Consider the following 70,175-nt stretch of genomic DNA (forward strand, 5'->3'; position numbering starts at 1 on the left):
AAAACTAACTTTGTATTTTTACCATTTTTCTTTGATTTATTAGGCAACCTGCAAGTTTTCGCTGAAATAATAAAAAAATCAAAAACCAACCACAAGAGACTCCGGGTTTTATCTCAGATTCTCCTGACACAATGTCCGGAATTTTCGGAGTTTCCAGGATCCCTAGTCCGGAGAATCCGGACGTATATCCAGAGTTTCCGGGTATACCTAAACAGTAGCCAACCTCGCGCGCCCATGGGGAATGGCGGCGCGTGCGGCGCACGGAGCGGCGGAGAAAGGGCCGGGAAAGGGGTCGGGAAGGTGGAGGAGCTCACCAGGAATCCATTCCCATGGTCGATTTGGGTGGAGGAGGACCGGAGAAGCGGATCGACGCGAAGAAGCAGAGCTCGAGTGGTGCTCTCAGGGTGGTTGGCGGTAGGGCCGTCGATTCCGGCCGGAGGAAGCTCGAGCGAGGCTCGTGAACGTGCGGTGGAGGTGCGGGACACGGTTGGGGAGGCTCTCGCGAAAGAAATCGACGAACGGCGGCCGGAGGTGGCCGGGGCGCCGGCGGAGGCGAGCTCAGCTCGGTTCGGCACGTCCCGAGCTGGAGGAGGAAAAAGGAAATGAGAGAGAAAAGAGTACAGGGCCGGGTATTTATAAACGCCCAACCACCTGGTCCGGAGTATCCGGGCGTAATTCCGGAGTGTCCGGGCAGGTCCGGACTATTCGGACATATTTCCGGACTATCCGGGCGCAACCAGTTTCAAGGCGATAAAATTTAGATTGAGTCGACTCTGATTTTTTTTGAAAATGGCCCGAATCCTTTATTACAAATCGTTTTAAACGAAATTTCCTCATCACCTGGGTTAAACTACTAGCAAAAAATTTATTTAGACTCTGATTTTTTTTTTTGAAAATGGCCCGAATCCTTTATTACAAATCGTTTTAAACGAAATTTCCTCATCACCTGGGTTAAACTACTAGCAAAAAATTTATTTAGTGGTTTTGTCCATGCAAGTTTAATGTTAATGATCATGTTAACCCCTTGACTAACCTTAATTACTGGTGATTAACACCCGGGGTGTTACAACACTCACCCCGATGGATGAATGTTCTTATGCATAAATTCTACAAATGTGTCCGAGAAATAAGACCATTAGATGTTGGGATTGACAAAGTAGCCACAAGTTTCTGGTTATCGATGGATATGCCGTCTATCACTAACAGAATAATTAGCATAATACGATGATATGTACTAAGCTGAAGACTTGAACCAAGATGAGCAGGTTTCGCCAAAAAAAAAAACTGAGCCAAGCAAACTTCGTGGCTCAGCTCAGATGCTCTCGTTGATGAGATGTTTGGGAAGCCACCTGTGAAGCCAAAGCCCGTGAAGCAAAATAAGAGTAAAATCCATCGCCAGTCCCTAAATTTGTGTCGTTGTATCATCTCGGTCCATAAACTCACAAAATTGACCATTTAGGTCCTCAAACTTGTCCATCTGTGCCATCTCGATCCATAAACTTGTTCCATTGTGTCATCCCGGTCCCTAAATTAGAGAATCAAATGTTTTCGTCCTCAAATTTATTCAATCATGTCAATTCGATCCCTAAACTTGATTTTGAGTCTCATATAGGTCAAAATAAGGCGATATAAAATCTATATATCAAAAAGTAATTCATAACATTTTTCATATTAACTTGAATGAAGATAAACTTTATATCAAAATGGTAGCCCTCGATGTAATCTACAATTTTGTTGTTAAAATATTTTTGAATTAAAACTATTTAGGGTCTCAAAATATTGTTGTAAGTTTATAGATTTTGAAATTTAAAAGTTAAAATTAAATTTTGGGACTCTAAACAATTTTAGTTCAAAAAGTTTTCAACTACAAAGTTGTAGATCGCGTCGAGAGATACAATTTTGATATAAAGTTTGTCTTTATTCGAGTTCATATGAAAAAGTTATAAATTATTTTTTGATATAGAGGTTTTAGATCGTCCGGTTTGGACTTAGATAAGACTCAAAACCAAATTTAGGGACTTGGATGACACGAATGGACAAGTTTGATGATCTAAACAAATGGTTTATAAGTTTAGGGACCGGAACGACACAGCCAAACAAGTTTGAGAACCTAACGATCGATTTACGAGTTTAGGGACCGGGATGACACAGTCGAACAAGTTTAGGAACCGGTGGCGCACTTCACCCGACTTCTAGTTCATTTTTACCTTGGCTTGCGAAACGGCTTGACGCTACTGTACATCGATTTGCGCAAAATAGGTGAAACTAAATCCGGTAAAAGCTCTCCTAAACGGGGCAGAAACACTACTGGAAACCGAGGCTATGCCCACGGGCTTTGCTGAGTGCTAAAAATCGGGCACTCGTCAAATAGGCCATTTGCCGAGTGCCGGCCCATATGCACTCAGCAAATTAGGGGCACAAAATATATGATCTTTTTGCTGAGCCCCGGCACTCGGCATACCGTGGTAAAGACACTCGGCAAAATTTAAATCTTTGCCGAGGCACTCGGCAAATCTCGATTCTTTGCCGAGTGCATTTTTCTATCACTCGGCAAATTTTAAATCTTCGTCGAGTACCTTTCCGTCCGGCACTAGGCAAAGACATCATTAACAGCCAAACGGCCATCTCCCTCCCTTTTTTTTGCCGAGTGCTTTCTACTTTTGTTTTGCCGAGTGCCCGAAATAAAACACCCGGCAAAGCTAGCTTCGCCGCCACTTTTTTTTTTGCCGAATCCGGTTCGTCGAGCGCTGCACTCGGCAAAACCATTGCCGAATGTAAAAAGGTTTTTGCCGAGTGTTCTGGACACTCGGCAAAGCGCGCGAGTCCGGTAGTGAAAATACTCCCATGCTCTACGAAGCTGGATATAAATTAACCAAATGCCTTATAGTGGTGGACTTTACTGCATTCTTGGAATTTTATAGTTCAACCGCTTTAATTGCTGCTTCATTTCTAGATTATAGATATACTTCTTTACATATGTGATAGTCGCGTTCTACTCTGACGAATGCAGAGTGCCGCTACACGACCGATTATTCACCTTGACAAAAGCCGAAAGGCGAGCTAGCAAAATCTAAAAGCACGCTCTAGCCAGTAGGCAGTAGCCAAGGGTTCCCCTTACCGGTGGGAACCGGTCCGGTTTGACCGGTTACCGGTCAAACCGGTCCGGTCCGGTTTCGGTTTGGGCCGGTACCAAACTGGTCCAAATTCAAAATTCAAATTTGAATTAAAAAAATAAAAAATTCCTTAAAAAATTCCTAAAAAAACTTCAAGGTGCGACTAATCTAATTGTGTCAAATTTTCTCAAAAATTCATTCGTTTAACATACTTTTCAAGCATTTAAAGTTAAAAAAAAGAAAAAAATGAGACGGCCCATTAAGGCCCACTTGATAAACCGGTCTAACCGGCCGGTATACCGGTCAAACCGGCCGGTATACCGGTCCAAACCGGTTACACATGCGATTTTAAATTTGGATTTGAATTCAAACCGGCCGGTAAACCGGTCAAACCGACCGGTATACCGGTCTAACCGACCGGTATACCAGTACGAACCGATTGAACTGAGTTTTTTTAATTCAAATTTGAATTTGACCGGTTTCTACCTGTAACAGGTCAAACCGGTCCGGTTTACCGGAACCGGAGTGCTCCGGTTTGGGGTTCGGTGGGAAAAAAAAACCCACTAGCGATCGATCCCCTGTTTGCCATTTTCACCTAACAATCCACGCGATGTTCAACACGGCCAGCCCAACACCGTGAAAAACGTGCACTCGTGCAGTAACAACCGAGCTAGCCGTAGTAAAAAAAAAGAAAAGTTTAATTTTCACATTTAAATTGTCGCAAAAGTTTGATTTTCAACATTCAACTACGAAATCGGACAACATAAGTCATCCAACTGTCAAAACCGGGCAAATTTGGCCCTTAGGGTGGTTTTGCATTTTCTAAAAAAAATTAAATAAATCTAATTAGATTTAAAAAATCAAAACTAATTCACTTTAAATCAGAAAAATATAAAACTAGTACCAAAATTTTTCTAAAAATGTAACCTATCTATTATTGCTCCATTTGAATCTTAGTTATTAAAAATAATAGGCATAACTGCAAGTAGCCAAATATTATGAATATAAAAAAATAGATCTGAATAGCTCACAAGACATGTGACAATAGATAAGTTATATTTTTAGAAAACTTTTCATACCCATTTCATATTTTTTTGACTTAAAATAAATTACTTATAATTTTTTTAGTGTAAAATTAAATATTTTTTAATTCGGACAAAATGGAAAACCACCCTCAAAACCACCCCAAGGGCCAAATTTGCCCGGTTTTGACAGTTGGATAGCTTATGTTGTCCAGTTTCGTAGTTGAAGATTGAAAATCGGACTTTTAATAGTGTAAACCAGATTTTTTCCTTAAAAAAAAGTAAGAAATCCCAGGTTCTTTCTTGCTCTACTGGACTGCCGGTACGGTATATAAATAGTAGCCGTGCACATCCCCATGCTGCTCATCACTTCACTCTCGGTCACCTGCGATCGATCACCAAAGCCAAGCGAAGCAGCTAAGCTTTAATTAGTAGCCAACCGTGAAGCTAAGCGGCTGCCGCCGAGGATCATCGATGGCGTTCATGAGGTACCGCGCGCTGCCGCAGCGCGGGGAGCCGACGGTGGAGTTCCGGGCGTGGCTGGCGCAGTTCGACGCCGACCGCGACGGCCGGATCAGCCGGGAGGAGCTGCAGCACGCGCTGCGGAGCCTCAACGTGTGGTTCGCGTGGTGGAAGGCGCGGGGCGGGGTGCGCGCCGCCGACGCCAACGGCGACGGCGCCGTGGCCGGGGACGACGAGGCCGCCCGGCTCTTCGCCTTCGCGCAGAGGCACCTCCACGCCAAGATCGCCCAGCTCGGGTACTACTGAATCAACACCGATGATCCACGAGACGATCGTATGGTCGATCCGATGTGATCGAGTCTGTGTACTTTTGACTATATATATTGTAAGGGTGTGGATGATGAACTTATTTGTTACTGCTTGTGCTTTTGCAGTATTTTACAACATACTGTAAATATTCAGTACAACATCGCAAGTACATTACTCCCTTCGTTTCAAATTATAAGTCATTCCAAAAATTTTGGAGAGTCAAAATTTTTCAAATTTGACTAAATTTATATGATAAGATAATAATATTTATGATACCAATTAAGTATCATTAGATTCTTTGTCAGCTATATTTTCATAGTGCACCTATTTGATGTCATAAATCATTATATTTTTTTATAATTTTGGTCAAACTTTGAAATGGTTTGACTCTCCAAAATTTTTGGAATAACTTATAATTTGGAACGGAAGGAGTAAGTCCGAATAAAAACATGGTAAAAAAGATCTATGCTGTGCAGTATGACGACGAAAGAGGAAACTCCGAATAAAAACATGCTTTTGGGCACCACTACTCGAGAGTACTCTAGGGCAAGTATAATGCCTAGATGATCGTAACACCTTCCCGTACAAACTGCCTACCCGAATATGGTAATGGTAAGTTTAGTAGGTTAGTACATATGTTGGACTCTTCCTTGATCAGTTTGTGACGATGTTGACGGCAGATTCCATTACACTTATTCGAGCATAATGGAAAGACTCCTGAATTAGAAGAATATATCCCTCCCCAAGCAGAACAATCGCGTTGGCAGAAGCCAGATAATCATTTTCTGAAGCTGAACTGCGATGTGAGTTGAGATCAGATACGCAGGTGAGTGTTTACATGCGTCTGTGCCTGCTGAGTACTATGCACATGCTAGTTCAGAGTCTTTATAACCTGAAGTAGTCACTGGCGATTTGCTTCGTGGACCTGTTTAATGGAGCTCGTTTCCATCTATGCCAATAGGAACAGTTATCTATCCGCAACCAGATAATCTGCAGAAAAAAATCAGTCTCACGAATTTCGCAGGATCCCGGAGAACCCAATCCGACTAATCAGTGGATAATGTACAATCGTTCGGGTGATCATGGCACAAGAAAATTTACAAGAAACTCGTTCCAGCGAAATGTCTGCACAAAGGAGATCTCGCCCGAAACGGGGACTCTACAGCTCATGTAAGAGAAAAATGGCACTCATGCCGCCGGTATACAGTAGGAGGTGCTAAGGGCCGGAGGGAGGACGCACACTAGGTGGGGCCCTGCCGGGTTGCAGCTGATGTTCACCTCGCCCACCTCCGGCAGGCCCAGCTGCGGCGGGTGGACGTACCCGGACACCAGCGGGATGCATGTCACCGTGATTTCCATCCTCGAACCTGTGAACAAGAGTGCGGTGTGAAGAATGGTGTTCTTATTTAGAAAATCGAATTGAAAGTCGGCATTCTTCTTGCAACATAGTGCTGGACATGGATTGAAACATCTAGTACCATGATCAAGGTTTTAAATAGCGGGCTATGACAAATAGCGGCGTATTTTTTTCCGAGGCTATGAGGCTATAGCGGAAGCTATAGTGGGCTATGACAAATAGTGATTCACTACTAAATCATGAAAAATACAAGTAATAGATGCACAAAAACATAGTAATTAGCAAATTTCATAAACATAAATATGTTTCTAGAGCTATGGGAACATTACTTAAGTTGACAATGCAATAAAAATCATACAATCAAATATTTATTTGTCCAAAAGACCAAAACAGTAGCACTGAGCTAAGGATAATGCTATAGCAGAGCTAAAGCTATGCTATTTAGCGCAGCTATAGCCCAATTTAGCGTCCATAGCGGCACAAATACAAATAGCGTAGCGGGAACCCTCTAAAAAGGCTATAGCGGGGCTATAGCGAGGCTATAGCCCGCTATTTAAAACCATGACCATGATTCATACCTTGCTCGTTTGACAATGATACATGACCACATTTCCTCCCGGCCACCATCCAATTCTGGGGGTTTGCGTCAACCTGATAAAGTATTTCATCCTGCCACACAAAGTCCAAGTTTAGTTGTAAAGAAAGCTGTGCATATAGTTTTTATCCTTAAAGCTTACTTATCAACTGCATAAACACTACGGCACGCTGCTGCAGGATAATTGACATTATAGGACAGGTAGCACAACAGAGGTGCAAAGTTGAGCAAATAATGTTCTGCAGACTTACGCCAGATATGGATGCATCCTCTGGGCTTTTCAGCCTTTCAACTCTCCATCTCATATTAACTAACTGCCCAACCCTGAGGCAATCGGTAGAAAATGGAAGGAATCCAACTGCTAGACATGGATCCAGGACAGGTCGCTTCAATCTCAGTGCAATCTTGAACAAGAGCTCTTCAGAATCACCAGGTTGGACAGGAACTGGAGAATGTGCTCCAGTTGTTCTTTCACCAGATATTCCATACTTGATATTCAGCATGCTGTCTGTATTTTCGACCTCATCCAGATCTGAAAAACATGAAGTCCAAAAAGTCAGTACACAGAAAATTGTTCTCAAACCTTTCAAAAAAAGAAAATTGTTCTCCTAAGGGACTTCATCTTTCCTGCAAGTTTATAAGACTTTTTTTTCTCGAACATGCAGGAGAGCTGCGTATCTTTGTATTAAGGATTAGAAATAGTCCAATTACAAGAAACCAAAACCACCTTGGACCAGAATGGCATTGGTAAAACTATGTTAACACCACAAACTATTACAAAAAGAGAAACTGAAGGAACTGAGCAACACACAAAAAGGACTGCACATTACTGAAGCCCTCGGCCAATACCGTATTATAAGACTTACCTTTTGTGCCACTTAACCGTATTATAAATAGAATTCCAGCTCTGGAAGAAGGAGCAATAACAAGAGGGAATAAACTTGATGCTGGTCGGCCATCTCCCTTGCCCAAGTGCTCAAATCCAGATTGAAGATCTAACTGTACATCCTTTACATGCAGAGTGGCCTTCACTTCAGAGCGCAGTATGACCTAAAAAGGCATAAAAATACTCAGATAAAAAAGCTCACACAAATATTGATAATTAGCACTGGAACTTGCATCAATATACAATATTTATCATTGCCAGGATTTCTGCTTCTAACAAAATATGAGACATATTATGGTGCCTTTTGTAACAAGGTCATCAAAAGATAATATAATTCATATGTCTAACAAACCAACTTATGATGCTACCACAGGAAGACATTATTGTAATACGCTTCAAGAATTTTTCAAAAATGCATAATATCTTTGACAGGAATATATCTTTTTGGCAATAGAACAAACGTGGAAGTTTTGATCAAGTCACTGAGCAAGAAATCTCTGGCTATCGCTCTCATGAAGTTGAAATCTGAAGATATATGCAAGTGGCAAGCCAAGTTGAAGTTTTTTTTTCTCCAATACACAGGAGAGCTGCATATCATTGTATATTAAGAAGAGAATGGTCCAATTACAAAATCCATCTCAGCACCTTGTATCAGAGTGACGAAAAGAAATGTTTTGACCAGTAGACTGTGACACAGAAAAAACTGAAAGGAAGGACCTGACCTAGGAGCAAAAGATCACACTAAAACATGCCTAGGTTACCCTTCCTAGCCCCAGACCAGCAAGGCCCTTAGCTCCCCCTACTAGCCACAAGTGAGATTCATCTTTGAAGGCCTGTAGAGCGGTCTGGATGCTCGGAGCAAATCCATCAAACACGGATGAGTTTCTGTGCTTCCAGAGGATCCATGCTCCAAGAATTAAGTTGAAGTTAAAATACACTTTCTTAAGGCCCTAACATGAATACTTCTTATATGCTTTAAACTAACATGTAAGAGTACAGGCAAATAATGACTAATGATTTCCTGTACATGCGCGTCATCAACCAAAGTTGCCACAGTACTAGAGAACTACGGGAAACACAAAGCCTAGGCAATTTGAAGATGTTCTATGAAAACTGATGCCGTATAAAGACCGCAACAATGCCAAGCCCATCAAAGAATGCAAAATTTTACATGTACGCATAGATTCACATACATATGTCACACTCACACATGTGCTAGATGGGAGAAAACTCTACCTGTAGAAGTAGGGTGCCATCATTGCACTTGTCTACAACACGTGTGCTCACATGGAATGGGTTAGTGAAATGTACTGCGATGGTCCTGAAATCACAATGGTTAAACATATTGACTTGCCATATGAAAAAAGCAATGCATTAGAATTGCGATGAGAAGAGCTACCTTTCGAATACTTGATTATGGAAAACTCCAAATTCAAGCTTGAGAGCAATCATTCTCATCCCATCAACTATGCTCTGCTTCTGAGGAGATGCTGAAAAAAAAAAGATGGAAAGAAAGGTCAACTGACATCATAACCATCATAATAAATTTAACACTTGTTACTTACAAACCTGGGGATTCTCCTCTAGCAATAGTATCATCAATAGCACGAACAGGAAACCAAACAAGAGTTGTTACATCACTAGCCCAATCTGGAAGCTTTATCTTCCCATTTAGAATTGGGATCTTTTCAACCTTTCCAGCTTCAGTAGAGCTATTAGCAGAACTAGCATGGTCCATATCACCTCTGTAATTTTCTATTTCAATCATCTGAGACTCCTCTATTTTCAGTTCAGCACCAGCATCTATATGCAATATGCCACCTTTTAAAGAATAGTCTATTGGCTTAACTATTAATCCAATCCATTGGAGCTCATTCATGAGCAATGCAGAGGACACAGCAGGAGTAATATCAACTAAAGCCCTTGGTTTTCTCACCTGCATTGGAGAGTTGGAGTAATGAGAACAAGGCTGTCTTACAAACAATATAACCAAATACGTTCGATGATTACAAGAGAACCATGTATATTAGGTGCCCTGCTTTTGTTTTGAAAAGACACCTAGTTCTTAGTGTCAGTTTAATGATATGAACCGCGGGAATCAAGATTTTATAAAATACTTCAGCGCATTTTAGTGCGTCACCTTCAAAACAGGTCTTGTTGGCTTCTCAAAGCTCATGAATTCATCGGTTTCCACTGGACCATCTTGAGAAAATCCATGTGATCTGAATGACAGCTTGCCAATGTGTCCAGTAAGAGCACCCAACACATAGGAACCAGGCTTTTGAGGTGGAATGTCAAAAGAGATGGTATTTCTACCTGGTTTGAGAACATGAGAGTCTGAACTCTTTATTGCCTGCATGACATGTCAATATCAACCCATTAGGTGACTGAAGAATAGTTTATGGACTAGAGTTTGCATGTACTTTATAGCGCTCTCTTCAATTCCAGATACGAGTTCATTACAACATCAACATGGTTTCTAATATGACACCTTTTGACTAACAATATCTATGAAATGCATTATTTAAAAAAATATTCACAAATTACAAAAGTATGTTTTAAGTGACATCAACCTTATCTTATCAGTCTTTATGATCCTTCCTTATGGTCAATAGCAACAACCTTAAATGGACTTATATTTTAGGTAGTAATAGTTTTGATTTCTGAAATCCATCATGCAATAATGAAACAAACATGGAAACTGTACATCCATAACATGGAGAACTCAATATACCACAAAGTAAATGAGGTAGCAATCAGTAAGATAGTAATACCTTGATACCTTCATCTGTACTAGATGAAGCTGACAATCTTAAACTGAGAGACTCCAGTGTGATGTCATCCGGGAAGCCACTCCAAACTGCTACAGATAGGGTACCAGGATCTCCATCACATAATTCTAGTGGTGGACCAGCATTTCCAGCAAATGTAATTAGCGATGAGACATCAAGTGGCACAAGATGCTTCATTTCACTGTGAGCAAGTCGAACGACTTCTGACTGAAAAGCTTGCCTCTCTTTAGATGAAAACAAGGTGCTGTCCAGAGAAAGTAACTTTACACAGGACGCCAAGTAACCAGCTTCATCATTAAGAATCTTCTGGCATTCTGCAAGATCAGGAAGAACATCTGCCAACAGCTCTTCCCAGCCTTCTGCAGAATAGAGAGCACAAACTTTCTCATAGGATTTCACAGCCAGGTCATAATTTCCATGTTTAAAGAACAGAGCTGCAATCTCTCCATCAAGCACAACTCCATGTCTTTTCCACCAGGAGCGGTGATAATTGTCAGCTGCACCTTTGGTAAGCTCCATATATCTTTTCTGTAACACCCAAAAAAAATTGAATCATTACCTCTAAAAATCAATTAGTTCAAGAAGAGGGAAGCGTTACAGTGAACCTTTTTAACATATAATGGGTGTATGAATATATCATGATGAGAATGGATACACTACCTCAAATTCTTCTACAGATGAAAGTGATGTCATAAAATCAGGATCTGATATCGTCTGTTTCAGATCATGTTCAGCTGCAACATGAATTTCCGACAACCTCATTGGCCGATCAACTGGCAGAGAAGTTTCTGACATCGCTGGACCTGACATTGTTCTTGCCATGAAGTTAGAAGCAGATCTGTTGGGAGAAAGTTTTGAATCAGCATCGGCATCTAAACCTGAACTGCCCAGACAAAAATATACAAAAGTGTATAAGTAAATAATATTCACAATCCAATGTCTTTTACTCTGAAGATAAATGCACAACAAAAGGGGTGAAATGTTAGCTCTTACCCATCAGCTGAATCATATAACTCAGACAAATTTCCAACAGAAAGAAAAGCTCTGCGCCTATTAGCCTCACGTAGAAGTAAAGAAGGTTCTAGTGGCAGAGGTTTCCTATAAATGTTGAAGAGCTTTTCTCTTGATTTTGATTGAAGAATCATCTGCATAAGGAAAAGGTACCATAACTTTAAGTTACAGTTTGCAATGTATTTTATAAGTAGGCACACTGAGGATAGTTAAAAATATATTCAAAAAATCAATCGGAAATATGAGTCAGTATACAACTATGAATTATCATATTCAAGTATTTGCACCTCTTAAAATTATGCAATCTACTGCACCCCATATTTTTATTAGATATAGAAAATTTCAGGAACAGCTTTGTGGTTTACTGTTCGATGCTCGTCACTGTTACCAGTATCCCAGATATCCAGATTCTTTTTCCTTCTTTATCAAACATACAGTTATATTTTCTTTCATTTGTGAGCCCTGATGTAACAGAGTTTGCATGTGAGTGAAAATACACACTGATGAATACAAGGGGTCCAAGCCGTACATGCTGGAACGGTTCTGATAAGGCAATGAATAACATGGAATAGCACAGTCAAATGAGAAAAAATTGTATACAGAGAGGAAAACAAAGTTAGTGTGTATCAGTTGGGAAGGATATGGGGCAACTAGATAGAACAGGAGGCATATTTGACTTTTCATGCAACATGAAGCATAATTAGAAACCAAAGCAAAGCAAAGCTGAAAAATAATTACCTTCTCCTTCTCCATTACTTCAGCCGATGAGTCAGGTGGAATTAAAGGCCATGTAGCTGGCTTTGGCCATGGCAGCATGCTTAAAGATGCACTGTGAACATTTTAAAAATGACAGTTTGAATGCAAGATTGTATTGAATAACTAAAATGCTGCATCTACAAGCTCTACTAAGACTTTATAAGAAGAGGATTGCAGTCTAGTAATTTAACTGTCCAATGAAAAGGTGGATTCGGTAAATGAAACATAGGTATTGATCTTATACCTGTTGACTGGACTCTTTTCTATCTCAACCCCATAACCAATCAAGTAAGCAAGCCTCATAAACTGTGGCATCCATAAAGAGTGACATATAAGCAGAAAGTTCGTATGTTGTAAACAAATTAGGGCAACATAATCTAAAAGGTATGCAAGAAAAACCTCGACCACACACTAGAATTCCATTGTACAAAGAATCTAATAACAGTTGGGTTTTACATGTCTCCAATGCAAGATTGAAGAGTGACATGTAAGCAAACAGTGCTGTATGCCATAAACAGATTTGGGGAACATAATAAAAAAGGTATGCAAAAAGAACTTGTACAAACAAGCTAATAAACTAGTAAGATGGCAAAAAATAAGCACTATTAAGTTGGGAGTATTGACAATGTTCATTAAAGCCTACATGCCTAAAATGAGCGTAAAGCCCAAAAACAATCTATCAAACAATACTTACAAATTTAGCATTCCTCAATTACAGATATGAAAACAGAACACTCAAAATCAAGACAGAATAACAATATGCCAGACAAATCAATAGTCGGATAACAGAAGTACAACAGCTTGCCTTAATACGGCAGAGAGAATAAAGGTCACCCTGAAGACGATAGAATTCTTTCTCTGAGTCAACAGAAACAGCCTCACCATCATAATGTGAAGAAGTAGACTTTATCAAACCCAAACATGCAGTTATCACCCATACTTCACGGAAGCAAAATGGAAGAGAATTCTGAAGGGGGAAGGGAAAGCATAATCAGGGGTTAAATAAACAAGCACTTCACAATGGCAATAGTCCTTCCAACACGTATAACAGTTTGTACATGAGGAAAACAGTAAACCACAGTCACATACTTCATGCAAGGCAAGTGTCTTGGAAAAGCCAACAACAAAAGCATGTCCTCTGGCAGCAACCTCAATTGGACGAGACAATTTAAACAATAGCTGCACAAAAAGGAGAAATCAAAATAAATGATAAAGGCGATGTATGATTTTCTTCTGGCCTAACAATCATTAATAAGAAACTAAAGCAAAAGTGACTCTAGCATGAAATTCGTACTTCTACATAGCATGGAATATCTAAAGCATAATGACACTATTTGACATGAAAATTTGACAGCTTGTAATGTACCATTTGAAAAAAAATATATATCAGTCGCTTCGAACTCAACCCCTGATTGTAAAGATTTTGCCCACTTGTAACAGAAAAGAAAAGGAAGAAACATGGTAGGCTAAAACTAGCAACAAAATCAAAAGAATGATTGTAAACACACTGCTATAAGATGTTTGCCATTATATCTAGATTGCAAAGAACAGCAATTGAATAATCCACTATGTACAAACCTTAGCCTGGCAAGCAAATATGTACTGTCTAAACTCAAATTCTCTGAATACATCATCCTGAACAATTTGGGTCAGTGCTTTGAACCCTGGATTTAGCAGTGCAGCCTGATCATCACCAGTATCTAATCCTCCAAATTCTCGATGTTTCCCTGAAGAGGTCACTGCATTCATGGAAAGAAGGTTATATCTATACTAAATAAGCAAAATGAAAATGTCAATCAATCTAAGTGGTATTGCATTAGAAATTCTAAAGTGGCATTCCATATATAAAGTTATTTTGGCAGGAAAGTGATAAACTCTAGTGCCATAACAGTTTTGAAGTGAGAGAAGTAACAGATAATAAATAATCAGTGGCATATCTGCAGAAAGAACATGAAAAGTTTCACAGATAGATACACAGGTTCATAGGTTGCAAGCAGTACACTGACCAATGATCAGAAGCTATATTCAATTTCTCTATTGTTAACATAAAATTTGCCAAGTCTCAAATATGGACTATAAATGAGGACTTTATGCTGCAGATAAGAACGCATGTCATGCTAACTTCAACTTTCATCACTCTTGAAATAATTCTACACTCAAACCCGGGTGGTAGTTTTAAACCAACTAAGTCTTTTGTGAATTTGATGCAAATAGAACTAGTTATAAAACTCAAAACAGAATGCAGGGTTATTGTCAAATAAAATTAGCGACAAACCTGATTCTGAGTAGCATAGTTCAAGTTCATCATATTCACGGAGTGAATCTTCATGGAGATTACTCATCTCAAACATGAACGCCAAGCTTTCCTGAACATACAAGGAATTCAAGTGTAAACAAAGCCACACTGACAAAGAGCAAAATGGTAGATAAAACCCACTGAAAAATGTGGTAACAGTTAGCAAACATCACCACAGCTGCATAGGTTTACCTTCAGAATGAAGAAGTTGCAGAAGTTCCATATCGGGGTAAACCGCTGCTCACTTAACCTTCGGATTTCCTCTTCATAAAATTGAACCCGCCTGTCTAGTGTGTTTCTGACGCAGTCCATCATTTTAGAGTCGAAATCATCCCAGAATTCCGCATCGGGTACGTGGAGATCAAATTTGCAGCATCTATATCATAACAAGCATTTTTACACTATCAATAACTCAACACTGTTTGTAATACCGATAAAGTTTAACCCACTAGTCCTAGAGGGTTCGAAAGTAGAAACATCCTCGTAAAAACAACTTTAATGCAATATAACAGAATAAAAGCTTGACTTGAACCATTTTGAGAACAGAAAGCATGTGCATTCTCTGTACAAATGTTACCAGAACTATCATGGACAAGTGTTAATAATACCTTTCTCTCTTTTTGGTGTTGAAATCAGCCTCAAGCCTAGCATATACTTTCTTTGCCATCTTAGTTGCTTGATCATTGCTAGGATGGGCCTTGGACACAAACACAATAAACCATTCGCGTTCATCATTTTGCACAATTAATTTGAGGCGAGGCTTAAGAATGGTCTTGAATTCATCAAGATCCTGCACATTTTTATAAATGAAGGAATAGCAAAAGTCATCCACATGGTACATTTGATAAGCACTGTTGTTTAAGCGAAGAATCGAAACGAGCAGCATGCAATAGGGAGGGAGGATTTCCCATAGGAAAGTACCTCACAAGTGACAAGAACAACAGTAGCATATGGTTCCCGGAACCAGAACAAGTATTGTTCTTGCGGAAATCGACTGCGCAACCTTGAATCAGTTGTTTGTATAAACTCAGCTGGTAGATCATCAACAAAAACAGGATTCCTCGCCTTGTTGTTGAGACAGGCCTTTTTCACTGGCACACGCCGCTCAAAACTCTCCTTGACATTGAGCCACAAGTCACTCACATCTTCAACTGCCAGAAAAGGTAGTCTAACATATGAGAAGGAATCTATATACATATATAAACTTGAATTCACTTTTCATTAGATGCACAGCAAAAAATTGAAGTGATTGTAAGCTACTTCAATTGTGATCCTTCAAACGGTTACACCTACAGGGTGTTTGCCCAACCTTCACTACACAGGTATGCATGGGTTGCAGTGTAGCAAGGGTGACTTATGCATGCTCCTACCTACCATAGAACCTATGCCCCTGAATGAATTTACATTGAGTAGGATCAGGAACAACAGCATTGTTAGTATGAAGTTATATGAGTTGACTCGTAGCAATATTCCGAGTCATGATCTGGAGTCTATGAAAATTAAGGTTATGAGAAATTACAGAAGATTTGAGGTCTCTCCACATTGTTCTCAAGCTTAAACACTCTAAATCTCACTAGACAGTCAGATGCAACCAGCAGCAAGCAAAACCCAACCACGACTCCTATAAAATCACATAGCTACAGCAGACGCAAAACCTCAATCCAGCTCCAGTCGCCGCCTGAGGGCGGCAGGGCGCGGTTTCGAGCTGCCCAGATCGCGCCCCGCCGCAACTCGTGAGGTCGCGGCAGTGCGCCACTGGAGCATTCCGGATCTGAGGGGGCTAGAATTAAGGGTTAGAATACAGAGGGGACGTGAGAGGGACAGTACCGGCGATGACGATGCGGTCGCAGGAGGACTTGATGGTCTGGAACTGCGCGAGGTAGTTCGCCATGGCCGCCGCCGGAGTAGGGGAGTATGAGATCTCGGGGGAATACAACTTCCACGCAGTCCCTACTGCTCCATTAAGCGCTCTCCGCCGCCGTGGAGGCCGCCGGAGACGAGGGTCCGGCGAGGCGCGGGCTCGCGAGATGCAGTGGGGCGCGGGGCGGGGGTAAGCAGTTGGGACTTTGGACAAACGAAAGGGCTAAACGGGTGTTTCATCGGAATTCTGTAACATGGTTCAATCAGGGAGGCTCACATTTTTTAACAGAACTCTTTACAGAATTACATGTGAAAATAAGTATCATTAGATTTATCATGTAATATATTCATATTAAATCTATTTGAAAATACAAATGTTAGTATTTTTACAAATTTATTTGACTCCTCAGGAACAGTTGCATTCTTTTTAGGAAAAAGAGAGTAGTTTTAGAAATAATATATGAAGGTACCAATCTATCTATCTATACTATAAAAGTTGAAACAATTAAAAATATTTCTCACCAAGATTAGGTCCACCGTAACCCTCACGGAGGTCCCATTGTCGTGCCAAAAAGCTTGACGAAAGGGAGGGGGAGATTGATTTCGTCCATATTTTTCACCAAAATTTTATTACCTTTTACACCAGCAATTTCCTATACCCACCCCTTTACCCACGTATTACTTTCCTTTAGCATACACATACTTTCCTTTGCACATACATTGACCCCATAATTCACGTTATTTTTTCTTTTGGGAGGACAATAGTTGACATTATTATTTATGGAAGGAAAAGAGAGACGTGTATTATTTAGAAGAAAAATAAATGACATTGTTGCTTGATGGTTTTGGAATGATATTAATTGACACCATTGTTTTATGGAAGAAAAAGAAAGATATGTATTATTTTTGGAAAGAAAATAAATAACATTGCTTGATGGAAGAAAAATTAAATACGTGCCTATCTTCCCTAGTAAACATAAACATGTACTTAAAAATTATACACACACTACACATTCTTTTGGAGATCGGCTAAGCCAGTTAAGATTTCACAAGTGGCAGACACGTCTCGGTATCAATGTATCATTGTGATGCTCAAGACCTGCAGAATTATTTTGGAGAAATAAATCCTTGATGAAATATAGCAGTCAGATATCTAGTAGGAGCGTCTAGGGTTGCCAAGCCTTGAGTCCGCGCGTGATCCGGATTGAAGTTGTTCTGCAATGCATACATAAATGATCGCACTAGCTTAGATTTGCAGGCTATTTGTTCATAGCTTTCTATATGAATTATAATATTTCCAAATTTTACATAACCGATGGCAAGAACGCATTAGATTTACAGGCCTTTAAAGCTATTTTAATTTGATGCTTATTTCAGATAGCGCAATTGAATAACATGGATGAATCTATTGGTTTGGTTTTAAAATAATTACAAGAGATTTAGATAGTGGAACTAAGTTAAATATATAATTATAGAGAGCTTATGTGAAAGATAAGGTACCATTAAGATAAATTATGCATAATTTCTTCTACAAAAATATTAATGTTACCTCAAAATGATTTTGATTTTAGGAATTTGTATTTTTTTCCAACACCTCCAAATGCCAAGAAATGCCTACTATTCAAAGGGACACTTTAGCTCGCTAAGATTATGCAATGGCTATGGTTTTATTGCATGTGGTTGGATTTGGACTGGGAGGATTCTATATGTTTGGGTTAGGCTGGATTGTAAATTTTAAAAAATTTGTAAGGTTAATTTGTATCACTAAATGTCAACGTAACGTCAGTACATCCATTACACTAGTTATGGAATAAAGTGAGACACACCTTCATAAAATGATGATTTGTGAAGGTATGAATAGCTGCATATTCACTTTCTTGGTAGCCTAAAAAGTGAAACTTCTATTCATATACACTTACTAATTCTCTAAAATCAGATTTTATTTTAAAAAATTAGTACAAAACTTTGAACTGAAGAAGGTTGGTGTGCATCTAAGAGTTATCAATTTGCACCCCTGTATTCATACACGAAGTTAAAGAAAGCATGACTAACTGCAACCTTATTGGAGGTGGTAATATAGTATTAATTTTGTGACTAACCAAAAAAAAACTAGTACTTAGTAGTTGTGTATACTTAATAGTACAAGTTAATACTATTCTTAAAAACTAAAAAGTAATGACATATTAATTTTCTTACCATTTTCTTGTTTTTAAAAAGAACCGACTGATCTAGACCGTGGCAGAAACCTTCCCAGCCCCTTCACCCAACCGGGCCGCGAAGCCCGCGTCGAAGGGTCTTCGGCTCAACCGAATCCTCCCCGCGCCCGGCCGCTCCTCGTCGACGCCGCCGACCAACACGACGTCTAGTATCACCCCACGCCACCACCGAATTCCCTCTCGCCGAGCAACACGCAACCCTCCCGATGCCGCCGCCGGACTCCGCCTCCACGCGCTCCTCCCTCCCGCTCGCCGCCACCCTGATGACGGGCCCGACCCCCTCCCCGACCTCCGCCGCGCCGCCTCCCAACCCCCTCGCCGCGGCCTCCTCCTTCCTCCACCACCACCTCTCCCGCCTGGCCTCCCACCTCACCGCCCCGCGCCCGGCCCTCGCTGCGGCGGCGACCCGCGCGCCGGGCCCCCAGGGAGCATCGCTCTCCCTTGCGCTCGCGCCCGACGAGGTCGCGCGCGCGCTAACCGGCACGCCCGTCTTCACGGTCTGCAACTCTAACAACGAGTTCGTGCTCGTTTCCGACCCCGGCACCGGCCTCCGCTCCCTAGGCCTGCTTTGCTTCCGTTCCGAGGACGCCGATGCCCTCCTCACACATGTATTCCCCCAGTTCGCGTTGCGGTTTCGTTTTGGATTTTTCCCCCCTTTCCACTAATGGTTTGGGAGCTTGTGTGGTTTAGGTGAGGACGCGGCAACCGGTGCTAGGGAGGGGAGCGAAAGTTGTGCCTATTACACTTGATCAGGTGTGTTTCACTCGTTTTGGCTTGTCATCAATCATGTCCAGACTTCATGAACAATTTCACATATGTATATGTATCTATAATCTATGGTTATTAGGGTTTATTCAATAATTTTTATAGGGAGCTTGGGTTTTGCCTGAAGCATGAGAAACTTCCTAATTATTGAAAGGCATCCTAGACGCCTAATAATTAGCAACGTGAAAACTGGATTTTTTTTTAAAAAATGTACACCCAGGAATAAAACCTTCTCTCACAAATTCTAGTAGTGTCTGGGAATTGCTTGCCTGTTTCCTATTTATCTAGCTTAGAGCTGCCTTACAAGGCATCCTGTTCAATCTTTCAGTCATTTGTGTCATTGTGTGTATGCATCGGCATTATGTTAATTGTGAACCAGACTGATGCACTTCTATGTTTCACAGTGTAAACATATATCACTGTTACTTCTGTATGCAGGTTTATATGTTGAAGGCCGAAGGTATCGCATTTCGGTTCTTACCTGACCCACTTCAAATAAAGAATGCACTGGAGGTATGCTTTTTTGAGAACTTTAGGCGCATTGCTCTATTTTGTTATCTTAACTTGGACGATCAGACCTATTTATAGTTTTCTCCCTTCTCTCCCATAGTCCCATCATGATGTAAGTAGAACTCAGTTCATCTGATAGACCGCAGCTCTTGAAAGCATCAATTATGCCACTATATCTTCCACAGTTAGAACAAAATATTTTGTATTTATGTTACTCCCTTATCATTATTTTCTCTGATATAAATTGTAGAAAAAGGATGGAGCATGTATGCCTGTCTTTGCATAATGTATTACTAACGGATTTTTAATATCGACTTCCTTGAATACTATTGGCACACAATGGATTGACCATGACCAATCGCAAAATTACTAGGGCATTAGCAATTGTCATACATTTACGTAGGATCTGTGCATAATTGATCTGAATTCCGAAAAGGCACGCCCATATTTATTGGTTCATTATGTTTCAACAGTTCAAAAAGAAACTTTTTATTTGAATAAAGAGTGAAATGCATGAGCAGCCCTTAAGCTTACAATGGAGTGTCATCCAGATCCTTGAACGTTGAAAATAGATTCAGGTCCCTAAAATTGTTAAATGTGTCATCTAGATCCAAAGTTCCCAAAATACCTCTATGGTTGTTGATGTGGCATGCCAATATGGAGATCTCGTATCAACAAGTTAAAATCATAGAGTATTTTGAACCCTCATCTGCAGTTTATGGACCCTTATCTGCAGTTTACAAGTTCATGGACCTGGATGACACTCTATGACAAGTTTAAGGGCTGCCGGTAAATTTCACTCGAAGAAATTTCAAAACCTTGTGCAATGCCAAGTGACTCACCTATAGGCTGTGATACAGCCTACATTTGTGATGCATAATATGCCTTTACCATATGCCTCACTACAAGACATGCACATAGAACATGTGAAGTGTACCACAGTAGAAGGCGTTGAATCTTTCTGGTTATCCTTGATGGAATAGTTCACCTACAATGATTCTCCATAGTGCACATTTGTAGTTTCTACAATTGTTCCTGTAATTTTAGGTAACACTTACTTTTGTTGATGGCTATAGCTAATTTGAATCCTTGAGTACAAAGCATGTGAATTATCATGGCCTCCAAGACAACCTGAATACAATGAAATGGCCAATCATTTATCCTTGTGACATATGTTGCTCTTTTATTTTTTTCAGTTGAAATCAGGCTTAACTGGTTTTGATGGTGTTCCTGTTTTTCAGGTAATATTTCTGGCTCTATTGTTCTACTAGAAGTTTACTTTGTAATATTGGAACAGTATTTAAATTTAGTTTCCCATGAGTCATGTTAATTGGATGTGATGACTTCTTGTTATGCATGTTGAGCGGAAACACATTCTTGTATTTAGTATAAAAAAAAAATGTGATTCAGTAAATGACATTAATGCCTCACTATAACATTAAATACTTGTGACTGCTGGGTTAGATTATGTACACTAATCAAATTCTTTATATGTGCCTTGACTTTAGAAACTACTAATGCATTTAGCTATTGGTAAAGTTAATGACTAATTTGGTAGGGTCCAGGAGAAAAAATGGTGACAGACACTGAAATTGTTTACCTTTTTCTATGATTTACTTGCCCATCCCTATTTATTGTGAAAATCAATAGCACACCCATTCCAGTCTCATCTTGTCGAGCAGTGTAGTCATACTGTGCTGTCTGCAATCAAACCTCCTATTTTTTCTTTAGTAGTTTATTATATTTCTCAAGTTTTGTGTTTTATCCAAAAGTGTGAGCATAACCCTGTTTATTCTTAAGTGGATTTCTATAAATTAATGGTTTCTGGTATGAAAGAGTGACCTCAACATGGCACACAAACACTACCAACAGAAAAATAAAATTTCTTACTGCAGGGTGTTTTGCAGCATTGTAGATAAATAACTCCCGAGATGAATGGAGTTTGGTATAGAATCACTTCATCAGAATAATTTCTCTCGTTTCTGAAGATGCTCTACAATTTTCTTTTGAGATATTTTTGAAATTCCTTACAGTTTTTTTTGTTCTGCTGTTTGCACAGCTAGAATTTTTCTTATTGTGTTAGCTGATCTTGACTGTCATTGTTCTAGACCAAACGTCCTTAACAATGAAAACTTCCATTTTGTACAGTCAGATCTGCTGGTTGTGAAAAAGCAGAAGAAGCGATACTGTCCAATATATTTTCAAAAGGTTTGCGAGGCTACATTTTATATCTATTTAATGTACAGTCCTAGTTTAGGTCTTCACCACTTTCCTCTTGTTCAGGAAGACATAGAAAGGGAGCTTACAAAGGCGTCTAAATCTTCAAGAGGGTCAGCCTTGTCTAAGAAAATTATGGTATGTAGTTGTATAATTAATTAATTATACTTTCCTTTTGCTTTCATGAAAACTACTCAATGCTTCTATACTTTCCAGGTTGGGAGTTTGGAGGATGTCCTGAAGAAAATGGAGGTAGGATGGAGATAGAAATTGCTTATGCACTTGTACTGACTTTGTTATTCTTACCGTCTGGCTTTTGATTCTGCAGATAAGCGAGAGAAATTCAGGTTGGGATGATTTGATCTTCATTCCCCCTGGGAAGAGCCTCAACCAACATATCAATGAGGTATCAGCGTGATTTTGTTCCACGGTGATGGCTCAGAGTTTGAACACGACACCATTCACTTGAAATGCTGTGATGGCCAGCCAATCAAAAAATGTCAAATAGCTGCCTGAGCTTTCTTTTTCTTTATATTTATTATTTTGGTTAGCCTTGTCAAGGAATTTTTTCATCAACTAATGAAAATATGGTTGTGAAATAGTTTCTAAATTATTTCTATTCACAAACACTAATGCGTGTTCCCCAGGAAGACTGATAAAAGTTTGGATCGTAAATGGCTAGATTGCCTTGACATATCTTGTTTTATGAAAATAAGCTTTCTGTTCTTGATCACTAAAACATTGACATTGACACTGTTTTTGCTACTCATGCTACAGCCTCTGGCTGCCATATATGTGCTGACAAGTTGCACTCTGCTACTTATGGCATCTTGATCTAAAACTGAAACAAAACTCGTTTCTTGATTTTGTTATTTGTTACTCATTCTGCGTTGAGTGAAATGCTTGTTTCTGTGGTTGCTATGAACATATAAATTACAATTACGGAAGGGGTAAGTTAGGATAATTGCCGTGGAATTCACTCAAACACGGATTTCATGACCCGTTGACGGGTGTTAAAGCTATTTTGTTTACACACTTTTCGATTTTAGAGATGGTCAACAAACAGAATATCTTGGGCCACTACTGATGTGTATAATATCTAGTAGTTTATACTGGCAGGGGACGTAGTTCCTTCTAAGAATTTTATAATCTCCACCATCATTCCAGCTTTCCAGATCCTTCAATCTACTTTGTCAAGTTTTGCTCTGGCTACACTTGTCTCCTGCTTGCCTTAGTCTCAGATTCCAATGGACTCACTGGTTTGTTTCGACGATTTGGACGAAACAATGAAACATCAAACATCCGTGGTTACTCGGGAAAAAAAAACTCAAAAAATTGCCGTTTCCTTCCTTCCATTTAAAAATAATTTGGGAAGTACTAACTCGCCCATGGACCATGGTTATTGCATTTTGCATACCTGTTTACGAATGAATAGCAGCCAAATTATACTAGGCCGTCCCGACATTTGGAGCGCCACCAAGCAGCCGGAGTCGCATGCATGATACCACCATTTCTGACTTTCTAAATGCAAGGTCGCAAGAATCCCACAGCTAGCAGATGGATCTCTGTTGCCAATTTGCCTTGACCTCTCGACACCTACCCACAACAAAACAAACCGGTGCTAGATTTCGACGAACGCGTGGCGTCGGCGTGCCATGGGTTCCGTCGGAGCGATCCAGGGAGAGCGACATCTCCCGCCGGTGGCAGAGAAACGCCGGCCGTCCGGCCTGGGGGCCGTCACTGCCGTCTTGTTCCTCGCGTCGCCGCTGCTCCTCCTGTTCTTCCTCTTCGGCGACCGAGCTGCCGCCTCCATCGCCGCCGATTACCCGGCTTGGCAGCGCTTCAAAGTACAAAGTACTTGCTCTGCTCCTTCAAGCTTTGCACAACACCGGTTTCACGGTAATGGCCTCTGTTTCATCCGTCCATTCCTTTTCCAAATCGCAGGCTCTGGCAATGCGCCGTCGTCCAGGAGAGCGGAGCGCGGCGCCCACGACCGCCTCCTCAGCGGTCTCCTCTCGCCGGACTTCGACGGGGCGACGTGCCTCAGCAGGTACGAGGCATCCAAGCGCTGGAAGCCGTCGCCGTTCCCGGTCTCCCCCTACCTCATCCAGAAGCTGAGGCGGTACGAGGCGAACCACCGCCGGTGCGGCCCGGGCACCGCGAACTACCGCGCCGCCATGGCGCAGCTCATGTCCGGCCGCAACGCCGACGGCGCCGAGTGCAAGTACGTGGTGTGGCTGCCCCTCCAGGGCCTCGGCAACCGGATGCTCAGCGTCGTCTCCACCTTCCTCTACGCGCTGCTCGCCGGCCGCGTCCTCCTCGTCCACGAGCCCCCCGAGATGGAGGGCCTCTTCTGCGAGCCGTTCCCGGGCACCTCGTGGGTCCTGCCGCCGGGCTTCCCCTACACGGACGGCTTCTCGGCCAGCACAAAGGAGAGCTACGCGAACATGCTCGAGAACAACATCGTCCGCTCCGACGGCGGCGGCGATGCCAGCGCTCTGCCGGCGTACGTCTACTTCCACCTGGAGCAGATAGGACTCCGGCTCCAGAACCACACGTTCTGCGAGGAGGACCACCGCGTGCTCAGCCGGTTCAACTGGATGGTGCTCCGGTCGGACAGCTACTTCGCCGTGGCGCTGTTCCTCATGCCGGTGTACCGCGGCGAGCTGGACCGGATGTTCCCGGCGAAGGCGTCGGTGTTCCACCACCTCGGCAGGTACCTCCTCCACCCCGGGAACCGGGCGTGGGGGATAGTCGAGAGGTTCTACGACGGGTACCTCGCCGGCGCCGACGAGCGCCTCGGCATCCAGGTGCGCCCCGCGCCGTTCCTCCCGATCACATCTGAGGACATGTACGAGCAGATCGCCCGGTGCGCTCGGGAGCATGACCTTCTGCCACGAGTGACGGGCACCAGCGGCGATAATCCGGGTGCCCGGCTGCCGGCGAGCGGCGTGGCGAAGGTGAAGGCCGTGCTGGTGGTCTCCTTGAAGCCCGAGTACTACGACAAGCTGCACAGCGTGTACTACACGAACGCGACGGCGACCGGCGAGGTGGTGACGGTGTTCCAGCCGAGCCACGACCAGGACCAGCACACGGAGGCGCTGGCGCACAACGAGCGCGCCCTGGCCGAGATCTTCCTGCTCAGCTACTCCGACAGGCTGGTGACCACGGGGTTCTCGACGTTCGGGTACACCGCGCACTCCCTGGCTGGGCTCCGGCCGTGGCTGCTGCTGCTGCCGGACCGGAACACGATGACGGCCGAGGTTGCCTGCGTGAGGTCGGCGTCGGTGGAGCCGTGCCTGCACTCGCCGCCGTCGCTCGTCTGCCGGGCAGAGCAGGACCTTGATCCGGTGGCGCACGTTCCATTCTTGCGCCACTGCGAAGATGTGGACTTTGGTCTCAAGCTGATCTAGTGACTCCCAGAGTTGGAAATTGTGTCTGTATATTAGTGGTGTGCAAAACAAGAACACCTGTTGAAAAAGTGAAACAAATCCCCAGAAACAGCACAGGAATTCGAATCGAATCAACGGAATTTATTCTTTTTTCATTGCCGTTTTCACTCAGGATGAACAAGTTTGAGCCCCCAGCTCATGTCCTCGCAGTGCTGGACATGGGGCACCAGCTTCCCCGTGTCGGCGCCCTGCTTCGCCCGGCAGTCGTAGAACGGCGGTCCGTGCATGCAGGGCTCCATGGACCGGGCTCGCCGGCACGGCGGGCTGGGCGCGGTGTGGTTCTCGGGCCGGAACATGACCCACGGCGTGAGCCCGCCGAGCCCGTGGCCGACGTACCCGAACGTCGACCAGCCGCTGGTGACGATCTTGTCGGTCATGCCCAGGAGGTACATCTCGGCCAGCGCCTTCATGTCGTGCGTCGTGTACCCCGAGAGCTGGTGCTCCTCGTGGCTCGGCTGGTACACGCTCACGGCCTCGCCGGTGGCCGTCGCCGACTGCCAGTACTTCCACCGGACGCTCTCGTAGTACCACGAGCTGAGCCCGGTCATCAGGACGGCCTTGGACCGGGCGCCGGCCGGCGGCTGCGGCTCCTGCGTCACCACGTCGGGGAGCAGGCGTTCCTGCGACGTGCAGGCGAGGATCTGATCCAGGACGTGCTGGAACGGGGTGTCCCCGTCGAACACCCTGATCTGGATGCCCAGCCGCTCGTCGGAGTTCCTCAGGTACGCGTCGTGGAACCGCGTGATGAGCCCCCACACCTTGTTCGTCGGGTGGAGGAGGTAGTGCGCCAGGAGGTAGAAGACGGCGTCCTTCCGCGGGAACAGCCGGTCGAGCTCCTCCTGGTACGCCGGGTTCAGGAAGAGCGCCGGCACGAAGTAGCCGTCCGTCCGCATCAGCAGCCACGGCGCGCGGCGGAGGAACCGCCGCTCGTCGTCGCAGAAGAAGAGCTTGTCGTGGTAGGTGCACGAGTGGTCGAGGTCGACGAAGACGTAGCGGCGCCGGGACACGGACGCCGCCGCGGGGGCGTCGCCCTGCACCAGGTACCTGTAGCTCTCCCGCACCTCGCCGGTCAGGTTCTGGAGGTCCCTGACCGGGAAGCTCTCCGGCAGCAGCCACGACGCGCCCGGGAACGGCTCGCAGAAGATGTCGCCCAGCGACGTCGTCCGGTCGAGGAGCAGGACCCGGTCGGTGAGCACGGCGTAGAGGAACGCCGACGCCATGGCCAGGATGTTGTTCCCGAGGCCCCGGTACGGCACCAGCACGAGGTACCTGCAGGCGCCCGGGGCGTCGCCGCCCGGGCCGCCGCCGCCGTGCCAGGACCCGAGCCGCGCCGCCGCGGCCCTGTACGCCTCGGTGCCCGGGCCGCACCGCCGTTGCAGCGCCTCGTGCTCCCGCAGCCGCTTGATGAGGTGCGCGGACGGCGACCGCGCCATGCTCCTGCGGTAGAACGCCGAGTGGTAGCGGCTGAGGCACGAGCGCTCGTCGAACCCCGGCACGAGCAGGCCGCCGAGAAGCTTCTCTGCATTGCGATTTGCACGCGAAAAATCAGCGCCTACCCTCGACGATCATGGCGAACAGTTCGCCTCCTGCAGATCTCCTTGCGATCGAGATCGTTCCGGAAACCATGCGATGCGGGGAAGATTTCTTCGGCACCACAGCACGGCGATGGTGGCGGAGGATTGCGGTGTACCTTGCGTGGAGGTGGACGACAGTGGCCAGAAGGAAGACGCGGCCGTCCACGGCGCGTCGCGGCGGCTAACCGTGGTCATCAGGACGGGCAGGGCGACGAGGCAGACGGCGAGCGCCGTGACCTTCTTCCTCGCGATCCATGGCCCTGCGTCCGGCTCCACCGTACCCTCGTGTGCCTCCGCGCGCCGGGCGTCCGGGCATTGCTGCGGCGGCCGCTTGGTTATGCCAGTGCCGACCACGCCCTCCGGGGACATTGTTATCTGGCGGGCGAGGCGTTCTTCTCGGGGTCCGGCGGAAATCCCATTCTAAAAATAAGATTTCCAGGCGTGGCTTCTTTCTTTTAATTGGAAGGGAACTAAAAAGGGAAAAGGAATAAACTGAACGAAGGAAATGTATCACGCGGATTGACTGATGCACTGATACTTCCCGGATCACGTTACTATCAGTGGATACAAACACATCATCACTAGAACTGCGACATAGAGCCCGTGCTCTAAAACTCATTTGAATGACAAGTGGTTCAGACTAAGAGCAACTCCAAGAATTTAGCCAAACTTCAATCTCTATATTTCTATTTAGCTAAGATTTTCCCTTCATACTCCCTCAATCCTCAAATGTAGGACATTCTATGTTTTTGAGGCAGATTATGAGGCTGAGAAAAGATACTTTAACCCCTCGTTAGTATATTGTTTAGTTAATCAATTGTTTAGTTTTCAGTGCCCGTACTAAAACCAAGAAGATTAGCATGTCTTTTTTACTCCCCCGACCCACCACAATTGATTTTTTTATATACAAAACTAGCATCAAAACTAAGAAGATTAGCATGTCTTTATGTCCAAAATACTCTAGGATGCCTTATATTTAAGTACAAATTTTGAACCCTCAAATGCCTTACATTTAAGGACGGAGGGAGTATTTAGGTGCACTTTAACAGATTAGCTAAATCTCACTCTTTATATAATTTTCATTTTTACCTTTATCCTTTCCATTCGGCTTCTATCCCAGGGAGAAGCATATCATGGCGGATGGCTCCGATCTAGGGATGGCAACCGGTATGAAATTTCCATGTACTCGCGGATACCAAACTCGACGGGCTCATATACGGGTCTGAGTTTGTGACCGCAGGCATAGGTGCGGGTACAACTCTAAACCCAACGGATATCTTCAAACAGGTTTGAAAAATTGATATCTGAACCCGCAAACAATGACTCTTGTGATGTATTATGTATGAGACTAGTTTATTTATTTGCTCAGATTTATTTGTTTTCTTGAATAATGGTGTTGACATGTTGCTTATTATGTTATAATTTATTAATGCTCAGATATAGAGGTGCATTAATTGTACATTAATATTTATATGCTATTAAAATGTGCTTATGTGCTTGATGTTCTAAAGTTTGCGGGTACGGGTATCGTTTCCTACCTGTTGCGGGTTGTGGGTGCGAATTTTAGCACGCGGGTTGTTGGAAAAATCAACAACTGTAAGTTTAAATTCCGAACTAGATTTAACATGACGAGAATTAAACCTAGCATGCAAGACTCTAACATACTAGACAGTACGAACATCATAAACATGGTCTCAGAAAACATGATTATGAAATGGATCTGATCACAAAACACGTACTGTGCGGGAGCTGCCGGAAAGACGAACGGCGCAGACTGGACGAAGATGGTCCTTCGAACGGATCGCAGCAACCGGCGCTGCAGACGACGGTACGCCGCAACACCAGACTTGGACGGAGGACGAGCCGTGGCGAAGAAGATGAGCAGTCGTGCTTGGAGCTTCCCAAAAACCTGATTCGCCCTCTCCCGATGCAGGATCACAAGAGCGAGCGATTCCGGAGACCTGCTCTCCCGTTCGCCGGTGCACGCCGGTGTTTGGGATGAAGCAACTACGAAGGCGGCGCAGCAGCGAGGAGAGGCAAAACCCTAGCTCGATTAGATATGTTTTGGTAGAGGCCGACGGGTCAGTTATATAGAAGAGTCCCACGACCTCGCGTCATGATCGGTTCCGAAAAATCAGGAAACCAAATGAAGCAGCACCCCCGCAAGGTGAGGGGCCGGATTTCGGCAGACCACTCACGCGTACGTCGTGCGCCCGCGTATTTCGCCACGCCACGCCACGCCCTGCCCCGCCCGGCGAGGCGAGGTGAGCGAGCGCGCACGTGTGGAGCTCCCCTTCTCTCCCCACACACATAGCTTGGAGAGGTGAATACAACCTCCATATTTATGTTGGTCATATTCCACTTCAACTAGTAAGGTGGGCCTAAAGATTTGTACACTAACTCGCCTCCTCATGCACTATGGGCCTTTGTGATTTATTTGGAATTTCTGAAATTGTTCATGGGCCTAGTCCAAATTCCATCAATCCCCCACTAGATCTCAAATACCCATCAGAGATTTTGCCTGTCTCTCACTACTGTTTATATACCATTGTTTCAGCAAGGACTATTAAGTTGAACTCTCTCTTAGAGCTTCAAGCTACACTCATTCACAACTTGAACAATGGACTAAGCCTTGAATTGCAAGTTTTGTGCGAACAAGATTCACTCAAAGCCCGAACCAGTACATGGCAGCCAGCAGCCTGCTCCGCAGTTGGAGCATATACGTCGTACTCCCTGGTCTCTTCATGAGTTTACTAGAGATTACCCACTTCTCACAGACTGCGACGTTAGATAGTCAGACTCATATAGATGTGTTCTTTCAAAAATGCTCTGTAGGACAGCACCTATACTCATTAGAGCCAACAGAAACACATTAAGGCAAATAGCCAACCTGCCTTACAGCAACTGAGAGTATTACATCTTTTTTCAGAGAGGGTTTAACCATTACTCTCCTCAGTTCACCATCAGCTTGTTCTCCCCAAATCCTAATTCACGGGATCTCCGATCACATAGGTTGGGTTACCACTGTGGCAACTTATATGGGTCTCATACCCATCTCTCTTGATGCACTATCTATCACATTCCGCTATAATCCTTTTGTAAAGGGATCTGCCAGGTTTTTGTCTGTTTGAATATAAGTCACACTTATCACTCCGGAGTTTCTCAACTTCCTGACAGACTTCAGTCGTCTTTTTAACATGTCTTGATGACTTTGCATTATCCTTAGCAATGTTCACTTTGACTATCACCGTTTGATTGTCACAGTTCATAAGGATAGCCGGCACTGGTTTCTAAACCGCAGGCAAGTCCATCAAGAGCTCACACAGCCACTTTGTCTCAAAAGTGGCTGTGTCCAAAGCAGTAAGTTCTGCTTCCATGGTTGACCGCGTCAAAATGGTCTGTTTGCAAGACCTCCATGATATCGCACCACCTCCAAAGGTAAACACATACCCACTCGTGGCATATAGCTCATCAGCGTCAGATATCCAGTTCGAATCACTTTATCCCTCAAGCACAGCAGGGTGCCCAGAATAGTAAATCCCATAACTCATAGTACCTACTAGATAGCGCATAACCTTTTCAAGTGCATGCCAATGATCGGTACCCGGGTTTGACATGAACCTATTCAATTTGCTCACAGCAAAAGATATATCGGGTCTCGTTGCGCTAGCTAAGTACATGAGTGAACTAATAATCTGTGAATATCTCAGTTGATCTTTGGCAATTTTTTTGTTCTTTCTCAACATCACACTAGGGTCATAAGGTGTTGGAGAAGGCTTGCTGTCGATATAGCCAAAACGGCTCAAGACATTTTCCACATAATGGGATTGTGAAAGAGTAATTCCATTCTCTATCTTAATAAGCTTGATGTTCAGGATAACATCAGCTTCTCCCAGATCCTTAATATCAAAGCTCTTTGATAGAAAGGACTTGACCTCATTGATCACATCAATGTTTGTGCCAAAGATTAGTATGTCGTCCACATACAAGCATAATATAACTCCTCCACCCCCACCATAGCGATAGTGCACACATCTATCAGCCTCATTAATGACAAAGCTCGCAAAAGTTAAAGTTCTGTCAAACTTCTCATGCCATTGCTTAGGTACTTGTTTCAAGCCATACAAAGATTTCAAGAGCTTACACACCTTGTTTTCTTGACCTTTCACTACAAATCCATCAAGCTAATCCATGTAGATCTCCTCATTCAACTCTCCATTTAGGAAAATTGTCTTAACATCCATCTGATGAATGATAAGACCATATGAGGCAGCCAAGGAAATTAGTGCTCGAATAGAGGTCAATCTAGCGACAGGTGAGTAAGTATCAAAGAAGTCTTCGCCTTCCTTTTGTGTCTACCCTTTAGCAACAAGCCGAGCCTTGTACTTGTCAATAGTATCGTCAGGCTTAAGCTTCTTCTTGAATATCCACTTACATTCCACTGATTTGCAACCATAAGGTCGTTCAGTGAGCTCCCATGTCCCATTAGAAAGAATTGAGTTCATCTCACTTTAAACTGCTTCTTTCCAATCATCTGCATCTGGAGATGCATACGCTTCTGCAATGGATGTGGGAGTATTGTCCACAAGGTACACAGTGAAATCATCACCAAAGGATTTTGCAATTCTTTGTCTCTTATTCCTTCTAGGAACTTCACTGTCATCCTTCTCTAGGACATGCTCATGCTCATCGGATTATTCAGAAAACTCGATAAGTGCTGCTGGTTGAGGAGTTATCTCTGTGAAAAATCTAGAATTGCTATGCATATCATTCATAGGAAAAATATTCTCAAAAAATATTGCATCACGAGATTCCATAATAGTATCGACATGCACATCTGGTACCTCAGATTTAACCACTAAAAATCTATAAGCAATGCTTCTCTGAGCATATCCTAGAAAGACACAATCCACCGTCTTAGGTCCCAACTTACGCTTCTTTGGAATAGGCACATTAACTTTCGCTAAGCACCCCCACGTGCGCAGATAAGAAAGTGATGGTTTTCTCCCATTCCACATCTCATATGGAGTTTGATCTTGATTCTTGTTTGGAACTTTATTCAGGATATGACACAAAGTCAATACAGCCTCTCCCCACCATGCCTTAAAAAGACCAGCTGTGTCTAACATGGAGTTAACAAAGTCAGTCACCGTGAGATTTTTCCTCTCGACAATCCCGTTTGATTCGGGAGAATAGGGAGGCATCCTCTCATTAATAATTCCATGCTCCTCACATAATTCATCAAATATTTTGGGAAAGAGAAAATTCGATTCATGCCACCACAACTCCGTGAAATTGGGTTTCATGTTCAAAATCATGCCACTCAATGGCATGGATTTCAACATGAAATCCAATTTCAAGAAGTTGGAGTGGCATGGATCCAACTGACCCTTTGGGAAAATACTCGCCACCACGATCTGACCTTAGATGCTTGATCTTTCTCTCTAGTTGATTCTCAACTTCAGCTTTATAGATTTTAAAGTAGTCTAACGCTTCGTCCTTTTTACGCAACAAATAAACATAGCAAAATCTAGTCGTATCGTCAATTAACGTCATAAAGTATCTCTTTCCACCTTTTGCCAATACACCATTCATCTCACATAGATCAGAATGTATGAGTTCTAGAGGTGCCAAGTGTCTTTCCTCAGCAGCCTTGTGAGGCTTCCGAGGTTGCTTTGATTGCATACAGCTATGACACTTAGAACCTTTGGGAATGGTGAATTTTGGAATTAAACACATACTGCAATGCCGAGACATCAAACCAAAATTAACATGACACAAACATGAATGCCAAACACTCACATCATCGCTAACGTTGCGACAAATATGGTTCACCGACTTATTATAAAATTTAGCAAGAGAAAAGCGGAACAAGCCTCCACAATTATAGTCTTTACCAACGAATTGTCCATGTTTCGACACGACAAATTTATTGGACTCTAACACTACCTTAAACCCGTCCTTGCATAGGACCAACCCGCTGACCAGATTCTTGTTGATAGTGGGCACATGCTGCACGTTCCTCAGCTGCACGATCTTCCCCAAAGTAAACTTCAGATCTACCATGCCAACACCATGAACAGAAACATGTGAGCTGTTCCCCATTAGCACGGAGAAGTCTCGGACGGTCTGGTAAGAAGAAAACATAGAGATATCAACACACATATGAACATTAGCACCCGTATCAAGCCACCAACTCGTGGATTGAAAAACTGAAAGAACTGTAGGTAAATTACCGTACCCATCTCCAGTGTTGCTCATGGTCACTATGTTGACATCCTTGGACTTATTTGTTTTCTTGGCCCTGCGGTCTGCCCGATCTGGGCACTCCTTGGAGAAGTGTCCAAGCTTACCACATGCATAGCATTTTTCCAAGGCCTTGTTCTTCTTCTTCTTGAAGGCAGTGGTCTTGTTAGGCTTGTTGTTGTTCCCTTTGTTCTTGCCACGCGGGAACTTCTGGACCAGGTTGGCGCTTGACTGACCTTGATCTCCTTTCTCACGTACGTCCTTCCGAGCCTTCTCCTCAACATCAAGAGTCATTATCAGATTTTCAACTGATATCTCCTGTCTCTTGTGTTTCAGAGTTGTGGCGAAGTTCCTCCACTGGGAAGGTAACTTTGCAATAATGCAACCAGCCATAAATTTGTCGGGAATAGGACACTTAAGGAGATCAAGATCCTTGACAATGCACTGCATCTAATGCGTCTGTTCCACCACAGAATGGTTGTTCACCACTCTTTAATCATGGAAACTCTCCATGAGGTACAGTTCATTGCCCGCATCTATTGCATCGTACTTTGCAACCAGAGCATCCCACAGCGTCTTCGCCTCTGTCTCATCAATGTACACACGGACCAATCCGTCTGACAGATTGCTAATGATACATCCGACAAAGAGATTATTGGCCTCATCGTACTTCTTCTGCTCTTCAGCAGTAAGTACGCCCACAGGCTTGCCAAGTCTCATGTCCTAGATGTGCATAGCAGTAAACCAGAGATGAACATTTGACTTCCAGATCTTAAAGTTCACGCCAGTAAACTTATCTGGCCTCAGTGACTCAGCGAAACCAGCCATTGTTAAATCAACAGATTGCATATAATTAGGTTTTTGGATTGTTGGAAAAATCGACAACTGTAAGTTTAAATTCCGAACTAGATTTAACATGACGAGAACTAAACCTAGCATGCGAGATTCTAACATATTAGACAGTACAAACATCATAAACATAATCTCAGAAAATATGATTATGAAATGAATCTAATCACAAAATACGTACTGTGCGGGAGCCGCCGGGAAGACAAACGACGCAGACTGAACGAAAACGGTCCTTCAAATGGATCGCAGCAACCGGCGCTGCAGACGACGGTACGCCGCAACACCAGACTTAGACGGAGGACGAGCCGTGGCGAAGAAGATGAGCCGTCGCGCTTAGCGCTTCGCAAAAACCTGATTCGCCCTCTCCCGGTATAGGATCACAAGAGCGAGCGGTTCCGGAGACCTGCTCTCCCATTCGCCGGTGCTCGCCAGCGTTCGGGATGGAGCAATTACGAAGGCGGCGCAACAGCGAAGAGAGGCAAAACCCTACCTCGATTAGATACGTTTTGGTAGAGGCCGACGGGTCAGTTATATAGAAGAGTCCCACGACCTCGCGTCGCGTTCGGTTCCGAAAAATCAAGAAACCGATTAGGGTTCCATATCTCGCAGACTTAAATGCCAAGTAACCAAAAACAAAAACAGCAAAAGGAAGCAATGCCCCCGCAGGGGGGGTGCAGATTTCGGCACACCCCGTCCTTCCCTGCCCGGCAAGCAAGCGCGTGCATGTGGAGCTCCCTTTCTCTCCCCACACACATAGTTTGGAGAGGTGAATACAACATCCATATTTAAATTGGTCATATTCCACTTCAACTAGCAAGGTGAGACTAAAGATTTGCACACTAACTCACTTACTCATGCACTATGGGCCTTTAAGATTTATTTGGAATTTCTAAAATTGTTTATGGGCCTAACCCAAATTTCATCAGGGGTATGAGTTTATGAAGTTGATATCTAAACAAATTGTACTCGTTGCCATCTTTACTCTAATCTAATTGGTAGCTGCCTCCTCCGCCCCAATCTCGCCGCGATCTGGTCGCCGGCGCTCGCGAGGCCTCCTGCCATGCAACATCCATACGTCTGCAGCAGCGATTGCTATCCTCTTCTTTGCTTGCTTTCGTTTTCCCCTTTATGGTTTGGTTTGATTTGATCCATCTGCTTCTATTTTCCTCGATCCGTGTGTTTTTTGTTTTCTGTTTTGGTTTAATTTGATCCGCCTGCTTCCGTTTTCCTTGATCCGTGTGGATTTTTTCCTGACGGATTATCCATCGTTGTCGATGATGATGAGCACAAACAGGAGGTCGGGGATGGACTGATGGAGACGGTGGTACAGGTCGAGCTAGTTCGACAACAAAGAGAAGGACGAAGACGGAGCTACAGCGGCGGGTGGCAGCTGTTGCGCGAGCTGGCGGGAGAGGGGGAGGGTGCGGGAGCGCAGTCCCGCATAGGAGGAGGAGGAGGAGGATGGCGAGTGCACTACTCGGGAAAAATAGCTACCGCGGGATGTGGAATACCGAGCAGTACCAGAATGTGAGGCACAGAGTACTAATGTAAATGCTCACATACATGTATAGATGGCCAAACGTGTCGCACGGCACGACACGCTCCGGCACCACATGACCAACACGAAGGCTTAGTCGTGCCGTGCCGGCAGCACGGGTGGCCCGGCTGCTCCGTGCCTATCCAGGCACGACGTTCGGTGGCGCCGGCATCCGGGCAGGGAAGCATCAATGACATGCGACATGGCGAGGGCGGCGACGGCGGCAGCATCGAGCAGGGAAGCAGCGATGACGTACGACATGGCGAAGGCGGCGGCGGCGGCGCGCAAGAAGAGAAGCTAGGAGGACGGCAGCGCGCGACGCGGCGATCAACGATGGGAGGGGCGTCGGTGCGCATCGCAACGAGGGAAGGGGCTGCAGCGCGTGATGCGGTGAGGAGAGGGGTCACGGCACGCGACGCAGTCATGCGGCCAGGGGGGCGGCGCGCGAGCGATGTGGGAACGCGGCGATGATGGGGAGGGGAGGCGCGTGCGGGAGCGAGAGAGAGGGAGGTGTCGAGGACCACTGGACGACGACTGGACGAGGATGGTGGGGAAGCCGAGACGCATGCGGGAGTCGGAGGGAGGAGGAGGTGGTGGCAGGTGACCGTAGGGAGTGAGGTGAGAGATTAGGGTCTATACACACACATATGAGTGGTTGTGCACGGGTAGTCTGGTACCGTGCTAGTACAGTGCCAACCCATTATTCGTGTCGTGCCCGTATCGGCACTATGCGCTGGGATTTTGACCCACGCACTATACTATGTCCGTACCGTCCTCGCACTAATACTAAGACTATCATATCGTGCCATGTCGTTTTTCATGCCGCCCGTCTGACACGGCCCGTTTGGCCATCTATACGTACATGTACATACTTACACCTAGTCACTATAAACGTCTCGCTAATATCATTTCTTACGAAAATAAATATAGAAAATGTACAAGCACTCGTTTAAATCTAGTACTTGATAGGGTAGCCAGATTCATTCGCAAAAAATAAAAAAACAAAAACAACATAAGTATATAACAGCTCGCCATTATGAGACTTGTAGTGGTGGAGTCTTTAGGTTAGGTTTCTTTGTTGTCTAGATAGCTTAGATTTCCCCAAGCTGTTTCTTTCATTACTCTTTCTGTGTTGGTGTACTTGTATTCCAGTAATCTTCAAATTGAGCCTTGTCTTGGAAACATAGTTGTGCTTGTAAAGCGAAGTGCTTGTTTATATGAACGAGCTGTATGTGAAATATCTTTGGTCCAGCTATCACCTATAATCAAATATTTATTAGCCGTTACATTTGCAATTTTATAAGGAATTTGACTGAAATTAACAATGATTATTTTTGCTAAAATTTGTCAAGATGTTAAATGTCATGCAATGTATTGGATGCTTATGATTGATTTCCTTACAGTGGTTGGTGCCAGCAAGTTATTATTAGCAGGCATTTGAGTTCTTTACTTCTTTGTGTTAGTTCTTCTATGACGCTAAAGGTGGGGTAAGGTATTTGGATTAGTTTTGTAAATAAGAGAGCAAGTATTGACTGCAATTCGGCTAATTAATATTTCTACAGTAATAACGCCAGTAATCTGGAAACATGTTGGATCTTCAAACTTGGCAAAGGTTTGATCTTCATGCGTGATTTTTACTGATGCTTCCCCTGTCACTGCTAGTTTGATTTGTGCTGCACTGTTGCTGGCCTCTCCGGCAGCTTGTGGCTGATTGGCTGCTCACATGTCCCAAATCTTGATGACCCATTGACGCTGCGTATGCGTGCCAGCCATATTCGGCACAACGTAGAGCGCATTGTTCAGCGCACGTCGCGGCATGCACCGACGCTTGTCGGAGCACCGTTCCGGAGTGCTGGGCACGAAGACACGATCAAAGCAGAGCTTCCCTTCCTACGCGGCTGACCTGTACCGAAACCTCCCCCCTATGAATCTCTGTTGCTGCTACGGTCACGGGTCAGGAAGGGAGAGAGAACACGTCAGGATCTCGCGGTCATGGCGAAGCCGAACCGCGGGGCGCGTGCCGGCGGAGTTGCCAGGATCGTCTTGCTGCTCTCCGTTCCTCTGCTTCTGCTTCTCCTTCTCTCCGGTGACCGGCGGCTGCTTATGGCGTCAGACTCTGAATTTCTCGGCCTCATAAACAGAAGAGGTAAAATTAGTTCCTTTCGCTTTCCCAAACCCTGTGTTTCCATTTTGGGTTTTTTTATCCAAACTATTACAATTCTTCAAATTTGAGAAACTGCCATTACAATTTAGGTATTATGCCATTACAATTGTTGAACTCCCAGATTCTTGCCATTTTCTATATATCCCAGGCGCTCGAACATATTGTCAGGCTCCAGATACGTACGCAGAGAGCGTATGGACTCTGGTGCGTCTATGGCGTTAAGAGCTCCGGTCCTTTCCGTCCAGTCTAGACTCCCCTCGCCGTTCTCTTCTCCCTCACGTTAGCAGGCAGCCATCGTCGGCGTGTAAGGCCACTGCTATCCCCATCCAAGGTCGGCCCTGAGGCAGGTGCAGCTGGGGCATCTTTAGGCATGTGTATGCTGTGCGACCGTACATGACCTCTAATTTTGAAGGCCCCCAAAATATGAAGTACACCTAAATATATATTAGTATAGGAGACTTCAATTTCATGAGTTTGCAGTCCATTCTATAGCGAAACAGACCCAAATTGCTAGAAGTTGAATAGATCGTCGTTCGATCGCGTGCGTGCCCGACGCCTAAGGCCGGCCCTAAGGCAGTGCGGGCGGTGCGACCGCACCGGGGCTCCAAAAATTAGAGGCCTCCAAAAATTGCTATGCTAAGAGTTAAGTCACAAGTAACACTTGTGCTTATAAGTTAGCTTGTTTAGATGTTGAAAAGGACTGAATCATCCAAATATTCGGCACAATCCCCTCCCAAAATTTGTAATCCGTACTGTTGGGCGTGACATATCTGTCTAGTTGGATGGATAAAGCAATGAGCTGTGTTGGGATAAAAAAAAGTCGCAAGTGCCAACAAAGCCTAGTTGCAGGTTTACATAAAGAGTAGATCTAATAGAGAGGAAGACCAATCGATAACTCCTGCACCGTCTGCCCAGCTGCACGCCTCAATGCCTACTTGACTTCCTCGCGAGACACCGCCGTAGTCTGCAGATCACCGATTCGCCACTTGTTTATCATGCTCGATTGCCTATTTAATTTTTTGTATTTTTATGATGAATGAGAGGCCTCCGTTTTTTTCCCGCACCGGACCACCGAAAATTCAGGGCCGGCCCTGCCGACGCCCGGCCTTCCAATTCCTCTCGGCGCACACTCGTGACGCGAAACTCTAGGCCAGACCGACGGCGACGCTTCGGCTTCCTCTCACGATCGCGCACCACACGCCTCGCTCACGAGTCACGGCCTCGCGGCTCACCGCTCGCGTTTCCCGTCTCCCGTCTCGATCGCGGCCGCCGGCCGGCATCGCCCATCGCGGTATCGCCATCGCGGCATCGCGGACGCGCCCAAGCAGCTGCAGCCTCGCGACGTCCGCGTCGGCGAGTAGGACTCAACGCCCGACCGCCAAGGCCCATCCAATTCCATCGTCCCTCACTCGTTTGAAATTGCAGAGGCGCTCAGTACTCGCCAAGGCCAGGCCAAGAGTAAGACTTAGTTTCGTGTTAGTTTTCTTCTTTCATCATTTAATTATTTTCATGTCTTGATGATTAAAATACATCTATTAATTATGTTCTTCCATTGCAAATGCAAGTCATGTCGTCCGCAAAACAACATAACAACATAGAAAATTCCGGGTATCAAAAGTGTAGAAAGAAACAAGTGAAAAATAGGTACAATAATTCTTGAAATATTTCATTTATATATTACTTTTTACTATTGTTTGATTTTGCTCGACCAATAGACCTTATTTTAGCATTTCGCACTGGGCTCTGATTTGACCGAGATGCCCTTGGATGCAGCCAACCTGGCGCCGCCGCTTGCCTACTGCGGCTGGGGAGGAGGCTTGTGCCGCTCCACGCTGCCTGGCCTGGAGCCCGCGGTTTGCCCGATCGCCGCCGCGGCTGGCCAGGAAGTAGGCATGGCCGGCCCCGCGCCGCCGCTCCCCGCCACGCTGGCCTGACACGCGTGACCTGCCCAACGCCCATCCCCCGCCGCGACTAGCCTTGCACCGCAACACCTCGCTCGTGTGCGACTGGTCAGGTGGTGCGCGCGCGTGGCTGCACGCGCCGCCCAAGTCGGCGGTCCATGCCACCGCCGCTCGCCTGCTCCCTACCCGCCGCTAGCCCGCCGCATGAGCCGCCCAAGCTGGCGGTCACCGCGTGGCCGCCATGGCGCCGCTGCTTGCTTGCTCCCCATGCGCCGCCAGCCTGCTGCATGCGCCGCGCAGTCCAGCAGTCCCCCGTGGCCGCCATGGCACCATCATGAGGGTGTCTAGTTGGGACGGAGAGGATCAGAGCTCTTAATGCCTACCGGCATCCATACATTCTCTTCATACGTATCTGGAGTCTGACAATGGGCCCGACTCGGGAGCAACCGGGATACGTAGAAAATGGCAAAGACCAGGGTGTCCAACAATTATAATGACATATTTAAAAAAAAAACATATCATATGCAAACCAATCTCTTTATGCAAACCGTGTAAACTTCAATCTGAGCCACCGGATCAACATCGAAGGGGGTGTGCAGAGGGAGTGGGAGGGGAGATTTGCAAAAGTGCGATTAGAGGCGGGCAGTTAATTGTAAAACTATCCAATCCTCCCATACCCTTTGGCTGTTGATCTGGTGGTCCCGATTGAAGTTTGCACGAATTTTTAGAATATTCGAATTGTAATAGCAGTTCTTTGAACCCGTAGAATTGTAATGGCTTGGATAAAAAAAATCCTTTTCATTTTTCTAGTCTAGTTACCTGCATTTTCACCGACACGGAATTTATCGAGTTGCTCATCGCCAATGTTGCCACGTGGACGGTGATAAATGTAGGTAGTCAATCACTAGGTTAATTAAAACTGTCTGCAAGCTAGATCTCATCAGCTCACTTAACAATAGTTCTTCCCGCGAATTACGAATATCAGTCATTCTCAGACGCGGATTCAACGCCGGTTCCCAAGATTAGCATCCAGCAGCAGTGTTCGATGTGCTAGCTACGCACGAGAAAATTTGACCTAGCGGCACTTGTAAAATCCCACCCCTCACTCTCGAGCTCCGTCCGGCCCACCGACACCGGCACTCCCCGGAGCTGCTGCGTTTGCACGCCGCACCTTGGCACGGTACAGCAGAGCTAGCTAGGTTGGCACCGGCCACTGGGCTGGCAAATGCGGCAGCGTGAGGCCAAGTTGGGCGTCGACGGCGCGGCGGCGCCGTGGAAAGAGCCACCGCTGCCGCAGCAGCGCTCGGCCGCAGGCCGATGGCTGGACGCCGAGGCGGCGGCGGCGCTGGGGTTGGCGCCGAGGACGAAGAGGGCACCGTTCTGCTCGGTGATCAACGTCGTGCTCGCGGCCTTCGTGCTGACCGTGCCGACGATGGTCATCCTCCTCGGCGCGCGCGCCACCGCGCCGGGCGTCCGGATCATCAGCTCTGCCGACGATGTCGTCCGCCGCGGCGGAGGTAGCAGCAAGCTACAGTCCACAGGCAGCATATCGCTGCACATTGCATCGTGATTTGCAATGAAAATGTAGTAAATGTGGGCATGTGGCTCACTACACGGGATCATCTTCAACTTGCTGACGGCTCCATTTGCTGTGTCAGTTTCAGGTGAAAGATCTTACGACAAGCTCCTCGGCGGCCTCCTGGCAGACGGGTTCGACGAGCGATCCTGCCGGAGCCGGTACCAATCCGTCATGTACCGTCGCAGGCCAAGCAGACGGCCGGCGGCGTACCTCGTCTCCAAGCTGCGGCAGCAGGAAGCCCTGCAGAGACGGTGCGGCCCGGGCACCGCGGCCTACGGCCACGCGCTGGAGCAGCTCAGGTCGGGCAAGAGCGGCGGCGGCGGCGCGGCGGGGGCGCAGCAGGACTGCAAGTACCTGGTCTCCATCTCGTACCGCGGCCTCGGCAACCGGATCCTCGCCACCGCGTCGGCGTTCCTCTACGCGGTGCTCACCGGCCGCGCGCTCCTCGTCGACCCCAGCAACGAGATGGGCGAGCTCTTCTGCGAGCCCTTCCCCGGCACGACGTGGCTGCTGCCGCCGGCCGGCTTCCCGCTGGCGAGCTACACCAATTTCAGCGTCGCCACCGCCGAGAGCTACGGCAACATGCTGCGGAGCAAAGCCATCCGGACCGACGCCGCCGCCGCCGCCGCCGGCGGCGACGTGCCGGCGTTCTCGTACGTCCACCTCGACCACGATGCCACCGATCAGGACAAGCTCTTCTTCTGCGACGAGGACCAGAGGGTGCTCCGGAACATCCCGTGGCTGGTGATGAGGACGGACAACTACATCGTGCCGGGGCTGTTCCTGGTCGCGGGGTTCCGGGAGGAGCTCGGCAGGATGTTCCCGGAGCCGGACACCGCGTTCCACCACGCCGCCCGGTACCTGTTCCACCCGAGCAACCACGTCTGGGGCCTCGTCGCGCGCTACCACGACGCCTACCTCGCCGCGGCGCAGCGGCGGGTGGGCATCCAGGTGCGCGTCTTCGGCTCGCAGCCCGACTCGCCGGCGCTCCTCGAGCAGATCACCAGGTGCACGCAGAAGGAGCGGCTGCTCCCGGAGCTGCTCGCCGCGGCGGAGGACGCGGACCCCGCCGCGCAGCCGGGGCCGAGCCGGAAGACCAAGGCCGTCCTCGTCACCTCGCTCAAGTCCTGGTACTACGAGAAGCTCAAAGGCATGTACTGGGAGCGCGCGGCGGCGGGCGGCGAGGCGGTGAGCGTGCAGCAGCCGAGCCACGAGGAGTTCCAGCGGTTCGGCGCGAGGTCGCACGACGCCAAGGCGTGGGCCGAGATGTACCTGCTGAGCCTGACGGACGCGCTGGTGACCACGGCCTGGTCGACGTTCGGGTACGTGGCGCAGGGGCTCGCCGGCGTGAGGCCGTGGGTGCTGTACCGGCCGGACAACGAGACGCACGTGCCGGACCCGCCGTGCGGCAGGGACGTGTCCATGGAGCCCTGCTTCCACGCGCCGCCGTTCTACGACTGCAGGCTGAAGCGGGGGGCGGACACCGGGAAGATCGTGCCGCAGGTCCAGCACTGCATTGACATGAGCTGGGGTTTGAAGATTGTTCATCGCGGCTAATGCTTTATGCTTGTACGTTGGTGATGGCGTTAGTGCAAATGCACATAGAATATTTGTTATGACTCGGAATACTGATTTCTTGTTAGAGAGCCGAAGTATGTGTTCACTTGTTGATGATAGCCTGTTCGTTTGGCTTGTCAGCCAACTAGCCAGTAATATTGTTCTCTCATACTAAATATTCCATCCGTCCTGAAATGTAAGTCATCCTGGGAGTGTTTTACTGTGTCCAGATTCATAAAGATTCATAAAATGTTCAATGAATCGGGACATACAATTTGTCTAGATTCAGAGAATGTTCAATGAATCTGGTAAAATACCAGAATGACTTACATTTCAGGACAGAGGGAGTAAGCACTAGCAACTAGCTATCAGCCAGTCAGCTGTACTATTCTCTCATTACAAATCAGTACCAGCCACCAGCCACAGCCAAGCGAGCACATCATGCGAGGTTTTGGATTGCTTGAGCATATCTACTTATGTTATGCATAATTATGCTTTCAAACTCTTTTAGAAAGAAGAGTAAAATACATAGACGGTTCTCGAACCTGTCTCGAGATATCATCTAGGTCCTCCTAAACTCTCAAGATAAATTTTCGTATCCCTAAACATTGCCATTAATTAATTGTGTTAGAAAATGGAATGTTCGTTAAACTATTTTTTCACCTGATTCATTTAGAATATTACCATTAAGACCATTCAATTCTAAATTAGCTGCTTATTAATCATACATCATGGGTTAATCAAGATTATTTGATATCAACAGTGGATATTATAGTTTCTCATTTAACATGGATATATCAATGCTAATCCTGAATATTCCCTGCTAACTATTTATATTTTGCATGCGCTTTGTATAAATTTACTAAGATAATTTGTTCAAATTCTTAATAAAAAATAAAATAGCATTTTATTAAATTGAAAGTACCAAAATAATTTTTCATTATCTTAAGTACCAAAAGACATTTATATTTAATTAAAATAGCATCTTAAGAGTTTAGGGACCTGCATGACACCACATAACAAGTTTATGGACCTAAAAGTGCATTTTGAGGTATTAGGAACTTATGCGAGACCTCGGAACGTTCAGGGATCTGAAAATGCATTTTAAGAGTTTAGAAACCTAGACGACTCATCAAAACAAGTTTAGAGACCGTTGGTATACGTTACTCTTCCCCAACTATAGCTAAAGTTTGGATAACCCCTTAAACTATCATTTGGTTCATTTTACCCCCAAACTATGCCCTTTGGTTCAAATCACCCCTAATACAATTTGTTACTTCTATTTCTCCATGCATAGATGGAGTTTTAAGTTAAATTTTACAAGATGGTAGTACACATCATAACATATGTTAGAAAAATACATCATAATTTTTTATCAATATTTTGATAGGTTAGGATATTTAATAATAAATTAGTCACTAGAGTTCAAAATTATATAAAAAATTATGATGAAAAGATTATAATAATTTTCTTTTAATATGTTTGTGATGTCCACTACAACCCTGCAAAATTTGAAATTAAAAATACAACTTGTGTACGGATAAAACAAAAAAGACAAACTATATTATGTGGTAAAATAAAATGGCATGGTTTAGCGGGTAAATTGAACCAAGTTATAGTTTATAGGATTACTCAGACTTTGGTTATACTTGGAGGGACTAAATTAAACTTTTTTAAAAAAAACACAAAAGAATGAATGCATGAGAAATAATAATAAATTCAACATAATAAGCTTTAAGGCTCTTAACGGTGTACCATAAAAACTTGGTAGTGTGAGCATAAATACTTGGCCGTCAAACCATAAACCCTAGCTTGCGGTAGTTGAATTTTTGAAGACAACAGAATATTCAGCTTCTCATAGTGTGAGCTCATGATGTATTTGTAACGTACAATAGTTTGACAATGGGGCCATCGCACAAACACAAATGAACTTCATGGTCTATATATCTTGCTAGTTAACTCCAATGTGTTGCAATCCAACTAGTACTATGATTTTTTTCTAGAAACAATAAAGAAACCTCTCGACCCAAAGAGATGCACACCTTGAAATCAGGTTAAATAAACCCCATCCATTGAAAATGAAATCAATGAAACCAAATGGTAATCACTAGCAACAAAGATCCAACAAAAAAGATCAAGAAATCATCAAAGTTAAACAATAGATTAAGTTTTGTTGGAAATATTTTTAAGGGTTGGCAGCATCGATGACCATCGGATTTCGGTGGCAGACCTTTGTAAACAAGAAGTTGGACACGTTGTTCAATTCACTAGCTAATTGTTGCGTGCGTAGTAAACGTCCAAATCCAACGCCGGAGTACAACACACTTGCACAAAAACAACAATGTCAGTTGGTACGAGAGCTTACTTTGTTCATCGTTTACACTTAACAAAGGCATTTACCTATATATTCGTAAAGGAAGCAAACTTATTTCCCCAATACTCAGCAGCAGCTCCACAATCCATGCATGCATGCCAGGGGACTCGATGGCAAGCACGTCGAAATCCGAGCACTATACTGTAGCTGATGTTCAGAAACCAAGGTCTCCAGCTCGATCTCCATTCCCAAACTCCAGAGCTGCATCGTGGAGCGCCGACAGGGATTGCAGCGCCTGCACGCTTGTGCTAGTTGACTTGCATCGAAGTGCTTCTTCGCTCAGTCAAGAAGCAATGCATATAGGTGAGGTCCGGCGGGCACCGACAGGGGCACCGGCGCCTGCAGGAGGCAGCTCAAGATAGAGGCGGCGGCTCTGCTCGTGCCGTTCATGGAGGCGAAGAAGATAGAGGAGCTGACCGACGCCAAGCGAGGGAGCTGGGCGGTTAGCGGCGTGCTCGCCGTCGTCGTGCTCACCGTGCTCGTCCTCAGTGGGCGCAACGTCGGGGCGCCGGTGGCCTGGGTTCAGACTGCAGCGGCCAGCTTCCGCCAAGGTAAAATTCTGTGCAGGTATTTTTGCGCTTTTTTTTGTCAATAGAAACATTATCAAATCAAATATTTATTTCAAACTGGACCATGTGAAAGATTCTGACATTTTTTCTCCTAGAAAAGAAGTTAAAATCCATATGTTCAACTGATCAACAAATAGTAACAAATTTAGTAGGTTCCACCATTTTTCTCTGGCTCCTGAAATCACTTATTTGCAGGTTCCAATGATCTCCCCATGGTGCACCGGAGGGCGGCGCACTACGACAGGCTCTACGGCGGCCTGCTGGTTGACGGCTTCAACGAGGAATCCTGCCACAGCAGGTACCAATCCGCCGCGTACCGCCGGAACCCCGGCCGGCGACCCTCCCCGTACCTCGTCTCCAAGCTCCGGCGGCACGAGGCCCTCCAGCGGCGGTGCGGCCCGGGCACCGCCGCCTACAGCGCCGCCCTGGAGCAGCTCAGGTCCGGCAGGAGCGCCGCGTCGCCGGCCGAGTGCGCGTACGTCATCTCCATCTCGTACCGCGGCATCGGGAACCGGATCCTCGCCGCCGCGTCGGCGTTCCTGTACGCCGTGCTCACGGGCCGCGCCCTGCTCGTCGACCCCGGCAACGAGATGGACGACCTGTTCTGCGAGCCGTTCCCCAACACGACGTGGCTGCTGCCGCCGGCCGGCTTCCCGCTGCCGGACTACGCCAACTTCAGTGTCGGCACCGCCGCGAGCTACGGGAACATGGTGAGGAACAAGGTCATCATCAGGGGCGACGGTGACGGCGACGACGCTCCCACGACGGCGGCGCAACCGCTGCCCGCGTTCGCGTACGTCCATCTCAACTACGACGCCACCGTCGAGGACAATTCCTTCTTCTGCGGCGGCGACCAGAGGCTGCTCCGGCGCATCCAGTGGCTGGTGATGAGGACGGACAGCTACATCGTGCCGGGGCTGTTCCTCGTGCCGGAGTTCCGGGAGGAGCTCGCCGCGCTGTTCCCGGAGCGCGACGCCGTGTTCCACCACCTCGGCCGGTACCTGTTCCACCCCAACAACCACGTCTGGGGCCTCGTCACGCGCTACTACGACACCTACCTCGCGTCGGCGCGGCAGCGGGTCGGCATCCAGGTGCGCGTCTTCGGCGGGATGCCGGACTCGCCGGAGCTCCTGGAGCAGATCACCTCGTGCACGCGCAAGGAGGGCTTGCTCCCCCAGGTGCTCGCCGCCGGCGAGCCGATCTCGCCGGCGTCCCGGGCCAAGTCCAAGGCCGTCCTCGTCACCTCCCTCAAGTCCTGGTACTACGAGGAGCTGAAGAGCATGTACTGGGAGCACGCCACGGCCACCGGCGAGGTGGTGAGCGTGCACCAGCCGAGCCACGAGGAGTACCAGCGCTCCGGCGCCGCGTCCCACGACCGCAAGGCGTGGGCCGAGATTTACCTGCTGAGCCTGACCGACGTGCTGGTGACCAGCGGGAGGTCGACGTTCGGGTACGTCGCGCAGGGGCTCGCCGGCGTGCGGCCGTGGGTGCTGTACAAGCCGGCGAACAGCTCCGCCGCCGTGCCGGACCCACCGTGCGGCCGGGATGTCTCCATGGAGCCGTGCTTCCACAAGCCGCCGGGCCACGATTGCCGGCTCAAGCAGTGGGCCGACCCCTCCAAGGATGTGCCGTACATCCAGCACTGCGACGACGCCATCTGGGGGCTGAAGCTTGTTGGTCAGAACACATAGGAATAGGATGCAGCGGCGGGAAACGAGGTGGGAACGTGAACGTCACATGCATGTCAAGGACCCAATGCAAGATGTATTTTAACTAGTCAGGTTGGCGCGCTACGCGCGCCTATACAAAAAACGTGGACCTAAAATATTAATAGAAAGATATTATCCGTTACTATGTTCGAAGCAACATCGTATCGATGTATTGAGTTAGATCTAAAAATTACAGTAAAGCTGCATAGTAGTTTTGTGTCTGAGAGCGCGCCAATCTCAAGCATTGTAGTATAGAGGTACAGGTAAATTTTCCTTAGGAATTTTTTTTGTGTCAGTAGGTATAGTTTAATTACTTTAGTAGGAAAAAAAAGTAAGATTAGAAATGAATGAACAGTTTAATTATAATTTGTGGGTTTACGGAGGGAAATCAAAACCCAAGAAGTAGTACAACTACCACATGTAAATGTAGTATACAAAGTTTAGTTATTATTTTTGTATGTAGAAAGTTGTTAAATATATTTTGTATTATCAAATAATGGAAGGAAAATATTTTTTAAGATAAAGAGACTAACTTAATAGAATCGTGGGCCCCACGTGAGTCCCACCTGAATAGTACATGGGTCCCACATGGGTCCCCCTGAATAGTACGTGGGCCCCACGTGGGTCCAACGTGAATAGTATGGGGGACCCGCATGAACAATTCACCGGATGTAAAGCTAGAGGTGGCCTGGGCTTCCGGGATTTTCAGGTGTTTAATCAAGCTTTACTAGCAAAGTAAGCATGGCGTCTGATTGAGTATCCAGAGAGCTTATGTGCCAAGCTGATGAAAGCTAAGTATTTTCCTAATGGGGACCTCCTAGACACGGCCTTCCCATCCCAAACGTCCCCAACATGGAAGGCAATTATGCATGGCTTAGACCTTTTGAAAAGGGCGCCATCTGACGTGTTGCAAATGGCACAAAAGTCAAGATATGGAGACACCAATGGATCCCTAGAATGTGGTCGCTCATACCAATTGGAAGTAAGAGGCCCTGCAGATTGAAATGGGTCTCCCAGCTGATTAGAGGGGATACCCGAGAATGGAATGAAGAGGTGCTGAATAAATTTTTCTATAGCAATGATGTGGCTGAAATACTCAAGATCAAACTCCCCAGTAGGGGGGAGGAGGACATTGTTGCTTGGCACTATGAAAAAACGGGGTACTTCTCTGTCCGGAGTGCATACAGATTGGGGATGGATATAATGGAATCTGAAAAACGAACAAGCTCGAGCTCTTGCACGTCTGGGGACAGGCCAGCATGGAAGAAGCTATGGTCCCTGCCAGTTCCCCCAAAGGTGAAAGTGTTGCCTGGAAACTAGCTCAAAATGGCCTAGCTACGCAGGCAAATAAAGTTACAAGAAAATTGGAACAATCAGGTTCGTGCCGATTATGTGGAGATGAGGAGACTGCGCATCATGCAGTCTTGCTGTATCCACATGCACGAATGCTACGCAATGCTATGAGGGAGTACTGGGAACTTCCAGAGGAGAGAGCCCTTGGCCACTCAGACTTTGAGTGGTTCCTGCTACTGGTTGATAATAATGAGCCTGAGGTAATGGGGAAATTACTGCTGATCCTGTGGAGGTGTTGGTTTATTCGCAATGAACTAACGCACTCGGATAGAAAGCTCTTTGTTGAGACTTCTGTCGGCTTCCTACTGCATTACTGGGACACACTGTTTACTATCCGACAAGAGCTACCTGCTGATAAGAAGGGGAAGAGATTAATTGGAGGCGTTGCTGCTAGAAAGAACGCTGAAACTTGTATGGCTCCCCGCTGGCAGGCACCAGACCCTGGTCCCTGGTTCAATCAAGATTAACGTTGATGGTGCCTTTAAGGGAAATGGTGAGGCCAGCATTGGCGTAATAATCAGAGACTCAACAGGCTCGGTGCTACTGTCGGCCTGGCGAGTAGTTTCCAATGCCGCCAACGCTGAGGAGGTGGAACTGATGGCATGCTGGGAAGGGATCTCCCTTGCGGTAGAATGGACTCCGATGCCGACCATCCTGGAAACGGATTGCATTGCGGCAGTAAAATTTCTACAACGGCCTTCTGAACAACGATCCCCGTCGACCTTCATCGTGCAAGAAACACTAGAGGCGGCCAGGAGCTTACCTTTGTTTCAGGTTAAGCATATTGGGAGAGAGCAGAACTCTGTAGTTCATGAGTTGGCACGGCTTGCTAACCGGTTGTATCATAGTGCAGTATGGCGCAATCGGTGCCCAGTGTGTGTCGAGCACTTAATTGCCCAAGACTGTAACCCTTCTTCTGAGTAATTAATAAAGCTCTCTCCTTACCGCAAAAAAAGGGGAGGAGACATGTTTGTTACAACCTACTTGCTCTACGCACCAACACACGAATTTACTCTTTTCCTTGTTAAGGCCAGTCTCACTGGGAATTTCATGGGTATAGTTACCTAGACTGGAAACTAGGTAACTGTGCCAGATGAGTTTTATGGTGATAAAACTCTCCTCACATCCTATAAAAATCCATCATTCTCTCTCCTTGCCATGTCAGCAAAATTGATGATATTTAATGTTATGAAACCCTCAATAAATCTCCCATTGAGACTGGCCTAAGTGCTAGCTGATGTTGTCATCTCTACTGCCGCAATCCCGAGTACTTTTCCAAATTTATTTTAGAAATTAGCGATACTATTGTTTAAGCCGTAGGCGATGTGCACTACTACATAAACCATTTTTAGGTACGATCCAAATGGTATTTGTAGCAACAGACGCTAGGCCTGTTGCTACTTTTTGTAGTTAAAGATATTGTTTGTAGGGGCAGGTAATGTGCCCTTCACTGAAAATCCATTTCTAGGGGCGGGTCACCCGCTCACCCCCCCTACAAATCCATTTGTAGGGCAGGTCACCTGCTCACCCGCCCTACAAATCCATTTGTAGGGCGGATCAACCCCTCATTCGTCTCTACAAATTTATTTTTAGGGGTGGGTGATGCTCCCACCCGCTCCTAGAAACTGATTCATAAAACAAAAAAATGGGCCTGGCGCCATGTCGCCGCGCTTCGCGGTCCCATGCCGCCCTGCGCCGCGCAGCGCCGCCGTGCTCCCACCGGCCACGCCGCTCCCGCGTGCCGCCGTGCTCCCGCCCGCCCTCCCCCTCGTGGTCGCCACCACCACTGCCCTCGCCTCCTCCTCGCAACGCCACCACCGCCGTCCTCGCCTCCTCCTCACGCTCGCCACCGCCGCTGCCCTCGCCTCCCCCTCGCGCTCGCCACCGCCGCTGCCCTCGCCTCCCCCTCGCGCTCGCCACGGCCGCTGCCCTCGCCTCCTCCTCGTGACGCCACCGCCGCTGCCCTCGCCTCCTCCTCGAGCTCGCCACCGCCGCTGCCCTCGCCTCCTCCTCGAGCTCGCCACCGCCGCTGCCCTCGCCTCCTCCTCGAGCTCGCCACCGCCGCTACCCTCGCCTCCTCCTCGTGCTTGCCACCACCTTCCCACGCCTCCCCCTAGCGCTCGCCACCTCCTCGTCCTGTGCCCAACGAAATCATTTAAGAATGAGGGCAATCCACAAAATCGATTAACAATCCATGAAATCGAATCAATCAAGTACAATAGATTCAAATCAGAGCAAAGCACATCCTGCTTGGAGGTCCTGCTTTCGTTGTGGCCGTTGTCGGGAGGGGATCGAGAGAGGAGAGGAGCGGATCAGAGGGAAAGAGGAAGAACATGGAGGGAGAAGGAAGCATGTGGGTCTTCTAGAGGCCGCGGGGCACGCTATTAGCAAAGAGCCAGAGGGCTCGGATCGATGACGGGGCCACTAGATTGGGGTGGATCGATGACGTGGACCATGAAAAGAACAACATGCTTTTGAATTAAGTATATTTCTGGAATAAATTTAAAATCATTTATAGAGGTGGGTGAGGGGGTGACCTGCCCCTACAAATGGTATTTTTAGGGGCGGGTCGGTTTCTACTATAATTCCGCTTCATTTATAGCAACAGATCAAATTTTGATGCAACCCTAAAAAAATTAGGGGGGCACCAAAAAACAATATATTGATTTCGTTAATCTCTAGATCTTTCATCTTGTTGGGGGTACGCCCTAGACAACCACCTAAGGCTAGGGACCCCTTTGTGTAAAAGAGGTAAAATTAGGGGGGGTCTAAAGGCCAATTTATGAGGCATAGGGACTTAGTTGCAGCATCCATGAACTTATTTGTAAATTCTAGGGACCTTCTTGTAATATTCAACTCCACCAATGGAATAAATATAAACGACCACCTCCTCCTCCTTATAAATAGCATCCCATGGGGTGGAGGTGGGAACTTTTGGCCACTTGCTCATTTGCTCACTTATCCGCTTAGCTTGCTCTCTCCCTCACTCTATCTCATCTCTCGTCTGTTCGGGGGTCCAACCCCAACACATCTCAATATATCGGAGGTGCTTATATGAATAGTTTTTCTTGCATATATTGGTAAGGATGAGTATGTATACGAGTATGGTGCCCCCGAAACGCGGTGCTGTGTTCTACTTGGAAATTCCAAAAGTTACTCCAGTATGCTGCTCTCGGCTCCTCTGTTGTTCGTTTTTGTGCAGACGCTCGCATCTATTTATACTATAAGGATCCTAAACAATTGAAATTAGCATGTACCTAGAAAAAACACACTTCTCTCTCACGGTGTCCCCACCTGTCGGGAAGGTGGACAATGAAAGTTTGGTGATGAGGGAAAAAACACCCTTTCTAAAATGTTTCCCATGATTTAACACTTTTTTTTCACCTAGGAGTAATCTACCCACTAATTGTACCCACCCCAAAATTCCCCCCAATCCCCTCCCTAAACCCTGCGCGTCGCCAACGCCAACGCCACCGCCGCCCACCATCTTGGCCATCGTATCCACAAAAAACAACGCCAGCCCCTCTCTGCGTGCCGGCCCCTCTCCGCTCTCGCACCCGCCGCGCCTCTTGCCGCGCTGCTCGCCGGCCTCTCACCACCTGCGCAGGCCCCCGCCGCTGCTGACCATGCGCACAACGCCTCGAACGCCGCCACCGGCTGTGCGCAACGCCCCCCATCACGCGTGCTGGCCCCAATCCTCTTGCCGCGTGCGCCGACCCCCCATGCCACCCCCAACATGCGCGCGAGTTGCACGGCTGCGGTGGGCCGCGTAGCAATGGATCTCCGGCGGCCTCTTGGCGATATTTCTAACTAGACACCTGGTGAATCTTTACGACAAACGAAATAGAGAAGAACAGGTATCTTGGCTTCGAGGCTCCTGACCGATATCAGATTTCATTTGTTGCTTGTTTTGACGATGGATGTTGTTTACAGTTGATTTGCAGCTGGAGAACATTGATCCTAATGAACGTGCTGGGCAAAGGAAGAGAGGACGGAACGACACCATGACAGAAGAAGAAAGGGAAAAAAGACGTGCAAAAGCTAGGGAAAATTAGCACAGCATGATAGAAGAAGAAAACGAAAAAAGGTGCAAAAGCTATGGAAAATTATCACCTTAATAAGTCAAAAAAGGGGAATCCATCACTTGATCAAACAAACGTTGATCCTGTTGACCTGGCGCTTCATTCTGGTACACTAATGACACTCACGGTGTCTGGTGTTACCACTACCAGCAATGGTATTGATCCTATTGTCTTGATGGATTCGCCGGCCATAACTGCTATGCCATCCTATAATTTTTTAGCGTTTATTGGCTATACATGATCCTGTTGACCCGGCGTTTGATTCAGGTACACCAATTACACTCAGGGTTTCTGGTGTTACCACTACCAGCAATGGTAGTGATCCTGTTGTCTTGATGGATTCCCCTGACATAACTGGTATGCCATCCTATAATTTGTTAGCGTTTATTGGCTATACATGATCCTGTTGACCCTAGCTTGATTCAGGTACACCAATGGCATTCAGGATTTCTGGTGTTACCACTACCAGTAATTGTGTTGATCCTATTGTCTTGATGGATTCTCCGACCATGACTGGTATGCCATGCTACTATTTGTTAGAGTTCATTGGCTATATATTGTCAATCTCAATATATAAACTTTTCACGCCGTACATTATGGGTTCTATGTCTGTTTCCAGCAAAAAAAAGTTCTGTAATAAAATATGCTAATCTACCTGAGGAAGAGAAGGAGAAAAGGCGTGCAATGGCAAGAGCACGTTGTCAACTCAGGAAAAAAATGGTGGAGGTTGATCCTGTTGTGACAAATAATGAAGCCGACGAGAAGTCAGCACCATCGACAGTTGCACGGTTCGCAGCCAGTGATACGGGTAAGGGGAGTATTATTTGTTTAGTTCAAGGTTGGCATTCGAGCAATAATAATCGTGACTGTATCCACTTTATCAATATAAGATCCGCGAGAGATCACGCCGGAGCATCATGTCAGGCAGATGGATAGGGAACGGTATAGCCGACTCTCAACAGAAAAAAGGCAGGAAAAAGTTACTAAATCTGTAGAGAATCGGCTACTGAGGCGCCTGAAAATGCAAGGTATTGGTATTTTAAAAAAATACATGGAAATAAAATACAGGCCTTGTGTTGCATTTTTCGTTCTGACTGGTGTGAGAACCGCCCAATTTGATACTATTTTAAACGAACCGCCGGTCATTATCACCCAGATGAGAGTTAACACGTGCTTGCCGTAGAGCGAGCCACGTGTTATCCCACATCTAGAGACACGAATAACCGACACGTCATTCACCTAAAATAATATCAAATCCGGTAGTCCCGGTATGTGCTCCAACATACGCCCAGAATCAGCATATACACATACCGTACACAATCGAATACATAGCCAACAATCCACAAGGAGCAGTTATATAAAATCAGAGTTCGAAACTTAATATTACAAGTTCAATATAGGTGGGTTTCAAGCTTCACTTTACAAGCCTTGGGCTCACGCGAGTCATATTAAACAGAGATTTAGAGCTTATTGAAAATACATGCTCTCCCGAAGCTCAGCTACGATAGAACTTACTTAAGATGATGATGCCTTGCTCAAGGACATCACCACAGCAGCAACAGCCTACTCTTCCCCCGCATTAGGATCAGCGGGGTAGAAATGGCCGAACACCACTTCCGGCTCACCTGCAACTAGGTTTAGAAAGCACCCTGAGTACAAAAGGTACTCCGCAAGACTTACGCGATTAAATAAACAAGGATCATGCAAGGCTCAAGTAAAAGCTTTAAGGTTAAGTAATTATTGCATAAGCATTAGCTCTCTACACTATCACCTAGCAGAATTAATTAATCTTGCCCAAACCCAAACAATTTTAATTGATTAAGAGAGTAATACAACTATAACTGTTCATAGCTGTAACACGAACCATTCTCAGCATAAACGATAATCTATGAGGAGTTCATGGGTTAAAGAGCTTGCTCATAACCGAGAGCGCGGCAATTCGAATTGGTTATAACCTTGCAAGGGTGTACTACTTTACCCACACGACGCGAGGACCATGCGACTCTCCCAACCGATCACGCCGGGCAAGGGGGGTACTCACGTCAACCGTTCCCAACCAGGCTCAACCGTTGAGGGTACGCCCAGCTTGCGCATGGAGACTTAGTTCCACCGAGGACATCTCTAAATTTTCCTACACATAGTTCCACTCGGGGACCTGCTAAGCCTCCCTGCATAGCCCGATGGCCACGCATCTGGGACCGGGCCTCAATGACCAAGTCAAAGAAGGTAATTGGCTTATCCGTTCCATTATATTGGATATGTGGTAGCACGGAAAGGTGCTCAAAACCAACGTCATCCACTCGGTCCTTAATCGATCCAAGCGGACTATGCCCATGTGACTTCATTCTCTAGGCCCTAACATTCCGCTCGAATCTCGATACTACCAACTTATACTAGCCCCGGCTCAAGTGCAATCAAGGATAAACAGGTAAGTGTGATACTCCAATCCATTCCTTTCTAGCAAGCACGATAAGTATTCTAAGCAGGACTAAGCATCTAATCAAATTAAGTAGTTCATTGACTAACAAGTGACAACGGTATGGATAACAATTCAAGGAATGGTAATGCAGGAAATCAGGTACAAGAATGCAATACAGTTATAACATATCACCCAACATTACCCGGTGAGATAGCTAAACTAAATCAGATTAAATAGGTGCAAGGAATATGCTTAGCTGCTTGCCTGGGTTAACTTCAGACTCGACCCCGAACGGGACTCCGGGTTCGGGCTCCACGGACTCGGCGGGTTCCACGGGTTCGTTCTCCGACGGCCCGGTCACTAAAATGCATGAATGCGATGCAAGAATTAAGAAATGATCTTAACAACATGCATAAATCATGAAACAATTTGAGCATGCAGAGAACAAAGCAAAGAACGCATGAAAATTGGTTTTGCAGCAAAAACATTTTCCTAGAATTAACCATAAATAAAACCGTTTTCAGCTACTCTAAGCAAGATAAATCGGGAAAGGCATACAAACTGAACTAAACAAATCCAATAAAATTATCATAGAAACTAGGCATGAAAACAAAGCTAACAAAACTGGTTTTGCCATTTTATCACTTTCCTGCAAAAAGTTCCATATTAAACCACATTTTGGACAGCAAGCATGAAATCGAAATAAAACCCTAACCAACAGCAAGGAATCACATGAGTAAGATGCACCACTGAAAACTACCCCTCACAAGGAGTCTAACAAAATTTGGTTTGACATTTTTCAAGCAGTATACAAATAACTAAGCAATAAACTCACTTTTGCAAGATAAAACTATAGATCAATATACAGCAAAGTAACATGCAAAACAATATTTTTCCTAAGTAGATCTCAGCTAGAGGAATCCAACAAAACAAGTTTCATAATTTTTGGAGCTATACATGAATTTCTATGAATTTTGGAAGTTTGCAGCACAATTAAACCTAAAGATACCCTAGCAACAATTGCTAGGTCTACCCGGGGCAGCCACACCCGCCAGGCCAGAGGCCGACAGGTGGGTCCAGGGGGCCGAGCGGCACCACCAGGCCGGGTCAAGGCCAAGGGCTGCCTTGACCCCGCGCCTGGGCGCGCCCACGCGCGCGCGCGCACACGCAGCGGCGCCGGCGGACGGCGGCGCGGCGGAGCGAGGCCGGAGCGGGCCAGGGGCAGCGCGCACGGGGATAAGGAGGAGGCGGCAAGCCTCACCGGCGGTGGCGCAGGCGAGGAGCGGCGGCGAGGGGGCAGTGCGACGGGCAGGGGCGGCGGCGGGCGGAGAAGAGCGGCGGCGGCCCTGCAGGGAGGCGGATGGGGCAGGGTTAGGGGTGGAATCGAGCGAGAAGAGGTAGAAGAAGCTCCCACCCCGAGGAATTGAGCCACGGCTCACCGGAGGCGACGAATCACGGTGGCCGGCGGAGCTCGGGCGGGCGGCGTCAAAGGGGATTCGGGCTAGGGTTTGCGGGGAGAAAAGAAGGATGAGGGCGCGATGTCGTCGTGGGAGGATAAGGCAAGTGGAGGACGCGCACGGCACGGCTGTCGAGGATGAACGGCACGTGGCGCGAGGTTTCCCGGCGGCGGGCGACGCGTGCGGCGCGCGGTCGAGTGAAACAGAGGAGAGGGAGAGGGAGAGGGAGAGGCTGACGAGTGGGGCCCGGCGGGATTTTTATTTTCTTTTTCTTCTTTTTTTTTCCTTGGGTTGTGACAATCTCCCCCCCTTAAGAAAATCTCGTCCCGAGATTTAGGTAGACAAGAGGGGAAGGATAAAACAAGGGCTAGGTTGAGGCCATATTCACCTAGACAAGATAAACATCTACGAGATGATACACAAAGGCAGGGATGATGTGGTGTGAAAGATTCCTAGGGTTTTCTTGATGGTGACTGTGTACACATAAAATAGTATACAGAACGATGAACTTCATTAAGAAAGTGGGGGTGGTAGAGAGAAAACTTACTCATCGGAAAAGAAATCAGGGTATTCTTGACGCAACCGATCCTCACGCTCCCACGTGGCTTCATCTTCGGAATGATTGCTCCATTGAACCTTCACAAACTTCACCAGGTTACGCTTCACTTTTCTTTCATCTCGATCAAGAATGGCAATTGGGTGTTCCTCGTAGGTAAGGCCCGATTGAAGATCAAGTGACCCAAGGTCGACGGCGTCAGCTGGAACACAATGGCACTGCTTCAATTGAGAGATATGAAAGACATTGTGCACTGCGGAGAGTGATTGAGGAAGTTCCAACTGATAGGCCACTGCTCCAACTTTCTTGATAATCCGAAAAGGTCCAACATAGCGTGGCGCTAACTTTCCTCTGACTTGAAAACGGCGAGTGCCCTTAAATGGAGAAACCTTAAGATAGACATAATCACCGATTTTGAGATGGAGTTCTCGGCGACGACGATCAGCATAAGTCTTCTGACGAGATTGAGCAATGCGAAGATTCTCACGAATAATCCTGACTTGATCCTCAGCATCTTTTACCAAATCTGGACCATAGAATGGCCTTTCTCCAGATTCGGACCAATTGATCGGAGTTCTGCACCGTCTTCCATAGAGAGCTTCAAAAGGTGACATTTTGATACTTGCTTGATAACTATTATTATAAGAGAACTCTGCAAATGGTAAACAAGTAACCCATTTCTTCTCATATATAAGAGCACAGGCTCGCAGCATGTCTTCTAAGACTTGATTGACTCTCTCGGCTTGACCGTCGGTTTGAGGATGATAAGCAGTACTATAAGTGAGATCGGTTCCCATAGCTTCATGCAGACTTCTCCAAAAGTGAGCAACAAACTGAGGACCACGATCAGAGACAATTTTCTTAGGAACACCATGCAGACAAACGATGCGGGTAAGGTACAACTCCGCATATTGCTTGACGAGATAAGTAGTCTTTACTGGAAGGAAATGAGCCGACTTTGTCAATCGATCTACAATTACCCATATAGAATCATATCCTTGAGAAGACCTAGGTAATCCAGTGATGAAATCCATTCCAATTTCTTCCCATTTCCATGATGGGATAGGTAAGGGCTGAAGAGTACCAGCTGGTTTAAGATGCTCGGCTTTAACCCTTTGGCAAACATCGCACTCAGAGACATACCGAGCAATTTCTCGCTTCATGCGAGTCCACCAAAATCTTTGCTTGAGATCTTGATACATTTTTGTACTACCTGGGTGAATGGAAAATTGAGAACTGTGGGCTTCATCAAGGATAATTCGCCTGAGCTTATGATCCTTTGGCACCACAATTCGCTTCCCAAAGAATAGAACTCCTTGATCATCAGTAGAGAAACACCGAGCTTTGCCCTCATTCATTAACTCCCGAATTCGAGCCATACCCTTATTCTTCTTTTGGAATTCCTTAATTTGATCATAAAGATCAGATCTGACTGTAAGAGTAGCAAGATAGCCTTCTTTGACTATAGAAATTCCGAGTTTCCGCAGATCGTCACAGAGAGTATGCACATGAGAAGCTATGGTCAAACAGTTGCATTGAGCCTTTCGGCTTAGTGCATCGGCGACGACATTCGCCTTTCCAGGATGATAATGCACCTCAATGTCATAATCCTTGATCAGTTCAAGCCATCGACGTTGCCTCATGTTTAGATCAGATTGAGTGAAAATGTACTTGAGACTTTTGTGATCAGTATAGATGTTGCAGTGATTACCAAGCAGATAATGACGCCATATCTTTAGAGCATGGACAACAGCCGCAAGCTCTAAATCATGGGTAGGATAATTTTCTTCATGTCGCTTGAGTTGACGAGAAGCATAGGCCACCACTCGGCCTTCTTGCATAAGAACACAGCCAAGACCAATGCGAGAAGCATCGCAATAGACATCAAAGCTCTTGGAAATATCCGGCTGAGCAAGAACTGGAGCAGTAGTGAGACGATCCTTAAAGGTTTGAAAGGCTTCTTCACAGGCTGGGGACCACTCAAACTTGACCCCATTTTTCAATAACTCGGTCATAGGCTTCGCAATTTTAGAGAAGTTCTCTATGAACCGGCGGTAATATCCCGCAAGTCCCAGAAAACTCCGAACCTCATGGACATTCTGTGGCTGCTTCCAATCCAGAACATCTTGCACCTTACTAGGATCTACAGCAATACCATCCTTGGAGAGGACGTGACCAAGAAAAGATACTTCCTCAAGCCAAAACTCACATTTGCTGAACTTGGCATAAAGACGATGCTCCCTAAGTTTTTGAAGGACAAACTGAATGTGACGAGCATGATCTTCTTTGGTCTTGGAATAAATGAGGATATCATCAATGAAGATGATCACAAAGACATCCAGTTCCTCCATGAAGATGCTATTCATTAGATACATGAAATAAGCCGGTGCATTGGTGAGGCCGAAAGACATGACAGTGAATTCATAAAGACCATATCTAGTAGAGAAAGCTGTTTTTGGAATATCTTCAGTTCGAATCTTGATTTGATGATAACCCAACCTTAAATCAATCTTAGAGAAATACCGAGCTCCAAAGAGTTGATCAAACAAGATATCAATCCGTGGAAGAGGATATTTGTTCTTGACAGTAACTTCGTTTAACGGACGATAATCAACACACAACCGTAAACTATCATCTTTCTTCTTCACAAAAAGAGCCGGGCATCCCCAAGGAGAGGAGCTCGGACGAACAAAACCCTTGTCCAATAAAGTCTTGAGTTGTTTCTTCAATTCTTTCAACTCATTGGGAGGCATTCGGTAAGGCTGTCTAGAGATAGGAGCAGTTCCGGGCTTGAGCTCTATGACGAACTCCACCTCACGATCAGGAGGCATACCCGGTAATTCTTCTGGAAAGACATCCGGATACTCACAAACCACGGGAATATTTTCCAACGCCGTGGCTATGGTACTCGCCAAGGCATATAAACAAGATTCCATCTTGGCAAGAGAGAGTAGAACTCTACTCTCGGAAGGGTGCAAAAGATCAATGGTGCGGGGCCCACATTTGATAACTCCGTCATGCTTACCCAACCAATTCATCCCAAGAATCACATCTAAACCCATCTGATCTAGGACAAGAAGATTAGCTTGGAAAATAGCTCCCTCGATGAGAATTGGAACCCTATCCACAAAGTTTCTAGAAATGATCTCTCCACCCAGTGATTCTATCTGGTATGGCACTGGTAGATTTTGCATTTCAAGCTTACTATGCAGCACAAATTTCTTGCTGATGAAAGAAAAAGTTGCTCCAGAATCAAAAAGAACCATAGCAGGGTGAAATTTGATTAGGAGCGTACCCATAAGAACTTCGGCATTTTCCGGAATTTCTTCAGCGGTGGTGTAGTTGAGACGGCCACGCTTAGGAGCTTGTTGTGGCTTGGCTTCTTGGCGTTGTGCTTGAGGTAAAGGAATATTGGGCCTAGGTGCATTGAAGGCACCACCACGCCTCGGAGAGGGGCAATCCCTAGAGATGTGGCCTAAGCCACCACAATTGAAGCACGGACCCTTTGCGGTCACACCTGGGTTGTTCCAATAGGCACTGACCGGCCGAGGAGCTTGTCCTTGAGGAGGTTGAGGGTGACGCACAATCCACATAGGACGGGGAGGTTGCGTACCCGGTGCCCGAGGTGGAAAAGGAGAAGGCCCCAGACGTGGACGTGAGGAGCTACCGCCCGCAAAGGTAGGAGCAGGACGCTTGTTCTTTGCCTCAAGATTCTTCATCTTGTGCTCAGCTCTGATAGCGATATTCACCAAGTCATTGAAGTCCTCAAACTTGGTAGTGGAGAGCTTGTCTTGCAACTCTGCGGAGAGCCCATCATACAGGCGTTCTTGCTTCTTGGCATCGGTGGCCACTTCTTCAGGTGCATATTGGGAGAGAGTGTTGAAGGCATTGACATAGGCCATCACATCACGACCTCCTTGAGTGAGATTCAGAAACTCCTTCTTCTTGATGTCCATGATACCCTTGGGAATATGGAAGGAGCGAAAAGCTGTGCGGAACTCCTCCCATGTGAAGCGGTAGTTGGCAGGGTGAGATGCCTTGAAGTTCCGCCACCAAGCCCCAGGGGCATCATGCAGTTGATGAGCAGCAAAGAGTACCTTCTCATGTGGCTCACATTCAATAAGACCAAGCTTCTCTTCAATGACATTGAGCCAGAAATCCGCATCCAGAGGATCCTTGGAGCCACGGAAGATAGGCGGGTTGGTGCGGAAGAAATCTCCGAACCTGTTCACTTGAGGCTCAGCTCTTGGACCATTATTGCCGGCATTGCCCAACTGATTGACTAGGTGTGCCATGAGTTCAGTTTGTCGGGCCAGGACGTCCGCGAGATTTGGGTGAACTGGAGGATTAGGAAGGGGATCCTCGTTGTTGCGATTGTTATTGCCACCCGAACCACTGGCACCATCCCTTTCATTTCCTGAACGCAACACCATCCTATTAATAAACAAAACGGTTAGCGGTCAGGAATGAAAGATAGAGAATGATACTCAAAGGCAGGGTGGAAAGATAATGTGTAGATAAAAATCTAACACACGATCAACACCGGAACAACATATCTAAGAGAAAGGATAGATTTGGCCCACTAAGATTAGCAAGAACGAGTTCAACGGAATCTAGATCACGACACACTAGATTAGATAGATGCAGATTTGAAAACCAAAAGAAAGTATGCATGCATGCGAGGTATGAGTGCACATGACGTCTCCTCACATCGCGAGCACGCCTTAACGTTCTAGCACTCACTTACGACCCGAAACAACCGCATTGTCCAGAAGCGCTACAACCCTCCTACTAGCACTTAGGAGAATGGGTGATTCTAACTTTCTCAACCCCGATAAAAGGCTTAAAAGGTTTACAGCAGGTGAAAGGGTTTCCTACGCCCCCGCTACTCATTCAGACAAGAGAGATTAAGCATATCTTAATTAAACGAGTGAAGCAATAAGAGAGAATTAGCTCTAAGACAAAGAAAGAAAGGTAGCATTTCACCTTAAGTTCAAAATTTTAACCAAAGTAAATCTTAGTGCAAATGATCAAATTTTATTTGACTCTCAACCCACTAAGCCAATTTTAGGTTCACTTCATGGAAACTCAGCTCTGATACCCGTTGTGAGAACTGCCCAATTTGATACTATTTTAAACGAACCGCCGGTCATTATCACCCAGATGAGAGTTAACACGTGCTTGCCGTAGAGCGAGCCACGTGTTATCCCACATCTAGAGACACGAATAACCGACACGTCATTCACCTAAAATAATATCAAATCCGGTAGTCCCGGTATGTGCTCCAACATACGCCCAGAATCAGCATATACACATACCGTACACAATCGAATACATAGCCAACAATCCACAAGGAGCAGTTATATAAAATCAGAGTTCGAAACTTAATATTACAAGTTCAATATAGGTGGGTTTCAAGCTTCACTTTACAAGCCTTGGGCTCACGCGAGTCATATTAAACAGAGATTTAGAGCTTATTGAAAATACATGCTCTCCCGAAGCTCAGCTACGATAGAACTTACTTAAGATGATGATGCCTTGCTCAAGGACATCACCACAGCAGCAACAGCCTACTCTTCCCCCGCATTAGGATCAGCGGGGTAGAAATGGCCGAACACCACTTCCGGCTCACCTGCAACTAGGTTTAGAAAGCACCCTGAGTACAAAAGGTACTCCGCAAGACTTACGCGATTAAATAAACAAGGATCATGCAAGGCTCAAGTAAAAGCTTTAAGGTTAAGTAATTATTGCATAAGCATTAGCTCTCTACACTATCACCTAGCAGAATTAATTAATCTTGCCCAAACCCAAACAATTTTAATTGATTAAGAGAGTAATACAACTATAACTGTTCATAGCTGTAACACGAACCATTCTCAGCATAAACGATAATCTATGAGGAGTTCATGGGTTAAAGAGCTTGCTCATAACCGAGAGCGCGGCAATTCGAATTGGTTATAACCTTGCAAGGGTGTACTACTTTACCCACACGACGCGAGGACCATGCGACTCTCCCAACCGATCACGCCGGGCAAGGGGGTACTCACGTCAACCGTTCCCAACCAGGCTCAACCGTTGAGGGTACGCCCAGCTTGCGCGTGGAGACTTAGTTCCACCGAGGACATCTCTAAATTTTCCTACACATAGTTCCACTCGGGGACCTGCTAAGCCTCCCTGCATAGCCCGATGGCCACGCATCTGGGACCGGGCCTCAATGACCAAGTCAAAGAAGGTAATTGGCTTATCCGTTCCATTATATTGGATATGTGGTAGCACGGAAAGGTGCTCAAAACCAACGTCATCCACTCGGTCCTTAATCGATCCAAGCGGACTATGCCCATGTGACTTCATTCTCTAGGCCCTAACATTCCGCTCGAATCTCGATACTACCAACTTATACTAGCCCCGGCTCAAGTGCAATCAAGGATAAACAGGTAAGTGTGATACTCCAATCCATTCCTTTCTAGCAAGCACGATAAGTATTCTAAGCAGGACTAAGCATCTAATCAAATTAAGTAGTTCATTGACTAACAAGTGACAACGGTATGGATAACAATTCAAGGAATGGTAATGCAGGAAATCAGGTACAAGAATGCAATACAGTTATAACATATCACCCAACATTACCCGGTGAGATAGCTAAACTAAATCAGATTAAATAGGTGCAAGGAATATGCTTAGCTGCTTGCCTGGGTTAACTTCAGACTCGACCCCGAACGGGACTCCGGGTTCGGGCTCCACGGACTCGGCGGGTTCCACGGGTTCGTTCTCCGACGGCCCGGTCACTAAAATGCATGAATGCGATGCAAGAATTAAGAAATGATCTTAACAACATGCATAAATCATGAAACAATTTGAGCATGCAGAGAACAAAGCAAAGAACGCATGAAAATTGGTTTTGCAGCAAAAACATTTTCCTAGAATTAACCATAAATAAAACCGTTTTCAGCTACTCTAAGCAAGATAAATCGGGAAAGGCATACAAACTGAACTAAACAAATCCAATAAAATTATCATAGAAACTAGGCATGAAAACAAAGCTAACAAAACTGGTTTTGCCATTTTATCACTTTCCTGCAAAAAGTTCCATATTAAACCACATTTTGGACAGCAAGCATGAAATCGAAATAAAACCCTAACCAACAGCAAGGAATCACATGAGTAAGATGCACCACTGAAAACTACCCCTCACAAGGAGTCTAACAAAATTTGGTTTGACATTTTTCAAGCAGTATACAAATAACTAAGCAATAAACTCACTTTTGCAAGATAAAACTATAGATCAATATACAGCAAAGTAACATGCAAAACAATATTTTTCCTAAGTAGATCTCAGCTAGAGGAATCCAACAAAACAAGTTTCATAATTTTTGGAGCTATACATGAATTTCTATGAATTTTGGAAGTTTGCAGCACAATTAAACCTAAAGATACCCTAGCAACAATTGCTAGGTCTACCCGGGGCAGCCACACCCGCCAGGCCAGAGGCCGACAGGTGGGTCCAGGGGGCCGAGCGGCACCACCAGGCCGGGTCAAGGCCAAGGGCTGCCTTGACCCCGCGCCTGGGCGCGCCCACGCGCGCGCGCGCACACGCAGCGGCGCCGGCGGACGGCGGCGCGGCGGAGCGAGGCCGGAGCGGGCCAGGGGCAGCGCGCACGGGGATAAGGAGGAGGCGGCAAGCCTCACCAGCGGTGGCGCAGGCGAGGAGCGGCGGCGAGGGGGCAGTGCGACGGGCAGGGGCGGCGGCGGGCGGAGAAGAGCGGCGGCGGCCCTGCAGGGAGGCGGATGGGGCAGGGTTAGGGGTGGAATCGAGCGAGAAGAGGTAGAAGAAGCTCCCACCCCGAGGAATTGAGCCACGGCTCACCGGAGGCGACGAATCACGGTGGCCGGCGGAGCTCGGGCGGGCGGCGTCAAAGGGGATTCGGGCTAGGGTTTGCGGGGAGAAAAGAAGGATGAGGGCGCGATGTCGTCGTGGGAGGATAAGGCAAGTGGAGGACGCGCACGGCACGGCTGTCGAGGATGAACGGCACGTGGCGCGAGGTTTCCCGGCGGCGGGCGACGCGTGCGGCGCGCGGTCGAGTGAAACAGAGGAGAGGGAGAGGGAGAGGGAGAGGCTGACGAGTGGGGCCCGGCGGGATTTTTATTTTCTTTTTCTTCTTTTTTTTCCTTGGGTTGTGACAACTGGTGTATAATATTATAGGTGATACGCCTGTCAAAATGGTGGTTCAACCTTCATTGCAAAGTACAGTTACACATATTCAAACACGTTCAAGAGGCATTGGTTCAAGTAATGGTATTCAGTTTCTGTAATCTATAATCCTAGTTCTGTAGTTTATTGGCTTTTGAAAAACAAGCCACGTGATTTGGTATGGTTTAACATTTGTAGCTCTAGACCCTCCATCCACCTACGAAGCAAATGGAGCTGGAATATGGGAACCTGATGAACCCGACATTGCTTTCGAAGGTGCTTGTTCTGCTCACTTTTAATTATTATGTTATGAAATTTCTGCACCATATTAATGTCTATTTTCCTGCTGCATGTATAGATCAAGAAGATCTGGAGTGTTTCCAACCTGATGTCTAGTATGCTGATATTCATGAGGATGAGGGGGATTTACTTTATAATGATAGAGGTGTGCAAATTTAATACAGAATTAGGTATTGATTTTTAATTAAAAAATACTGAATTGATTATTTGTTAATTGAAATGCAGTTGATCATTTCCTTACTCGTAGAGACTCTAATCAAAGCGAGAATACACATGAATATCAGCATGTTTATCGTGATCTGCCAAAGGTGCATCATGTTCTTCGCAAAGTGCATAATTGTGAGTATTGTGGAGCTTTGAAGTTTCCTGGGGAAGGCATCGGTTTTTGTTGCAGGCAAGGGAAGGTCAATATATGTATCTCGGATATACCTAACGAACTTCGTATACTGTTCACGAGTCAGACAGACAAGGATGCCTTGTATTTTAGGAACAACATCAGATATTTCAACTCACACATTGCATTTACAAGTTTTGGAGCAAGTGTTGACCGACATCTGGCCACATCAGCAGGTATATATACATGACTAATCTTATTATATAGACCACATATTTTTTATATTATTATACAATGTTGCAAATATTTATTATCTTCACAGGAACTGGGGTTTATGCTTTCAAAGTCCATGGTCAGATTTACCATAAATTAGATCAATTGGTGCCTGGTGCTTATGGTCCAAGACATATGTAGCTTTATTTTTATGATACAGACCAAAACTTGACGCATAGAGTCAAGCGTTCACCCCATCTTGATGCAAATGTCATCAGAAAGGTATTGGGTATTCTGCAGACTCATAATCCCTATGTCCATTCATTCAAGCGTTTGGGTGACCTTGGAAGTTTACGAGAATATTGCATCGAACTAAACACAAGCATATCAGTAGATCAAAGGAGATATAATGCCCCTGCTGAAAATCAGGTTGCTGCAATATGGGTGGAGGGCAGTGACCAACAACGCTATTTTGAACGGAGCATATTAATATATGGAAATGAAGGACGATCCCATTATATAAGAGCATACCATGGATGCTATGATCCTCTAGGGTACCCAGTACTTTACCCAGGTGGTGAAACAGGATGGGAGGATAAAAAATATTATTAGAGGTTGCGCCAATGAAGCGTTTTCCGCGAAAGAAAAGGAATTACACTAGACGAAAAAAACAGGTTGATCTACATAAACTTAATGACTTTCATCCATAATTTTTTGAGCCGTAAACTGATAAAGATACTTATAGTATACATTCTGACTTTGGATTCTATATGTATCTTAGTCGTTGGAGATTTGAAGGAAAACACGGGAAACAACGTACTTGGTGATGATCTCGAAGCAGGAGGTGAGCTTGGATCACTTCTGAATATGTATGTTTCTGGTTTTAAAGTTATTTCTTAAACTGTTAAACCATTAACCATGGTGCAGCTTCTCTTCATGATCCCGAATTTGACGGTGATGATGGTGCTAGCATGGATGATGATCCGCATGGTGACATGGATGATACTCCTGGTGGCGACGGAGGTGTTCTATGTATCCTCATCTTTTGTTATTTTCACAACTCATCGGGGTGCTTGTGACTCACCATTATCCTTATTTTTTTCCAGAACGAAGGGGTTTTCATGTTAGCGCACGGGAGTATTACTGTTATCTTTTGCAAATACATGATGTGGTGTTTGTCATATTTTTCTATGGTGGGCGACTTTTTCAGCAGTGGTTAGTTGACATGTATATCAAATGAGAATCTATGCGCCTTGATTGGCATGCACGGCCGGAGAATCAAGCTATTATATGCGCTGACCTCTACCAGGTTATATTTAATTTCATGGTCATGCAATGGTTTTGTGAATTTTCTGGGGTTTTTCATATGTCTAACAAGGTGGTGATTAATTAATACACATGGTATTGTGGATATTCTTGCTGCTGGAGAAGTGAACGCAGCCTATGCATGGAAGAGAGTGGTGATATCTAAAAGTTTCCCAGGAAGTGATCGTGATGTGTCCTGTAGGTTTATGGATGTAATGGCATTGGTCGCACGGTATGGCAGACCAAACTACTTTGTTACCATGACATGCAACCCGCATTGGCATGAGATTATTGAACAACTATTACCTGGTCAGACACCACAAGATAGACCTGACATTGTTGCTAGGGTTTATCATGCAAAACTGCTCGATCTACAAGATTTTGTGATAACAAAAAGAGTTCTTTGGGAAGGTTGCAGCTTGGGCACACATAACTGAGTTCCAAAAGAGAGGTCTACCGCATGAGCGTAATTGAGTTCCAAAAGAGAGGTCTACCGCATGAGTATTTTTTGCTAATTATGGACACGAGTGCCAAGCTTAGTGGTCTTGATGCATTTGATAAATATATATCTGCAGAGCTTCCTGATGAGAAGAAGTATCCTCTAATGCATCGGCTTGTATGTAAGCATATGATGCACGGGCCGTGTGGTGTTCTCAATCCTAAATGTCCATGCATGGTTGATGGACAATGCCGATTCAAATACCCCCGTCAGTTCTGCGAAACTACCCAGCAGGGCAAAGATGCATACCCTATCTATAGGAGACATTAGGATGGTAACCAAGTTCGTATCAGGAACAAGTGGCTAGACAACAAATGGGTAGTTCCATATAATCCCACATTGCTCATGCGATACAACTGTCATATTAATGTTGAGGTGTGCTGCAGTATCAAAGGTGTGAAATATTTGTATAAGTACATTTATAAAGGGAGTGATTGTGCTTCTTTCAGTGTTGGTCCTGGTGATAACTCCGATATAAATGTCAACGATACCAAGCAGTATCGGAAAGCTAGATGTATTACTGCAATAGAAGTTGTTTACAGATTATATCGGTTTCCTATATACTCAATGAACCCACCCGTCCTGCAAATGCAGGTCCATATGCCTGGTATGCACATGGTTCCCTTTAAGGAAAATGAAAATTTGGAGGACATTGTCAAACATTCGAGTTCCCAATGGTCTATGCTTACTGAATATTTTTGCACGAATCGTGATGACCCGAATGCACGCAAGTTTCTATACAGGGACTTCCCGGAATACTTCACATGGAACAACTCAAAAAAGCGGTGGCAACGAAGAAAAAGAAGATTTCAGATTGGCAGGCTGGTGTATGCCCACCCTGCAGAAGGCGAAAGGTATTATCTTCGAGTACTGTTGAATCACGTGAGGGGTGCAACATCATATGAATCTCTCCGTACAGTACGGGGCGTGCGATGTTCAACTTTCAGAGATGCATGTGAGGTCATTGGACTTGTCGAAACTGACAAAACTTTGGATGATGCATTGACTGAAGCTACAACTTTTAAGATGCCATATGCTTTGAGAAGGTTGTTTGCTACTATTATTGTTTTCAGTGAGTATACTAATATCCGAGCTCTATGGGATAAGCATTTTGAAGCTATGGCAAAAGATTATCGTCGTGACAATGGGTCTTCACCAAATGTTATACAGTTGGTTCTCAGAGACGTCTCTGATATCGTCTCATCCATGGGTAAAGATATCCAAAGTTATGGACTTCCTGAGTTGCATGTATCATCAGGTAACATGGACCAAAGCTGATTTGACGAGATTATATAATGGGTCATCGTCAATGTTACTAAACTTTTGTTTTTCTGTAAATGAAGTATCTAGAGACTACTTAAGAGAACCTAATGAGGAAAGGAAAATTGGATTTGATCCCATGGACTTGGAAATTATTCCAACGCTGAATAAAGAACAAAGGTCTGGGTTTGATATGATACTATCCCATGTTCTTAGTGGGAAAGGCAAGGTTTTTTTTTGTGGATGGTCCTAGTGGCACTGGTAAAACATATTTATATAAAGCGTTGCTCGCCAAGGTGCGTTCTATGGATATTATCGCGGTTGCAACTGCCACATCTGGTATTGCAGCTTCTATAATGCATGATGGTCCCACGGCTCACTCGAGGTTTAGGATCCCAATCAAGATTTCTGATAATGCAGTGTAATTTTACTAAACAAAGTGGTACTGTTGTCCAGAGCCACAGCTAAAACTAACCACCTCAATTTCCACCATACCAGCTAAACATACAGATTCAGATTTCATATGACTCC

The 70,175-nt window shown here is 45.9% G+C and overlaps 7 protein-coding genes across 7 annotated transcripts; 5 read left to right on the plus strand and 2 right to left on the minus strand.

Annotated features, from left to right (window-relative positions):
* Positions 1–4,525: 4,525 nt before the first annotated feature.
* LOC120671078 lies at positions 4,526–5,134 on the plus strand. Its single transcript, XM_039951313.1, has one exon. The coding sequence runs from the start codon at positions 4,610–4,612 to the stop codon at positions 4,901–4,903; it is 294 nt and encodes a 97-aa protein (XP_039807247.1). The 5' UTR covers positions 4,526–4,609; the 3' UTR covers positions 4,904–5,134.
* Positions 5,135–5,897: 763 nt separating this feature from the next.
* LOC120669574 (trafficking protein particle complex II-specific subunit 130 homolog) lies at positions 5,898–16,708 on the minus strand. The gene is made up of 21 exons (XM_039949363.1): positions 16,427–16,708; positions 15,521–15,750; positions 15,208–15,389; positions 14,792–14,975; positions 14,579–14,669; positions 13,882–14,042; positions 13,393–13,482; positions 13,109–13,270; positions 12,548–12,609; positions 12,286–12,376; positions 11,530–11,681; positions 11,197–11,419; positions 10,519–11,064; positions 9,885–10,097; positions 9,314–9,680; positions 9,144–9,234; positions 8,981–9,065; positions 7,725–7,908; positions 7,110–7,390; positions 6,842–6,932; positions 5,898–6,273 (listed from the first exon to the last, which is right to left on the minus strand). Exons 1-21 carry the CDS (start codon positions 16,488–16,490, stop codon positions 6,095–6,097), a joined length of 3,729 nt encoding a protein of 1,242 aa, XP_039805297.1. The 5' UTR covers positions 16,491–16,708; the 3' UTR covers positions 5,898–6,094.
* Positions 16,709–18,710: 2,002 nt separating this feature from the next.
* LOC120670814 (protein TIC 22, chloroplastic-like) lies at positions 18,711–22,873 on the plus strand. Its single transcript, XM_039950980.1, has 8 exons — positions 18,711–19,283; positions 19,366–19,428; positions 19,879–19,953; positions 21,147–21,191; positions 22,099–22,158; positions 22,234–22,305; positions 22,384–22,419; positions 22,496–22,873. Exons 1-8 carry the CDS (start codon positions 18,882–18,884, stop codon positions 22,583–22,585), a joined length of 843 nt encoding a protein of 280 aa, XP_039806914.1. The 5' UTR covers positions 18,711–18,881; the 3' UTR covers positions 22,586–22,873.
* Positions 22,874–23,028: 155 nt separating this feature from the next.
* LOC120670815 (galactoside 2-alpha-L-fucosyltransferase-like) lies at positions 23,029–25,690 on the plus strand. Its single transcript, XM_039950981.1, has 2 exons — positions 23,029–24,021; positions 24,112–25,690. The coding sequence occupies exons 1-2, from the start codon at positions 23,823–23,825 to the stop codon at positions 25,578–25,580; spliced, it is 1,668 nt and encodes a 555-aa protein (XP_039806915.1). The 5' UTR covers positions 23,029–23,822; the 3' UTR covers positions 25,581–25,690.
* A 33-nt stretch (positions 25,691–25,723) lies between these two features.
* On the minus strand, positions 25,724–27,562 carry LOC120669021 (galactoside 2-alpha-L-fucosyltransferase-like). Its single transcript, XM_039948851.1, has 2 exons — positions 27,293–27,562; positions 25,724–27,133 (listed from the first exon to the last, which is right to left on the minus strand). Exons 1-2 carry the CDS (start codon positions 27,560–27,562, stop codon positions 25,724–25,726), a joined length of 1,680 nt encoding a protein of 559 aa, XP_039804785.1.
* Positions 27,563–41,029: 13,467 nt separating this feature from the next.
* Positions 41,030–43,113, plus strand: LOC120670940 (fucosyltransferase 2-like). Its single transcript, XM_039951132.1, has 2 exons — positions 41,030–41,456; positions 41,562–43,113. Exons 1-2 carry the CDS (start codon positions 41,116–41,118, stop codon positions 43,024–43,026), a joined length of 1,806 nt encoding a protein of 601 aa, XP_039807066.1. The 5' UTR covers positions 41,030–41,115; the 3' UTR covers positions 43,027–43,113.
* A 2,635-nt stretch (positions 43,114–45,748) lies between these two features.
* On the plus strand, positions 45,749–48,159 carry LOC120670302 (galactoside 2-alpha-L-fucosyltransferase-like). The gene is made up of 2 exons (XM_039950388.1): positions 45,749–45,951; positions 46,165–48,159. Exons 1-2 carry the CDS (start codon positions 45,789–45,791, stop codon positions 47,658–47,660), a joined length of 1,659 nt encoding a protein of 552 aa, XP_039806322.1. The 5' UTR covers positions 45,749–45,788; the 3' UTR covers positions 47,661–48,159.
* The last annotated feature ends 22,016 nt before the right edge of the window (positions 48,160–70,175 follow it).

Source organism: Panicum virgatum, chromosome 4N (genome assembly GCF_016808335.1).
Source record: "Panicum virgatum strain AP13 chromosome 4N, P.virgatum_v5, whole genome shotgun sequence".
NCBI classification, from domain to species: domain Eukaryota; kingdom Viridiplantae; phylum Streptophyta; class Magnoliopsida; order Poales; family Poaceae; genus Panicum; species Panicum virgatum.

What these genes read in the sequence shown, in the direction of transcription:
- LOC120671078 (XM_039951313.1), top strand. Translation starts at nt 4,610, where the DNA reads ATGGCGTTCATGAGGTACCGCGCGCTGCCGCAGCGCGGGGAGCCGACG.
- LOC120669574 (XM_039949363.1), bottom strand. Translation starts at nt 16,490, where the DNA reads ATGGCGAACTACCTCGCGCAGTTCCAGACCATCAAGTCCTCCTGCGAC. An exon ending in TTGTTCTTGTCACTTGTGAG is followed by an intron (nt 15,390 to 15,520) that starts GTACTTTCCTAT and finishes AAAAATGTGCAG; the next exon opens with GATCTTGATGAATTCAAGAC. An exon ending in ACTATGCTACTCAGAATCAG is followed by an intron (nt 14,043 to 14,578) that starts GTTTGTCGCTAA and finishes CCATGAATGCAG; the next exon opens with TGACCTCTTCAGGGAAACAT.
- LOC120670814 (XM_039950980.1), top strand. Translation starts at nt 18,882, where the DNA reads ATGCCGCCGCCGGACTCCGCCTCCACGCGCTCCTCCCTCCCGCTCGCC. An exon ending in GTCCAATATATTTTCAAAAG is followed by an intron (nt 22,159 to 22,233) that starts GTTTGCGAGGCT and finishes CCTCTTGTTCAG; the next exon opens with GAAGACATAGAAAGGGAGCT. An exon ending in CCTTGTCTAAGAAAATTATG is followed by an intron (nt 22,306 to 22,383) that starts GTATGTAGTTGT and finishes TATACTTTCCAG; the next exon opens with GTTGGGAGTTTGGAGGATGT.
- LOC120670815 (XM_039950981.1), top strand. Translation starts at nt 23,823, where the DNA reads ATGGGTTCCGTCGGAGCGATCCAGGGAGAGCGACATCTCCCGCCGGTG. An exon ending in GCAGCGCTTCAAAGTACAAA is followed by an intron (nt 24,022 to 24,111) that starts GTACTTGCTCTG and finishes TCCAAATCGCAG; the next exon opens with GCTCTGGCAATGCGCCGTCG.
- LOC120669021 (XM_039948851.1), bottom strand. Translation starts at nt 27,562, where the DNA reads ATGTCCCCGGAGGGCGTGGTCGGCACTGGCATAACCAAGCGGCCGCCG. An exon ending in AAGGTACACCGCAATCCTCC is followed by an intron (nt 27,134 to 27,292) that starts GCCACCATCGCC and finishes AATGCAGAGAAG; the next exon opens with CTTCTCGGCGGCCTGCTCGT.
- LOC120670940 (XM_039951132.1), top strand. Translation starts at nt 41,116, where the DNA reads ATGCGGCAGCGTGAGGCCAAGTTGGGCGTCGACGGCGCGGCGGCGCCG. An exon ending in ATATCGCTGCACATTGCATC is followed by an intron (nt 41,457 to 41,561) that starts GTGATTTGCAAT and finishes TTCAGGTGAAAG; the next exon opens with ATCTTACGACAAGCTCCTCG.
- LOC120670302 (XM_039950388.1), top strand. Translation starts at nt 45,789, where the DNA reads ATGGAGGCGAAGAAGATAGAGGAGCTGACCGACGCCAAGCGAGGGAGC. An exon ending in AGCGGCCAGCTTCCGCCAAG is followed by an intron (nt 45,952 to 46,164) that starts GTAAAATTCTGT and finishes ACTTATTTGCAG; the next exon opens with GTTCCAATGATCTCCCCATG.